At 32.2% G+C, this 72089-nt stretch overlaps 2 protein-coding genes across 2 annotated transcripts; one reads left to right on the top strand and one right to left on the bottom strand.

Annotated features, from left to right (window-relative positions):
• Positions 1 to 41697: 41697 nt before the first annotated feature.
• On the top strand, positions 41698 to 45057 carry LOC110732122. Its single transcript, XM_021912040.1, has 6 exons — positions 41698 to 41791; positions 41906 to 42025; positions 42074 to 43112; positions 43155 to 43545; positions 43630 to 44005; positions 44105 to 45057. The coding sequence occupies exons 1-6, from the start codon at positions 41698 to 41700 to the stop codon at positions 45055 to 45057; spliced, it is 2973 nt and encodes a 990-aa protein (XP_021767732.1).
• A 1568-nt stretch (positions 45058 to 46625) lies between these two features.
• Positions 46626 to 46928, bottom strand: LOC110732121. Its single transcript, XM_021912039.1, has one exon. The coding sequence runs from the start codon at positions 46926 to 46928 to the stop codon at positions 46626 to 46628; it is 303 nt and encodes a 100-aa protein (XP_021767731.1).
• Between the last annotated feature and the right edge of the window lie 25161 nt (positions 46929 to 72089).

Here is a 72089-nt window from a genome sequence, read left to right as displayed (position 1 = left end):
TTTGATCGGGTTACTGTTCCATTAAAATCGTTGCAAGACACAGGGGAGTTTTGGCGAATTACCTGCAACCATTGATTGAACTGAGCTGCATGTCGTTCCTTATCCTCTTGAGATACTCTCCTTAAAGAATCATCCTGCTCATCCTCACCATCAAGCCAACTGATCTCAGACTCAGCCCTCTCTTCATTCTGAGCTTTTTTGGCATCCAATCGGGTTCTAGGTTTAGGGCCACGCTTCTTCTTAGACTTAGATGAAGAGCCCTTCTTCCCTGTACTCTTCTTCCCCTTGGCCATAGCCCAATCAAAGATTTAAAGGGAAAAACAATGGTGAGAAGAAGGATTTTCTCTCACTAGGATTTTCTCTCAGATAAGTGAATAAAATGAAAGTCAAATACATACAAACTAAGCTTTTTGAATCGAATGAAAGCCAAATACATTAAAACAAAGTTTTTTTAATCGAAAAAAGGGCAAATTCATTCAACGAATCTAATTGAAAAAAATGGATGTCAAACACATTAAACAAAGCTTTTTGAATCAAATGATAGTCAAATACATTCAAAAAAACCTTTTTAAATCAAATAAAAGTCAAACACTTTCAAACCAAGCTTTTTGAATCGAATAGACGTCAAATACATTAAACAAAGCTAATTGAATCAATTAAAAGTCAAACACATTCAAACAAAGCTTTTTGAATAAAATGAAAGTTAAACACATTCAAATAAAGCTTTTTTAATCGAACGAAAGTCCAATGCATTCAACAAACTGAATTGAATCAAATGAAAGTCAAACACATTCAAACAAAGCTTTTTGAATCAAAAGAAAGTTAAATACTTTTAAAGAAAGCTTTTTAAATCAATTGAAAGTTTAACACTTTCAAACAATGCTTTTTAAATCAAATGAAAGTCAAACACATTCAAACAATGCTTTTTGATTCAAATGAAAGTCAAATACATTGAACAAAGGTTTTTGAATCAAATGAAAGTCAAACACATTAAAACAAAGCCTTTAGAATCAAATGAAGTCGTACACATTAAAAAAAATCTTTTTGAATTAAATGATATTGAACCACATTCAAACAAAGCTTTTTGAATCGAATGAAAGTCAAATGCATTTAACGTAGAGACATAAATCAAATGAAAGTTAAAACAATCAAACTAAATTTTTTGAATCAAATGAATATCAAACATATTCAAACAATGCTTTTGGAATCAAATGAAAGTTTAACACATTAAAAAAAAGCTTTCTAAAACAAATGAAAGTTAAACACATTAGATTAAAGCTTTTTGAATCACATGAAAGTCAAACACGTTCAAACAAAGCTTTTTGAATCGAATGAAAGTCAAATGAATTCATCGAAGATATTTGAATAAAATGAAATTAAAACACATTCCAACAAAGCTTTTTAAATAAAATGAAAGTAAAAAATATTCAAACAAAATTTTTGGTTTAAATGAAAGTCAACACACATTAAACAAAGCTAATTGAATCAAATGAAAGTCATACACATTCCAATTGCATTTAAAAAACACATTAAAATTAAATCAAGCTAGAGAGAGAAGCTCTGGTTCCGTGACGGTTTTCATGGTGGTTTGATCTGAAGTTGGTTTTCTCATTCAGCTCTGATTATCATGGCTAAAAAGAAGAAACAAGCTACTCCACTCCCTTGATCTCCTGCTTTTGGATCTCTCACTTCTGCTGATCTTAATCGATTGAAGAACTTGAATGTGAACACCATCCCGGAGGTTGAAGATGAAACTGAGTTGGTTTCTCCACCAGCTCATCTTGTTCATCCATCAGGTGGTAGGATCACTAGGGCTGAATGGAAGATTCTTGAGGATTCATTTGCTGCTGCTCAGTTGCAGAAACCCAGTGAAGTGGTACCTAGGGTTTCCCCGGTTACTGTTCCATTGCCTGAATCTACGGCTGTGCAACCAAATTATGCAATTTCGATTGTTTCTGGGTCTGCATGTCACCCTGAACACCCTGGATCAGCTAATCAACCCAGGAATTCTGAGAATTGGTCGAGTCTGTTTCGTGGTAAACTGACTGCTAAGGGTGCTACTTTAAATTTCGTGGCGCCTATTTTGAAGAGTGGAAGGCCTGTGGCCCAAATCCAAGCAGAGGAAATCGCAGCAAGTAACTCTAAGTGGTGCAAAGAAATTATATTTTATGTTATTGGATTTTATCCCAAAATTGCTGTTGTTCATAAATTCATTGCCCAAAACTAGAGTAATTTTGCTAAACCTGAGATTTTTTGGCATGATGATGGTTATTTTATAATCAATCTTTGTTCAAGTGATGATAAGAATGTTGTTCTAAATTCAGGGCCTCATATGTTTAATAATAAGCCTGCTATTGTTAAGTCATAGACTGATAAATTTAATTTTCAAGCTGAAATACTTAGAATTGTGCCTCTATGGGTTAGATTTCCAAATTTGCCCCTGAATTGCTGGGGTGCAGAAACTTTAAGAAGAATTGGTGGTACAATTGGGGTGCCCTTGTGTGCTGATGAGTGTACAACTAGGCAAATTTGAGTCTCTTTTGCTAGAGTGCTCATAGAAGTTGATATAACTAGACCTCTGCCTACTAGTGTGACTATTGAAAGCCCTATGGGTGAAGTGCTTGAGTTAAAGGTGTAATTTGAATGGTCTCCACCCTTTTGTAAGAAGTGTGATAAAGTGGGGCATGACTATACTACTCCTAAGGTCAAGCCTAAACCTAAACAAACTGTGTCTCAGCCAGTTAAACCCCCACAAGAAAAGGTTTGGGTCAAGAAACAACCTGCTCCAGTTCCTGCATCAGTTGTGGTTACTGAACAGGGTTAAGAAAAGGACCAAACTACTGATTTCCAGCCTGTTATTAAACCTGCTTATACCTCTTTTGCTAGTTATTCTGATGCTGATTGGAGAGTGGTAAGCAAAAGGACTAGATTTCATGCTGCTGGTATTCATCAGAATATACCTAGAACTAATAATGCTTACTCTACTTTGCTAGAAAATAAAATTGCTGAAATAATTCCTAACGAGGGTGATGGTAATCCCCCTCTAGTCTCATGATTATTACAACTTGGAATGTTAGGGGTCTTAATGACCCTAATAAGGTGACTGCTGTAAAGCAGTTGCTCAGTGATCACTCCATTGATGTTATGGTTATTCTTGAAACTAAAGTTAAAGTGCATAAGTTTGATGCTATGAAAAGGAAATTTGGAAGAGATTAGGATTGGATTTGTAATCATGCCTACTCTTCCAAGGGTAGGATTTGGGTTGGCTGGAAGCCAGATGTTATGTCCCTTGATGTCATTACAGTTGCTGAACAATTCATTCATACAATTGTCACTACTAAGGATTTACAGCATCAGGTTGCCATCAGCATAGGTACGCTATGTGGGCTGAAATCAAGGCCTTGGGTAATATTCAGTTACCCTGGATTTGTATTGGAGACTATAATTCTATCCTCTCTTCTGATGATAGATTTAATGGGAATCCAGTTACTGATTATGAAGTTAAGGATTTCAAGGATTTTGTGCATGACTTAGAGCTTATTGAAAACAAGAGTAATGGCTTCTTCTACTCTTGGAATAATAAGGGTCATGGTATGAATCTGCTTCTCGAATTGATAGGGGGTTGATTAATGAGGCTTGGGTGTTGGCTTATGGTCAAACTGAAGCACTTTACCTCCCTCCTTCTCTCTCGGATCACTGTCTTGTTCTAGTTGATGTTGCTCATTCAGTTGCTGGAAAAAGGAGAGCCTTTTAGATTTCTGAACTGTCTTGCCTCTCATCAAGATTTCCTTGAAGTTGTGTCCTCTCACTGGGATGTTCCTGTTTTTGGGAATGTTATGTTGCAGGTTTGGAAGAAACTAAAATATGTCAAAGCTGGTCTTAAGAATCTAAACACTAAACATTATGCTAAAGTTACTGACAGATTGGAAGAAGCTAGGTTCTCTTTAGCTGAGGTTCAATCTTAGTTAGCAGAGGACAATGTTTCTCTTGAAACTCAGGAAGCTAGTAGAATTGAAGAAGTGAAGTTTTGGATAAATACTTATGAGAGTATTCTAAAGCAGAAGTCAAGAGTAGATTGGATCAAGCTTGGGGACTCTAATTCTCATTATTTCTTTTCTGTTCTTAAGCAAAGACAGAATAGGAATAGAATTGACTCCATTTAAAATAATGATGATACTCTTCTTAAGGATCATGTTACGGTGCAAGCTGAAATTATTGGTTTTTACAAGAAGTTGCTTGGTTCTGCTGCTAGCACTTTGCCAGCTGTTGATATTGATGTGGTTAGGGCTGGGAAAAAGCTTTCTTCTGAGGATATTGCTATTCTCTCTGCTCCTATTTCTCACTCTGATATTGATCATGCTTTGGCTAGTATTGGGGAGGATAAAGCTCCTAGTATAGATGGGTTCAATGCTGTGTTTTTCAAGAAAACTTGGAATCATGTGAAAACCGATGTTTATAAAGCTGTTCTGGATTTCTTTGACACTGGTGTGATAGAGAAGTCTTGGAGCTGTACTACTCTGACCTTGATGCCAAAATTTCAGAGCCCTTCCTATGCAAAAGATTACAGGCCTTAGCTTGTTGTACTTACTTCAAGGTTAGCAAAAGTTGTGGGGTCAGCTGTAAATGATGCTCAAGCTGGGTTTATCCTTGGGAAACACATTGGTGACAACATAATGCTTGCAACAGAATTAATTAAGGGTTATTCTCACAAATATGTTACTTTAAGGTGTATGTTGAAAATAGATTTAAGGAAAGCCTATGACACTATGGAATGGAGCTTCCTTAACACTGTGCTTGGTGAACTTGGGTTTCCTAACAAGATCATTAACTGGATTATGGGTTGCATCACCTCTGTTTCTTACTCAGTTATGATCAATGGTTACCCTTCTGCTCCTTTTCAAGCAAGAAAAGGATATAGGCAAGGTGATCCTATTTCTCCTTTTCTTTTTTCTTTATGTATGGAATATCTGTCTAGGTGTCTGCAGGACATGACTAAGGATCCAGATTTTTACTTTCATCCTAGGTGTGAAAAACTTGGGATTACTCATTTAATGTTTGTAGATGATCTTCTCTTATTTTCTAGAGTTGATTTGGATTCTGTTAAGTTGCTTTTCATGGCTTTTAAGAAGTTTTCTATGGCTTCAGGCTTATGTGCAAATCTGGATAAAAGTGATGCCTATTTTAGAGGTATATGTATCTGGGTGTGCCCCTTTCCTAAAAAAGACTCACTATCTCTGATTGCAGGCCTTTAATTGAAAGGGTCACAGGTAGAATTGACACTTGGGCTACTAAGCACTTATCTTATGTAGGTAGATTGCAATTAGTTAAGAGTGTCCTCTTTGGCACTCAAGCTTTTTGGGCTCAGATCTTTGTGTTGCCAAAGAAAATTATCATAGAAATGGAGTCCAGTTTCAGATGTTTCCTTTGGTCTGGGAAAAGTAATCCCACAAAGAAATCTTTAGTGGCTTGGAGAATTATGTGCTTACCTAAGACCTGTGGTGGCTGGAAATTAACTTCTTTAGAAGATTGGAACAAAGCTGCTGTCACTAAGGTGCTTTGGGATCTGGCTAGAAAATCTTACAATCTTTGGGTAAAATGGGTTCACATCTACTATTTTGCTGGTAAGAATTTGTGGACTGCTCCTATTCCTAAAAAGGCATATTGGATTTTGAAAAAGATCCTTGCTTCTAGAGATATTGTGAACAACATAGGTGGATGGTCAAATGTTACTGTAAATGGTAAAATGCAGATTAAGAAGCTCTACAGTATCATTAAGCCTTAGGGTCTCAAAGTTCCCTGGAAGAGAATCATTTGCAATAACCAAGCTTCTCCAAAAAGTATTTTTATCACCTGGCTTGCTGTGTTGGGCAGACTTGTTACTAAGGACAGATTTCTGGTCTGGCAAATTCATTGTGATCCCTTGCTGTTTCTTCTGTGCTGATGCAAATGAAACTGTGAACCATTTATTTTTTGACTGCAGTTACTCTAAAGTAATCTGGGCTTCAATGTTACAGGCTCTTGGTTTCACTAGGTCTGTTCTTAGTTTTACTGATGAACTGCAATGGATTATAAAGTATTGTAGGAAGAGTGATGTCAGAAGTAAGCTTATTGTGATGTGCTTCTCTGAGACTATCTATAATATATGGCTGCAGAGGAATGCTCTGATGTTTACAGGCAACTGCAAACCAACTTCTGAGTTGATTAGGGAGATTATTTATCTTGTTGCTTGCAGATGTAATAGCTCTGATAGATATATGTTGTATTCTGTTTAGTTGTGTTGTCCTAGTCCCTGTGCTTAGTACCCTTCCTAGAAGGTTCCTGAGTCCTTGATTCCATTTAGTATTTCTGGTTCTTCCTAGAACCCTTCCTAGAAGGTGGCTAGGTTTGAATTGGAAACTGTTTGTTTGGCCTTGTTGGGTTTTGTGGTGGTTAGGGTGTTACATCTTAGCTTTTTTGTAAGTTGTAATCTTTCTCTTTGGTAATAAAATTTCTATTTACCCAAAAAAAAGGTCATACACATTCAAACAAAATTTTTTTAATCAAATGAATGTCAAACACATTCAAATAAAGCTTTTCAAATCAAATGAATGTCAAACACATTTAAACAAATCTTTTTGAATCAAATTAAAGTTGCATTCAACGAAGTTAATTAAATCAAATGAAAGTGAAACATATTCAAATAGAGCTTTTTGAACAAAACGAAAGTCGAACACATTCAAACAAAACTTTTTGAATCGAATGGACGACAAATACATTAAACGAAGCTAATGGATTCAAATGAAAGTTAAACACATTTAAACACAACTTTTTGAATAAAATGAAGGTTAAACACATTCAAATAAAGCTTTTTGAACCGAATGAAAGTAAAATGAATTCACCAAAGATAATTAAATAAAATGAAAGTCAAACACATTTAAACAAAGCTTTTTAAATCTAATGGAAGTCAAACACATTTAAAGAAAGCTTTTTTAATCAAATGAAAGTCTAACACATTAAAACAAAGCTTTTTGAATTAAATGAAAGTCATACACATTCAAACACAAATCATTTAACTAAATGAAAGTGAACACATTGAAACAAAGCTTTTGAATCGAATAAAAGTCAAATGCATTCAACGAAACTAATTGAATTAAATGAAAGTAAAAAACATTCAAACATAATTTTTTGAATCAAATGAAAGTCCAACACATTCAACGAAGCTAATTGAATCAAATGAAAGTAATACACATTCAAGCAAATTTTTTTTTAATAAAATCAAAGTCAAACACATTCAAATAAAGCTTTTTGAATCGAATGAAAGATAAATGCGTTCAACGAAGTTAATTGAATCAAATAAAAGGCAAACAAATTCAAACAAAGAATTTAGAATCAAATGAAAGTTAAACACATTCAAAGAAAGCTTATTGAATCAAATGAAAGTCTAACACATACAAACCACGCTTTTTAAATCAAATGAAAACTAAACACATTCAAACAAAGCTTTTTGAATTAAATGAATATCAAACACATTCAAACAAATCTTTTTGAATTAAATAAAAGTTTAATGCATTCAACGAAACTAATTGAATAATATGAAATTCAAACACATACAGACAAAGCTTTTTGAATCAATTGAAAGTCAAACACATTCGAAAAATGCTTTTTGAATCAAATGAAAGTGAAACACATTCAATCAAATCTTTTTGAATCAAATGAAAGTCAAACACCTTCAAACAAAGCTTTTTGAATTGAATGAAAGTCAAATGCATTAAAACAAAGCTTTTTGAAAAGAAAGAAACTCAAATGCATTCAATGAAGCTAATTGAAACGAGGAAAGTCAAACACATTCACACAAAGTTTTTTAAATCAAATCAAAGTCAAACACATTCAAACAAAGCTTTTTGAATCAAATGAAAGACAAACACATTCAGATAATGATTTTTGAATCGAATCAAAGACAAACCCATTCAACGAAGTTAATTGAATCAAATGAAAGTCAAACACATTCAAACAAAGCTTTTTAAACAAATGAAAGTTATACACATTTAAAGAAAGCTTATTGAATCAAATGAAAGTCAAACACATTCAAACAAAGCTTTTATAATCAAAAGAGTGTCAAACACATTTAAACAAATCTTTTTAAATCGAATGAAAGTCAAATGCATTAAACAAAGCTAATTGAATCAAATGAAAGTCAAACACATTCAAACAAAGCTTTAAGAATAAAATGAAAGTCAAACTCATTAAAAGAAAGCTTTTTAAATCAAATGAAGTCAAACACATTTACACAAAGCTTTTTAAAACAAAATTAATTCAAATAAATTCAAACAAAGCTTTTTTAATTGAATGAAAGTCAAATGCATTGAAACAAAGCTTTTTGAAAAGAATGAAAGTAAAATGCATTCAACGAAGCTGATTGAATCAAATGAAAGTCAAACACATTCAAACAAAGGTTTTTAAATAAAATTAAAGTCTAACACATTCAAACAAAGATTTTTTAATCAAATGAAAGTTAAACACATTCAAAGAAAGCTTATTAAATCAAATGAAAGTCAAACACATTCAAACAAAGCTTTTTTAATTAAATGAAAGCCAAACACATTCAAACAAAGTTTTTTTAATCAAATGAAAGTCAAACACATTCATACAAAGCTTTTAGAATTAAATAAAAGTCAAACACATTCAAACAAAGCTTTTTGAATCAAATTAAAGTAAAAAACATTGAAACAAATTAAAGCTTTTTGACTCGAACGAAAGTCAAATGCATTCAAACCAAGCTTTTTGAATAGAATAAAAGTCAAATGCATTCAACAATGATAATTGAATAAAATGAAAGTCAAACACATACAAACTAAAATTTTTGAATCAAAAGAAAGTCAAACAAATTAAAACAAAGGTTTTTGAATTGAAAAAAAGTAAAATTCATTCGACGAATCTAATTGAAAAAAATGAATGTCAAACACATTAAACAAAGCATATTAAATAAAATGAAAGTCAAATACATTTAAACAAACCTTTTTAAATCAAATGAAAGTAAAACACTTTCAAACCAAGATTTTTGTATCAAATAGACGTCAAATACATTAAACAAAGCTAATTGAATCAATTCAAAGTCAAACACATTCAAACAAAGCTCTTTAAATTGTATGAAAGTTAAACATAAAATAAAGGTTTTTTAAACGAATGAAAGTCCAATGTATTCAACAAAGTGAATTGAATCTAATGAAAATCAAACACATTCAAACAAAGCTTTTTGAATCAAAAGAAAGTTAAATACTTTTAAAGAAAGCTTTTTAAATCAAATGAAAATTTAACATATTCAAACAATGCTTTTTAAATCAAATAAAAGTCAAACACATTCAAACAAAGCTTTTTGAATCGAATGAAATTCACATGCATTCAAACAAAGCTTTTTAAAAAGAATGAAAGTTAAATGCATTCAACGAAGCTGATTGAATCAAATGAAATTTCAAAACATTCAAACAAAGCTTTTTAAATCAAATGGAAATCAAACACATTGAAACAAAGCTTTTTCAATCAAATGAAAGTCAAACACATTCAGATAAAATTTTTTAAATTGAATGAAAGACAAACTCATTCAACGAAGTTAATTGAATCAAATGAAAGTCAAACACATTCAAACAAGGATTTTTAAACAAATGAAGGTTAAACATATTTAAAGAAAGCTTATTGAATCAAATTAAAGTCAAACACATTCAAACAAATCTTTTATAAACAAATGAGTGTCAAACACATTCAAACAAATCGTTTTGAATCGTATGAAAGTCAAACACATTTAACAAATCTAATTGAATCAAATGAAAGTCATAAACATTTAAACAAAGCATTTTGAATCAAATGAATGTCAAAAACATTCAAACAAATCTTTTTAAATCAAATGATGTCGAACACATTCAAAAAAGCTTTTTAAATCGAAAGAAAATCAAATGCATTCAAACAAAGCTTTTTGATTCGAATGAATGTCAAATGCATTAAACGAAACTAATTGAATCAATTGAAAGTCTGACACATTTAAACAAAGTTTTATGAATAAAATAAAAGTCAAAACCATTCAAAAATGCATTCAGGTAATGCTTTATGGATCGAACAAAAGTCAAATGCATTCAATGAAGATAATTAATTCAAATGAAAGTCCAACAAATTCAAACTAAACTTTTTGAATTGAATGAAAGATAAACATATTAAAATAAAGCTTTAATAATCGAATAAAAGTCAAATGCACTCAAACAAAGCTTTTTAAATCAAACGTAAGTCAAACACTTTCAAACCAAGCTTTTTCAATCAAATGCACGTCAAATACATAAACGAAGCTAATTGATTCAAATGAAAGTCAAACACATTCAAACACAGCTTTTTGAATAAAATGAAATTTAAACACATTCAAATGATGCTTTTTAAACCGAATGAAAGCCAAATGAATTCAACAAAGTTAATTGAATTAAATGAAAGTCAAACACATTCAAACAAAGCTTTTTGAGTCAAATGAAAGTCAAACACATTCAGATAAAGATTTTTAAATCAAATGAAAGACAAACGCATTCAACGAAGTTAATTGAATCAAATGAAAGTCAAACACATTCAAACACATTTTTAAAGAAAGTCAAACAAAATCAAACAAAGATTTTTCAACAAATGAAGGTTAAACATATTTAAAGAAAGTTTGTTGAATCAAATGAAAGTCAAACACATTCGGACAAATCTTTTATAATTAAATGAGTGTCAAACAAATTCAAGCAAATCTTTTTAAATCGTATGAAAGTCAAATACATTTAACAAAGCTAATTGAATCAAATGAAAGTCATAAACATTTTAACAAAGCCTTTTGAATCAAATGAAAGTCAAACCCATTCAGATAAAGCTTTTTAAATCAAAAGAAAGTCAAATGCATTCAAACAAAGCTTTTTGAATCGAATGAAACTAAAATGCATTAAACGAAACTAATTGAATCAAATGAAAGTCAAACGCATTCAAACAAAGCTTTCTGAATCAAATAAAAGTCAAACACATTCAAACAAAGCTTTTTGAATCAAATGAAAGTAAAAAAAAACATTCAAACAATGCTTTTTTCAATCGAATGAAGGTTAAATGAATCCACCGAAGATAATTGAATAAAATGAAAGTCAAACACATTCAAACAAAGCTTTTTAAATCAAATGAAAGTAAAAAACATTCAAACAAAATTTTTTGAATCAAATGAAAGTCAAACACATTAAACAAAGCTAATTGAATAAAATGAAAGTCATATACATTCAAACAAAATTTTTTTAATCAAATGAGAGTCAAACGCATTCAAATAAAGCTTTTCAAATCAAATGAATGTTAAACACATTTAAACAAATCTTTTTGAATCAAATGAAAGTTAAATGCATTCAACGAAGCTAATTGAATCAAATGAAAGTCTAACATGTTCAAAGAGAGCTTTTTAAACAAAATGAAAGTTAAACAGAATCAAAGAAAGGTTTTTGAATCAAATGAAAGTCAAATAGATTCAAACAAAGCTTTTAAAATCGAATGAAATTTAAATGCATTCAAACAAAGCTTTTTGAAAAGAATGAAACTCAAACGCATTAAACGAACCTAATTGAATAAATGAAAGTCAAACACATTCAAACAAAGCTTTTAAATCAAATGAAAGTCAAACACATTCAAACAAAGCTTTTGGAATCAAATGAAAATCAAACACATTCAAATAAAGATTTTTAAATCGAATGAAAGACAAACGCATTCAACAAAGTTAATTGAATCAAATGAAAGTCAAACACATTCAAACAAAGATTTTTATACAAAAAAAAGTTAAACACATTTGAAGAAAGCTTATTGAATCAAATGAAAGTCAAACACATTCAAACAAAGCTTTTATAATCAAAAGAGTGTCAAACACATTCAAACAAATCCTTTTGAATCGAATGAAAGTCAAATGCATTCAACAAAGCTAATTGAATCAAATGAAAGTCAAACACATTCAAACAAAGCTTTTTGAAGCAAATGAAAGTCAAACTCATTCAAACAAAGCATTTTAAATGAAATGAAAGTCAAACACATTCAAACAAAGCTTTTTTAATCAAATGAAAGTCAAACACATTCATACATAGCTTTTTGAATCAAATAAATGTCAAACACATTCAAACAAAGATTTTTAAACAATTGAAGGTTAAACATATTTAAAGAAAGCTTATTGAATCAAATTAAAGTCAAACACATTCAAACAAATCATTTTTAATCATATGAGTGTCAAACACATTCAAACAAATCTTTTTGAATCGTATGAAAGTCAAATACATTTCACAAAGCTAATTGAATCAAATGAAAGTCATAAACATTTAAACAAAGCATTTTGAATCAAATGAATGTTAAAAACATTCAAACAAATCTTTTTAAATCAAATGAAGTCAAACACATTCAAAAAAGCTTTTTAAATCGAAAGAAAATCAAATGCATTCAAACAAAGTTTTTTGATTCGAATGAATGTCAAATGCATTAAACGAAACTAATTGAATCAAATGAAAGTCAAACACATTCAAACAAAGTTTTATGAATAAAATAAAAGTCAAACCCATTCAAAAACAGCTTTTCGAACCAAATAAAAGTAAAATGCATTCAGGTAATGCTTTATGGATCGAACGAAAGTCAAATGCATTCAATGAAGATAATTAATTCAAATGAAAGTCCAACACATTTAAACTAAACTTTTAGAATTACATGAAAGATAAACATATTAAAACAAAGCTTTAATAATCGAATAAAAGTCAAATGCACTTAACGAATCCAATTGAATAAAATGAATGTCAAAAACATTAATCAAAGCTTTTAAAATCAAATGAAAGTCAAATACGTTCAAACAAAGCTTTTTAAATCAAATGTAAGTCAAACACATTCAAACAAAGCTTTTTCAATCGAATGCGCGTCAAATACATTAAACGAAGCTAATTGATTCAAATGAAAGTCAAACACATTAAAACACAACTTTTTGAATGAAATGAATGTTTAACACATTCAAATGAAGCTTTTTAAACCGAATGAAAGCCAAATGAATTCAACAAAGTTAATTGAATTAAACGAAAGTCAAACACATTCAAACAAAGCTTTTTGAGTCAAATGAAATTCAAACACATTCAGATAAAGATTTTTAAATCAAATGAAAGACAAACGAATTCAACGAAGTTAATTGAATCGAATGGAAGTCAAACACATTCAAACACATTTTTAAAGAAAGTCAAACACAATCAAACAAAGATTTTTAAACAAATGAAGGTTAAACATATTTAAAGAAAGTTTATTGAATCAAATGAAAGTCAAACACATTCAGACAAAGCTTTTATATTTAAATGAGTGTCAAACAAATTCAAACAAATCTTTTTGAATCGTATGAAAGTCAAATACATTTAACAAAGCTAATTGAATCAAATGAAAGTCATAAACATTTTAACAAAGCATTTTGAATCAAATGAAAGTCAAACCCATTCAAATAAAGCTTTTTAAATCAAAAGAAAGTCAAATGCATTCAAACAAAGCTTTTTGAAGCAAATGAAAGTCAAACTCATTCAAACAAAGCTTTTTAAATGAAATAAAAGTCAAACACATTCAAACAAAGCTTTTTTAATCAAATGAAAGTCAAACACATTCATACATAGCTTTTTGAATCAAATAAAGTCAAACACATTCAAACAAAGATTTTTAAACAAATGAAGGTTAAACATATTTAAAGAAAGCATATTGAATCAAATTAAAGTCAAACACATTTAAACAAATCTTTTATAATCAAATGAGTGTCAAACACATTCAAACAAATCTTTTTGAATCGTATGAAAGTCAAATACATTTAACAAAGCTAATTGAATCAAATGAAAGTCATAAACATTTAAACAAAGCATTTTGAATCAAATGAATGTTAAAAACATTCAAACAAATCTTTTTAAATCAAATGAAGTCAAACACATTCAAAAAAGCTTTTTAAATCGAAAGAAAATCAAATGCATTCAAACAAAGCTTTTTGATTCGAATGAATGTCAAATGCATTAAACGAAACTAATTGAATCAAATGAAAGTCAAACACATTCAAACAAAGTTTTATGAATAAAATAAAAGTCAAACCCATTCAAAAAAAGCTTTTCGAACCCAATGAAAGTAAAATGCATTCAGGTAATGCTTTTTGGATCGAACGAAAGTCAAATGCATTCAATGAAGATAATTAAATCAAGTGAAAGTCCAACACATTCAAACTAAACTTTTTGAATTGAATGAAAGATAAACATATTAAAACAAAGCTTTAATAATCGAATAAAAGTCAAATGCACTCAACGAATCCAATTGAATAAAATGAATGTCAAAAACATTAATCAAAGCTTTTAAAATCAAATGAAAGTCAAATACGTTCAAACAAAGCTTTTTAAATCAAATGTAAGTCAAACACATTCAAACAAAGCTTTTTCAATCGAATGCGCGTCAAATACATTAAACGAAGCTAATTGATTCAAATGAAAGTCAAACACATTAAAACACAACTTTTTGAATAAAATGAAAGTTAAACACATTCAAATGAAGCTTTATAAACCGAATGAAAGCCAAATGAATTCAACAAAGTTAATTGAATCAAACGAAAGTCAAACACATTCAAACAAAACTTTTTGAGTCAAATGAAAGTAAAACACATTTAGATAAAGATTTTTAAATCAAATGAAAGACAAACGCATTCAACAAAGTTAATTGAATCAAATGAAAGTCAAACACATTCAAACACATTTTTAAAGAAAGTCAAACACAATCAAACAAAGATTTTTAAACAAATGAAGGTTATACATATTTAAAGAAAGTTTATTGAATCAAATGAAAGTCAAACACATTCAGACAAAGCTTTTATAATTAAATGAGTGTCAAACAAATTCAAACAAATCTTTTTGAATCGTATGAAAGTCAAATACATTTAACAAAGCTAATTGATTCAAATGAAAGTCATAAACATTTTAACAAAGCCTTTTGAATCAAATGAAAGTCAAACCCATTCAAACAAAGATTTTTAAATCAAAAGAAAGTCAAATGCATTCAAACAAAGGTTTTTGAATCGAATGAAACTAAAATGCATTAAACGAAACTAATTGAATAGAATGAAAGTCAAACACATTCAAACAAAGCTTTCTGAATCAAATAAAAGTCAAACACATTCAAACAAAGATTTTTGAATCAAATGAAAGTAAAAAACATTCAAACAATGCTTTTTTCAATCGAATGAAAGTCAAATGAATCCACCGAAGATAATTGAATAAAATGAAAGTCAAACACGTTCAAACAAAGCTTTTTAAATCAAATGAAAGTAAAAAACATTCAAACAAAATTTTTTGAATCAAATGAAAGTCAAACACATTAAACAAAGCTAATTGAATAAAATGAAAGTCATATACATTCAAACAAAAAAATTTTTATCAAATGAGAGTCAAACGCATTCAAATAAAGCTTTTCAAATCAAATGAATATCAAACACATTTAAACAAATCTTTTTGAATCAAATGAAAGTTAAACGCATTCAACGAAGCTAATTGAATCAAATGAAAGTCAAACACATTCAAAAAGAGCTTTTTGAACAAAATGAAATTTAAACAGAATCAAACAAAGGTTTTTGAATCAAATGAAAGTTAAATAGATTCAAACAAATGTTTTTGAATGGAATGAAATTTAAATGCATTCAAACAAAGCTTTTTGAAAAGAATGAAACTCAAATGCATTTAACAAACCTAATTGAATAAATGAAAGTCAAACACATTCAAACAAAGCTTTTTAAATCAAATGAAAGTCAAACACATACAAACAAAGATTTTTGAATCAAATGAAAATCAAACACATTCAAATAAAGATTTTTAAATCGAATGAAAGACAAACGCATTCAACAAAGTTAATTGAATCAAATGAAAGTCAAACACATTCTAACAAAGATTTTTAAGCAAATGAAGGTTAAACATATTTTAAGAAAGCTTATTGAATCAAATGATAGACAAACACATTCAAAATACCTTTTATAATCAAATTAGTGTCAAACACATTCAAACAAATCTTTTTGAATCGTATGAAAGTCAAATACATTTAACAAAGCTAATTGAATCAAGTGAAAGTCAAACACATTCGAAAAAAGCTTTTTGAATCAAATGAAAGTAAAACACATTCAAACAAATCTTTTTAAATCAAATGAAAATCAAACACATTCAAACAAATCTTTTTGAATCAAATGATAGTCAAATGCATTCAAACAAAGCTTTTTGAAAAAATGAAAGTCAAATGAATTCAATGAAGCTAATTGACAGGACGAAAGTCAAACACATTTACACAAAGATTTTTAAATCAAATGAAAGGCAAACACATTCAAACAAAGCTTTTTGAATCAAATGAAAGACAAACACATTCAGATAAAGATTTTTGAATCAAATTAAAGACAAACACATTCAACGAAGTTAATTGAATCAAATGAAACTCAAACACGCTCAAACAAAGATTTTTTAACAAATAAAAGTTAAACACATTTGAAGAAAGCTTGTTGAATCAAATGAAAGTCAAACACATCCAAACAAAATTTTTATAATCAAAAGAGTGTCAAACACATTTAAACAAATTTTTTTGAATCGAATGAAAGTCAAATGCATTCAACAAAGCTAATTGAATCAAATGAAAGTCAAACACATTCAAACAAATCTTTTTGAATCAAATGAAAGTCAAACTCATTTAAACAAAGGTTTTTAAATCAAATGAAGTCAAACACATTCGAACAAAGCTTTTTAAATGGAAAGTAATTCAAATGTATTCAAACAAAGATTTTCAAATGTATGAAAGTCAAATGCATTGAAATAAAGGTTTTTGAAAAGAATGAAAGTCAAATGCATTCAACGGATCTAATTGAATCAAATTAAAGTCTAATACATTCAAACAAAGCTTTTTAAATAAAATGAAAGTCTAACACATTCAACAAACCTTTTTGAATTAAATGAAAGTAAAACACATTCAGTTAAAGATATTTGAATTGAGTGAAATACAAACACATTCAACAAAGTTCATTGAATCAAATAAAAGTCAAAACATTTAACAAAGATTTTTGAATCAAATGAAAGTTAAACACATTCAAAGGAAGCTTAATGATTCAAATAAAAGTCAAACACATTCAAACAAAGTTTTTTAAATCAAATGAAAGTCAAACATATTCAAACAAAGCTTTTTTAATCAAATAAAAGTCAAACACGTTCATACAAAGCTTTTTGAATGAAATAAAAGTCAAACACATTCAAACAAAGCTTTTTGACTCAAATTAAAGTAAAAAACATTCAAACAAAGATTTTTGACTCGAATGAAAGTCAAATGCATTCTAACAATGCTTTTTGAATCGAATGAAAGTCAAATGCATTAAAAGAAGATAACTGAATAAAATGAAAGTCAAACACATACAAACTAAGCTTTTTGACTTGAATGAAAGTCAAACACATTAAAACAAAAGTTTTTAAATCGAATAATAGTCAAATGCATTCAACGAATCTAAGTGAAAAAAATAATGAATGTCAAACACATTAAACAAAGCTTTTTGAATCAAATGAAAGTCAGAAGGTGGCCTCTGGACTTTCGGCCTTGGCCGGGGTTTGATTGCCCTTGTGGGCGTGTAGTGTTTTGGAGTTTTGGCCTGAGTGCTTGTTTTTTCCTGCTGCTTTGCAGTTTCTTTTGGAAATAAAATTTCTATTTACCAAAAAAAAAGTCAAGTAATTCAAACAAAGCTTTTTAAATCAAATGAAAGTCAAAAACTTTCAAACAAAGATTTTTGAATCGAATAGACGTGAAGTACATTAAACAAAGCTAATTAAATTAATTAAAAGTCAAACACATTCAAACAAAGCCTTTTTAATAAAATGAAAGTTAAACACATTCAAATGAAACTTTTTTAATCGAATAAAACTCCAATGCATTCAACAAAGTGAATTGAATGAAATAAAAGTCAAACACACTCAAACAAAACTTTTGAATCAATCGAAAGTTAAACACTTTTAAAGAAAGCTTTTTAAATCAAATGAATCTTAAGCACATTCAAACAATACTTTTTAAATCAAATGAAAGTCAAACACATTCAAACAAAGCTTTTTGTTTCAAATAAAAGTCAAATATATTGAAAAAAGGTTTTTGAATCAAATGATGGTCAAACACATTAAAACAAAGCTTTTTGATTCAAATAAAAGTCATACACATTCAAAAAAAAGCTTTCTGAATCAAATGATATTGAAACACATTCAAACAAAGCTTTTTGAATCGAATGAAAGTCAAATGCATTCAACGTAGATAATTTAATCAAATGAAAGTCAAACATAATCAAACTAGTTTTTTTTAATCAAATGAATATCAAACACATTCAAACAATGCTTTTTGAATCAAATGAAAGTTAAACACAGTAAAAAAAAAAAAAAAGCTTTCTAAATCAAATTAAAGTTAAATACATTAGAACAAAGCTTTTTGAATCACATGAAAGTAAAACACGTTCAAACAAAGTTTTTTTAATCGAATGAAAGTCAAATGAATTCACCGAAGATATTTGAATAAAATGAAAGTCAAACACATTCAAACAAAGCTTTCAAATCAAATGAAACTAAAAAACATCAAACAAAATTTTTTGAATCAAATGAAAGTCAACACCAATTAAACAAATCTAATTGAATCAAATGAAAGTCATACACATTCAAACAAAAATTTTTTAATCTAATGCAAGTCAAACGTATTCAAATAAAGATTTAAACAAATCTTTTTGAATCAAATCAAAGTTAAATGCATTCAACGAAGCTAATTAAATCAAATGAAAGTGAAACACATAAAAACAGAGCTTTTTGAACAAAATGAAAGTCGAACACATTCAAACAAAGCTTTCCAAATCAAATGAAAGTCAAACACATTCAAACAACGCTTTTTGAATCGAATGAAATTCAAATGCATTCAAACAAAGCTTAAAAAGAATGAAAGTCAAATGCATTCAACGAAACTAATCAAATCACATAAAAGTTAAACACATTCAAACAAAGCTCTTTAAATCAAATGAAAATCAAACACATTTAAACAAATCTTTTTGAATCAAATGAAAATCAAACGCATTTAGATAAAGATTTTTGAATCGAATGAAAGACAAACGAATTCAACAAAGTTAATTGAATAAAATAAAAGTCAAACACATTCACACAAAGATATTTAAGAAAATGAAGGTTAAACATATTTAAAGAAAGTTAATTAATTCAAATGAAAGTCAAACACATTCAAACAAAGCTTTTATAATCAAATGAGTGTCAAACACATTCAAACAAAGCTTTTATAATCAAATGAGTGTCAAACAAATTCAAACAATTCTTTTTGAATTGTATGAAAGTCAAATACATTTAACAAAGCTAATTGAATCAAATGAAAGTCATAAACATTTGAACAAAGCCTTTTGAATCAAATGTAAGTCAAACACATTCAAACAAAGATTTTTAAATCAAAAGAAAATCAAATACATTCAAACAAAGCTTTTTGAATCGAATGAAACTAAAATGCATTAAATGAAACTAATTGAATCAAATGAAAGTCAAATGAACCCACCGAAGATAATTGAATAAAATGAATGTCAAACACATTCAAACAAAGCTTTTTAAATCTAATGAAAGTAAAAAACATTCAAACAAAATTTTTTGAATCAAATGAAAATCAAACACATTAAACAAAGCTAATTGAATAAAATGAAAGTCATATACAATTAAAAAAAAAAAATTAATCAAATGAAAGTCAAACGCATTCAAATAAAGCTTGTCAAATCAAATAAATGTCAAACACATTTAAACAAATATTTTTAAATCAAATGAAAGTTAAATGCATTTAACGAAGCTAATTGAATCAAATGAAAGTCAAACACATTCAAAAAGAGCTTTTTGAACAAAATGAAAGTTAAACACAATCAAACAATGGTTTTTGAATCAAATGAAAGTCAAACACATTCAAACAAAGCTTTTTGAATCGAATGAAATTCAAATGCAGTCAAACAAAGCCTTTTGAAGAAAATGAAAGTCAAATGCATTTAACGAACCTAATTAAATAAATAAAAGTCAAATACATTCAAACAAAGCTTTTTAAATCAATTGAAAATCAAACACATTCAAACAAAGATTTTTGAATCAAATGAAAATCAAACACACTCAGATAAAGATTTTTTAATTGAATGAAAGACAAACGCATTCAACGAAGTTAATTAAATCAAATGAAAGTCAAACACATTCAAACAAAGATTTTTAAACAAATGAAGGTTAAACATAATTTAAGAAAGCTTATTGAATCAAATGATAGTCAAACACATTTAAAAATACCTTTTATAATCAAATTAGGGTCAAACACATTCAAACAAATCTTTTTGAATCGTATGTAAGTCAAATACATTTAACAAAGCTAATTGAATCTAATGAAAGTCAAACACATTCGAAAAAAGCTTTTTGAATCAAATGAAAGTGAAACACAATCAAACAAATCTTTTTGAATGAAATGAAAATCAAACATATTCAAACAAATCTTTTTGAATTAAATGATAGTCAAATCAATTCAATTAAAGTTGTTTGAAAAGAATGAAAGTCAAATGAATTCAACGAAGCTAATTGAAAGGAGGAAAGTCAAACACATTCACACAAAGCTTTTTAAATCAAATGAAAGTCAAAAACATTCAAACAAAGCTTTTTGAATCAAATGAAAGACAAACATATTGAGATTAAGATTTTTGAATCAGATTAAAGACAAACACATTCAACGAAGTTAATTGAATCAAATGAAAGTCAAACACGTTCAAACAAAGCTTTTATAATCAAAAGAGTGTTAAACACATTCAAACAAATCTTTTTGAGTCGAATGAAAGTCAAATGCATTCAACAAAGCTAATTGAATCAAATAAAAATCGAAGTCATTTAAACAAAGCTTTTTAAATCAAATGAAGTCAAACACATTCGAACAAAGCTTTTTAAATGGAAATTAATTCAAATGTATTCAAACAAAGCTTTTTCAAATGAATGAAAGTCAAATGCATTAAAACAAAGGAGTTTGAAAAGAATTAAAGTCAAATGCATTCAACCCTATGTCCCCCTTCCTTTTTGCAATTGGGATGGAGTATTTGTCAAGATGTCTTTTTTAGCTGAATCAGGACCCTGACTTTAATTATCACCCTAGGTGTGAAAGAATGAATCTGACTCATCTCATGTTTGCTGATGATCTGCTTATGTTCTGCAGAGTAGATACTGGTTATGTCTCTCTTCTCTTCTAGGCTTTCACCAAGTTTTCTGAAGCTTCAGGGCTTTCTGCAAATCTGGATAAAAGTGAGACATATTTTGGTGGGTTAGCTGAGGATGATCAAGCTAATCTCAGGTCTCTGGTGGGTGTTGCTCCTGGAGTTATCCCTTTTAGGTACCTGGGAGTTCCTCTCTCTTCAAAGAAACTCATAATTGCTCAGTGTAAACCTTTGATTGATAAAGTGACTACTAGAATCCATGGGTGGGCTGCAAGGTTTCTTTCTTATGCTGGTAGGTTGCAACTGATCAAAAGTGTTCTTTTTGGGGTTCAAACCTATTGGGCTCAAATTTTTATCCTTAACAAGAAGATTCTAAAGGGAATTGAGTCAAGATTTAGGGTCTTTCTATGGACTGGGAAAGCCAATCCCTCAAAGAAATCCTTAGTCTCTTGGTCTTAAGTCTGTCTCTCTAAAGTTAGTAGGGGGGTGGAATGTCATTTCTCTCCCTCAGTGGAACCTTTCTGCTATTACTAAGCTTCTATGGGGTTTGGCTCATAAAGCTGATAGCTTGTGGTTCAAATGGGTTCACATTTATTACTTCAAAGAGAAGGCCTGGTGGGGTATGCCTGCTCCCAGGAAATGTTCTTGGGTTCTCAAAAGAATTCTGAAATGTAGGAATATCATTGATAATATTGGCAGTTGGGATCCTGATATGCAAGGTGGCAAGGTTAAAATTAAGAAGATTTACTAGTGCATTACTAATCAGGTCCCTAAGGTGACTTGGAGAAGGATTATTTGTTATAACATGGCTTCTTCAAGAAGTGTGTTTATTACCTGGCTTGCTGTCCGGAACAGGCTAGTTACCAAAGATAGATTGCAGAGCTAGAACATTCAATGTAATCCTGTCTGCTTTTTTTGTAATCGGAGTTTGGAATCAGTGCAACATCTTTTCTTTGAATGCTCTTTCAGTAGCAGTATCTGGAAACAGGTTCTTGAAGTTTTTGGCTATGTTACAGCTGTAAAGCATTTTGATGCTAAATTGGAGTGGATTTCAAGGATCTGCAGGAAGTCTAAACCTAAGAATAGGTTGTTGGGAATGTGCTTTGCTGAAGCTGTATATCAAATTTGGCTGCAAAGGAATGTTGTGGTTTTTACAGGAAGCTGCAAGACTACTGCTGGTGTTTTTAGAGAAATTATTTTTTCTGTAGCTTGTAGATGTTCTGTCTCTAACAAACAGTTACTTATGTTTTAATTTGATTTATTTCTTGGTTTTTTCTTGGTCTGTTCTGCCTTTTTGTCTAGTCCTGCTATTTAGTTTGTCCTGTAGCTGAGTCTAGGAGAGGCTGGGTTTTTGTTGCCTGTTTGCTTTTTCTTGCACCCTTCATAAAAGGTGGCTAGATTTTGTAGACAGGGTCTGCCTCCTTTTCCCTGGTGAACACTTCCTAGAAGGTGGCACTTTGGGATCTAGGGGCAGATTGGGGTTTGTTTGCCTGTGTTAAGGCTTGTGTAGTTTGGGGTTGCAACTTTGCTTTTGGAAATTGTAATTTTCTTCTTTTGGTAATAATAATTTCCATTTACCAACAAAAGAAAATAAAAAAAAATCTAATTGAATCAAATTAAAGTCTAATACATTCAAACAAAGGTTTTTAAATAAAATGAAAGTCTAACACATTCAAACAAACCTTTTTGAATTAAATGAAAGCAAAACACATTCAGTTAAAGATTTTTGAATCGAATGAAATACAAACACATTCAACAAAGTTCATTAAATCAAACAAAAGTCAAACACTTTAACAAAGATTTTTGAATCAAATGAAAGTTAAACACATTCAAAGAAAGCTTATTGAATCAAATAAAAATCTAACACAATCAAACAAAGTTTTATAAATCAAATGAAAGTCAAACACATTCAAATAAAGCTTTTTTAATCAAATGAAAGTCAAACACATTCATACAAAGCTTTTTCAATCAAATAAAAGTCAAACACATTCAAACAAAGCTTTTTGAATCAAATTAAAGTAAAAAACATTCAAACAAAGATTTTTGACTTGAATGAAAGTCAAATACATTCAAACAATGCTTTTTGAATCGAATGAAAGTCAAATGCATTAAATGAAGATAATTGAATAAAATGAAAGTCAAACACATACAAACTAAGATGTTTGACTTAAATGAAATTCAAACACATTAAAACAAAGGTTTTTTAATCGAATAATAGTCAAATGCATTCAACGAATCTAATTGAAAAAAATGAATGTCAAACACATTAAACAAAGCTTTTTGAATCAAATGAAAGTCGAATACATTCAAAAAAACTTTTTTAAATCAAATGAAAGTCAAAAAATTTCAAACAAAGCTTTTTGAATCGAATAGACGTCAAATACATTAAACAAAGCTAATTGAATCATTTAAAAGTCAAACACATTCAAACAAAGCTTTTTGAATAAAATGAAAGTTAAACATATTCAAATAAAGCTTTTTTAATCAAATAAAAGTCCAATGCATTCAACAAAGTGAATTGAATCAAATGAATGTTAAACACATTCAAACAAAGCATTTGAATCAAATGAAAGTTAAACACTTTTAAAGAAAGCTTTTTAAATCAAATGAATGTCAAACACATTCAAACAATACTTTTTAAATCAAATGAAAGTCAAACACATTCAAACAAAGCTTTTTTATTCAAATGAAAGTCAAATATATTGAACAAAGGTTTTTGAATCAAATGATGGTTAAACACTTTAAAACAAAGCTTTTAGATTCAAATGAAAGTCGTACACATTCAAAAAAAGCAATCTGAATCAAATGATATTGAAACACATTCAAACAAAGCTTTTTGAATCGAATGAAAGTCAAAAGCATTCAACGTAGATAATTAATTCAAATGAAAGTCAAACACAATCAAACTAATTTATTTTAATCAAATGAATATCAAACACATTCAAACAATGCTTTTTGAATCAAATGAAAGTTAAACACAGTAAAAAAAAAAAAAGCTTTCTAAATCAAATTAAAGTTAAACCCATTAGAACAAAGCTTTTTGAATCACATGAAAGTCAAACACATTTAAACAAAGTTTTTTTAATCGAATGAAAGTCAAATGAATTCACCGAAGATATTTGAATAAAATGAAAGTCAAACACATTCAAACAATGCTTTTCAAATCAAATGAAACTAAAAAACATCAAACAAAATTTTTTGAATCAAATAAAATTCAACACCCATTAAACAAAGCTAATTGAATCAAATGAAAGTCATACACATTCAAATAAATTTTTTTTAATCTAATGAAAGTCAAACGCATTCAAATAAAGCTTTTAAAATCAAATGAATGTCAAACACATTTAAACAAATCTTTTTGAATCAAATGAAAGTTAAATGCATTCAAAGAAGCTAATTATATCAAATGAAAGTGAAACACATTCAAACAGAGCTTTTTGAACAAAATAAAAGTCGAATACATTCAAACAAAGATTTCCAAATAAAATGAAAGTCAAACACATTCAAACAACGCTTTTTGAATCGAATGAAATTCAAATGCATTCAAACAAAGCTTAGAATAGAATGAAAGTCAAATGCATTCAATGAAGCTAATTGAATCACATGAAAGTTAAACACATTCAAACAAAACTCTTTAAATCAAATGAAAGTCAAACACATCCAAATAAAGCTTTTTGAATTAAATGAAAATCAAACGCATTCAGATAAAGATTTTTGAATAGAATAAAAGACAAACGAATTCAACAAAGTTAATTGAATCAAATAAAAGTCAAACACATTCACACAAAGATTTTTAAGAAAATGAAGGTTAAACATATTTAAAGAAAGTTTATTAAATCAAATGAAAGTAAAACACATTCAAACGAAGCTTTTATAATAAAATGAGTGTTAAACACATTCAAACAAATTTTTTTTAATCATATGAAAGTCAAATACATTTAACAAAGCTAATCGAATCAAATGAAAGTAATAAACAATTAAACAAAGCTTTTTGAATCAAATAAAAGTCAACCACATTCAAACAAATCTTTTTAAATCTAATGAAGTCAAACACATTCAAACAAAGCTTTCTAAATCAAATAAAAGTCAAACCCATTCAAACAAAGCTTTTTTAACCAAATGAAAGTAATATAAAAAACTTTCAAACAAAGCTTTTTGAATCGAATGGAAGTCAAATGCATTCAGACAATGCTTTTTTAATCGAATGAAAGTCAAACACATTCAAACAAAACTTTTTAAATCGAAACTAATTCAAATGTATTCAAAGAAAGCTTTTCGAATTGAGTGAAAGTCAAATGCATTGAAACAAAGCTTTTTGAAAAGAATGAAAATCAAATGCATTCAACGAAGCTAATTGAATCAAATGAAAGTCAAACACATTCAAACAAAGCTTTTTAATTAAAATGAAAGTCTAACACTGAATTTAAGAAAAGTCAAACACATTCAAATAAAGTTTTTTGAATCGAATGAAATACAAACACATTCAAACAAGTTAATTGAATCAAATGAAAGTTAAATACATTTAACAAAGATTTTTAAATCAAATGAAAGTTAAACACATTCAAAGAAAACTTATTAAATCAAATGAAAGTCAAACACATTCAAACAAAGCTTTTTAAATCAAATGAAAGTCAAACACATTCAAACAAAGCTTTTTTAATCAAATGAAAGTCAAACACATTCATACAAAGCTTTTCGAATCAAATAAAAGTCAAACACATTTGAACAAAGCTTTTTGAATCAAAAGAAACACATTCAAACAAAGCTTTTTAAATCAAATGAAAGTCAAACACTTTCAAAGAAAGCTTTTTGAATTGAATAGACGTCAAATACATTTAACATAGAAAATTGAATCAATTAAAAGTCAAACACATTCAAACAAAGTTTTTTTAATAAATGAAAGTCAAACACATTCAAATAAAGATTTTTTAATCGAATGAATGTCCAATGCATTCAACAAAGTGAACATAATCAAATGAAAGTCAAATATATTAAAACAAAGCTTTTTGAATCGAATGAAAGTCAAATGCATTTAACGTACATAATTAAATCAAATGAAAGTCAAATATAATCAAACTAAAATTTTTGAAGCAAATGAATATCAAACACATTCAAACAATTCTTTTTGAATCAAATGAAAGTTAAACACATTAAAAAAAAGCATTCTAAACCAAATGAAATATAAACACATTAGAACAAAGCTTTTTGAATCACATGAAAATCAAACACGTTCAAACATAGCTTTTTTCTTCGAATGAAAGTCAAATGAATTCACCGAAGATATTTGAATAATATGAAAGTAAAATACATTCAAACAAAGCTTTTTAAATCAAATGAAAGTAAAAAACATTGAAACAAATTTTTTTGAATCAAATGAAAGTCAAAAACATTAAACAAAGCTAATTTAATCAAATGAAAGTCATACACATTCAAACAAAATTTTTTTAATCAAATGAAAGTCAAACGCATTCAAATAAAGTTTTTCAAATCAAATGAATGTCAAACACATTTTAACAAATCTTTTTGAATCAAATGAAAGTTAAATGCATTCAACGAAGCTAATTAAATAAAATGAAAGTAAAACACATTCAAATAGAGGTTTTTGAACAAAATGAAAGTCGAACACATTCAAACAAAGCTTTTTGAATCGAATGGACGTCAAATACATTAAAAGAAGCTAATTAATTCAAATAAAAGTCAAACACGTTCAAACACAACATTTTGAATAAAATGAAAGTTAAACAGATTCAAATAAAGCTTTTTGAATCCAATGAAACTCAAATGCATTCAACAAAGTTAATTAAATCAAATGAAAGTCAAACACATTCAAACAAAGCTTTTTAAATTATGTGAAAGTCAAACACTTTCAAACAAAACTTTTTAAATCAAATGAAAGTCAAACACATTCAGATAAAGATTTTTAAATCGAATGAAAATCAAACGCATTCAACAAAGATAATTGAATCAAATGAAAGTCAACAATATTCAAACAAAGATTTTTAAACAAATGAAGGTTAAACATATTTAAAGAAAGCTTATTGAATCAAATGAAAGTCAAACACATTCAAACAAAGCTATTATAATCAAATGAGTGTCAAACACATTTAAACAAATCTTTTTAAATCGTATGAAAGTCAAATACATTTAACAAAGCTAATTGAATCAAATGAAAGTCAAACACATTCAAACATAGCTTTTTGAATCAAATGAAAGTCAAACTCATTCAAATAAAGCTTTTTTACTCAAATGATTCAAACACATTAAAACAAAGATTTTTAAATCGAAATTAATACAAATGTATTCAAACAAAGCTTTTTCAATTGAATGAAACTCAAATGCATTGAAACAAAGCTTTTTGAAAAGAATGAAAGTCAAATGCAATTAACGAAGCTAACTGAATCAAATGAAAGTCAAACACATTCAAACAAAACTTTTTAAATAAAATGAAAGTAAAAAACATTCAAACAAATCATTTTGCTTGAAATGAAAGTCAAACACTTTTAGTTAAATATTTTTAAATAGAATGAAATACAAAAACATTCAACAAAGTGAATTGAATCAAATGAAAGTTAAACACATTTAACAAAGATTTTTAATCAAATGAAAGTTAAACACAATCAAAGAAAGCTTATGGAGTCAAATGAAAGTCAAACACATTCAAACAAAGTTTTTTAAATCAAATGATAGTCATACACATTCAAAAAAAGCTTTTTGAATAAAATATTATTGAAACACATTCAAACAAAGCTTTTTGAATCGAATGAAAGTCAAATGCATTTAATGTACATAATTAAATAAAATGAAAGTCAAATATAATCAAACTAAAATTTTAGAATAAAATGAATATCAAACACATTCAAACAATTCTTTTTGAATCAAATGAAAGTTAAACACATTAAAAAAAAGCATTCTAAACCAAATGAAATATAAACACATTAGAACAAAGCTTTTTGAATCACATGAAAATCAAACACGTTCAAACATAGCTTTTTTCTTCGAATGAAAGTCAAATGAATTCACCGAAGATATTTGAATAATATGAAAGTAAAACACATTCAAACAAAGCTTTTTGAATCAAATGAAAGTAAAAAACATTGAAACAAAATTTTTTGAATCAAATGAAAGTCAAAAACATTAAACAAAGCTAATTTAATCAAATGAAAGTCATACACGTTCAAAAAAAAAAATATTTAATCAAATGAAAGTCAAACGCATTAAATAAAGATTTTCAAATCAAATGAATGTCAAACACATTTAAACAAATTTTTTTGAATCAAATGAAAGTAAATGCATTCAACGAAGCTAATTAAATAAAATGAAAGTTAAACACATTCAGTTAAAGATTTTTAAATTGAAATAAATACAAACACATCTAACAAAGTGAATTGAATCAAATGAAAGTCAAAAACATTTAACAAAGATTTTTTAATCAAATGAAAGTTAAACACAATCAAAGAAAGCTTATTGAGTTAGATGAAAGTCAAACACATTCAAACAAAGTTTTTTAAATCAAATGAAAGTCAAACACATTCAAACAAAGCTTTTTTAATGAAATGAAAGTCAAACACATAAATACAAAGCTTTTTGAATCAAATAAAAGTCAAACACATTCAAACAAAGCTTTTTAAATCAAATAAAAGTCAAACACTTTCAACCAAAGATTTTTGAATCGAATAGACGTTAAATACATTTAACAAAGCTAATTGAATCAATTAAAAGTCAAACACATTCAAACAAAACTTTTTAAATAAAATGAAAGTCAAACATATTCAAGTAAAGCTTTTTTAATCGAATGAAAGTCAAATGCATTCAACAAAGTGAATTGAATCAAATGAAAGTCAAACACATTCAAACAAAGCATTTTGAATCAAATGAAAGTTAAACAATTTTAAAGAAAGCTTTTTGAATCAAATGAAAGTCAAGCACATTCAGATAAAGATTTTTAAATCAAATGAAAGATAAACGCATTCAACGAAGTTAATTGAATCAAATGAAAAGGAAACACGTTCAAACAAAGATATTTTAAACAAATGAAGATTAAATGTATTTTAAGAAAACTTATTGAATCAAATGATAGTCAAACACATTCAAACAAATCTTTTTGAATCGTATGAAAGTCAAATATATTTAACAAAGCTAACTGAATCAAATGAAAGTCAAACACATTCTAAAAAAGCTTTTTGAATCAAATGAAACTGAAACACATTCAAACAAATGTTTTTGAATCAAATGAAAGTCAAACACATTCAAACAAAGCTTTTTGAATTGAATGAAATTCATATGCATAAAAACAAATCTTTTTGTAACGAATGAAAGTAAAATGCATTCAACAAAGCTAATTGAAACGAGGAAAGTCTAACACATTCACACAAAGCTTTTTAAGTCAAATGAAAGTCAAACACATTCAAATAAATCTTTTTGAATCAAATGAAAGACAAACACATTCAGATTTAGAGTTTTGAATCGAATGAAAGACAAACGCTTTAAACGAAATTAATTGAATCAAATGAAAGTCAAACACATTTAAACAAAGATTTTTTAATAAATGAAAGTCAAACACATTCAAATAAAGATTTTTTAATCGAATGAATGTCCAATGCATTCAACAAAGTGAACATAATCAAATGAAAGTCAAATATATTAAAACAATGCTTTTTGAATCAAATGAAAGTTAAACACTTTTAAAGAAAGCTTTTTAAATCAAATGAATGTTAAACACATTCAAACAATGCTTTTTAAATCAAATGTAAGTCAAACACATTCAAACAAAGCTTTTTGATTTAAATAAAAGTCAAATACATTGAACAATGGTTTTTGAATCAACTTAAGGTCAAACACATTAAAACAAAGCTTTTAGAATCAAATGATAGTCATACACATTCAAAAAAAGCTTTTTGAATCAAATATTATTGAAACACATTCAAACAAAGCTTTTTGAATCAAATGAAAGTCAAATGCATTTAGCGTACATAATTAAATCAAATAAAAGTCAAATATAATCAAACTCAAATTTTTGAATCAAATGAATATCAAACACATTCAAACAATTCTTTTTGAATCAAATGAAAGTTAAACACATTAAAAAAAAGCTTTGTAAATCAAATGAAATATAAACACATTAGAACAAAGGTTTTTGAATCACATGAAAATCAAACACGTTCAAACAGAGCTTTTTTCTTCGAATGAAAGTCAAATGAATTCACCGAAGATATTTGAATAATATGAAAGTCAAACACATTCAAACAAAGGTTTTCAAATCAAATGAAAGTAAAAAACGTTAAATAAAGCTAATTTAATCAAATGAAAGTCATACACGTTCAAAAAAAAAAATTTAATCAAATGAAAGTCAAACGCATTCAAATAAAGCTTTTCAAATCAAATGAATGTCAAACACATTTAAACAAATCTTTTTTAATCAAATGAAAGTTAAATGCATTCAACGAAGCTAATTAAATAAAATGAAAGTAAAACACATTCAAATAGAGGTTTTTGAACAAAATGAAAGTCGAACACATTCAAACAAAGCTTTTTGAATCGAATGGACGTCAAATACATTAAAAGAAGCTAATTGATTCAAATAAAAGTCAAACACAATCAAACACAACATTTTGAATAAAATGAAAGTTAAACAGATTGAAATAAAGCTTTTTGAATCGAATGAAAGTCAAATGCATTCAACAAAGTTAATTGAATCAAATGAAAGTCAAACACATTCAAACAAAGCTTTCTAAATCAAGTGAAAGTCAAACACATTCAAACAAAACTTTTTAAATCAAATGAAAGTCAAACACATTCAGATAAAGATTTTTAAATCGAATGAAAATGAAACGCATTCAACAAAGATAATTGAATCAAATGAAAGCCAAACATATTCAAACAAAGATTTTTAAACAAATGAAGGTTAAACATATTTAAAGAAAGCTTATTGAATCAAATGATAGTCAAACACATTCAAACAAAGCTTTTATAATCAAATGAGTGTCAAACACATTCAAACAAATCTTTTTGAATCATATGAAAATCAAATACATTTAACAAAGCTAATTGAATCAAATGAAAGTCAAACACATTCAAACAAATCTTTTTGAATCAAATGAAAGTCAAACTCATTCAAACAAAGCTGTTTTACTCAAATGATTCAAACACATTAAAACAAAGATTTTTAAATCGAAATTAATTCAAATGTATTCAAACAAAGCTTTTTCAATTGAATGAAACTCAAATGCATTGAAACAAAGCTTTTTGAAAATAATGAAAGTCAAATGCATTTAACGAAGCTAACTGAATCAAATGAAAGTCAAACACATTCAAACAAAGCTTTTTAAATAAAATGAAAGTAAAAAACATTCAAACAAACCATTTTGCTTGAAATGAAAGTCAAACACATTCAGTTAAAGATTTTTAAATTGAATGAAATACAAACATATTCAACAAAGTGAATTGAATCAAATGAGAGTCAAACACATTTAACAAAGATTTTTTAATCAAATGAAAGTTAAACGAAATCAAAGAAAGCTTTTTGAGTCAAATGAAAGTCAAACACATTCAAACAAAGTTTTTTAAATCAAATGATAGTCATACACATTCAAAAAAAGCTTTTTGAATCAAATATTATTGAAACACATTCAAACAAAGCTTTTAGAATCGAATGAAAGTCAAATGCATTTAACGTACATAATAAAATCAAATGAAAGTTAAATAGAATCAAATAAATATCAAACACATTCAAATAATTCTTTTTGAATCAAATGAAAGTTAAACACATTAAAAAAAAGCTTTCTAAATCAAATGAAATATAAACACAAAAGAACAAAGTTTTTTGAATCACATGAAAATCAAACACGTTCAAACAGAGCTTTTTTATTCGAATGAAAATCAAATGAATTCACCGAAGATATTTGAATAATATGAAAGTCAAACACATTCAAACAAAGCTTGTCAAATCAAATGAAAGTAAAAAACATTGAAACAAAATTTTTTGAATCAAATAAAGTCAAACACATTAAACAAAGCTAATTGAACCAAATGAAAGTCATACGCATTCAAACAAAAAAAATTTAATCAAATGAAAGTCAAACACATTTAAACAAATCTCTATGAATCAAATGAAAATTAAATGCATTCAACGAAGCTAATTAAATCAAATGAAAGTGAAACACATTCAATTAGAGCTTTTTGAAATAAATGAAAGTCGAACACATTCAAACAAAGCTTTTTGAATCTGATGGACATCAAATACATTAAACGAAGCTAATTGATTCAAATGAAAGTCAAACACATATAAAACAACTTTTTGAATAAAATGAAGGTTAAACACATTCAAATAAAGCTTTTTAAACCGAATGAAAGTCAAATTCATTCTACAAAGTTAATTGAATCAAATGAAAGTGAAACACATTCAAACAGTGCTTTTTAAATCAAATAAAAGTCAAACACATTCAAACAAAGCTTTTTGAATCAAATGAAAGTCAAACACATTCAGATTAAGATTTTTAAATCCAATGAAAATCAAACGCATTCAACGAAGTTAATTGAATCAAATGAAAGTCAAATACATTTAAACAAAGATTTTTAAACAAATGAAGGTTAAACATATTTAAAGAAAGATTATTGAATCAAATGAAAGTTAAACACATTCAAGCAAATCTTTTATAATCAAATGAGTGTCAAACACATTCAAACAAATCATTTTGAATCGTATGAAAGTCAAATACATTTAACAAAGCTAATTAAATCAAACAAAAGTCAAACACATTCGAAAAAAGCTTTTTGAATCAAATGAGAGTGAAACACATTCAAACAAATGTTTTTGAATCAAATAAAAGCCAAACACAATCAAACAAATCTTTTTGAATTGAAAGAAATTCAAATGTATTGAAACAAATTTTTTTGAAAAGAATGAAAGTCTAATGCATTCAACAAAGCTAATTGAAACGAGGAAAGTCTAACACATTAACACAAAGCTTTTTTAATCAAATGAAAGTAAAAAACATTCAAACAAACCTTTTTGAATTAAAGGAAAGTCAAACACATTCAGTTAAAGATTTTTTAATAGAATGAAATAAAAACACATTCAACAAAGTTAATTAAATCAAATGAAAGTCAAACACATTTAACAAAAATTTTTGAATCAAAAGAAAATTAAACACAATAAAAGAAAGCTTATTGAATCAAATGAAAGTCAAACACATTCAAACAATGTTTTTTAAATCAAATAAAATTCAAACACATTCAAACAAAGCTTTTTTAATCAAATGAAAGTCAAACACATTCATACAAAGCTTATTGAATCAAATAAAAGTCAAACACATTTAAACAAAGCTTATTGAATCAAATTAAAGTAAAAAACATTCAAACAAAGCTTTTTTATTCGAATGAAACTCAAATGAATTCACCGAAGATATTTGAATAAAATGAAAGTCAAACACATTCAAACAAAGATTTTTTAATCAAATGAAAGTCAAACACATAAAAACTAAGCTTTTTGAATCGAATGAAAGTCAAACACATTAAAACAAAGGTTTTTTAATCGAATAAAAGTCAAATGCATTCAACGAATCTAATTGAAAAAAATGAATGTCAAACACATTAAACAAATCTTTTTTGAATAAAATGAAAGTCAAATACATTCAAACAAATCTTTTTAAATCAAATGAAATTCAAACACTTTCAAACAAAGATTTTGTAATCAAATAGACGTTAAATACATTTAACAAAGCTAATTGAATCAATTAAAAGTAAAACACATTCAAACTAGGCTTTTTGAATAAAATGAAAGTCAAACACATTCAAATATAGCTTTTTGAATCAAATGAAAGTTAAACACATTTAAAAAAAGATTTTTAAATCAAATGAAAGTTAAACACATTCAAACAATGCTTTTTAAATCAAATGACAGTCAAACACATTCAAACAAAGCTTTTTGATTCAAATGAAAGTCAAATACATTGAACAACGATTTTTGAATCAAATAAAGGTCAAATACATTAAAACAAAGCTTTTAGAATCAAATGAAAGTCATACACATTCAAAAAAAGCTTTTTAAATCAAATGATATTGAAACACACTCAAAGACAGCTTTTTGAATCGAATTAAAGTCAAATGCATTCAATGTAGATGATTAAATCAAATGAAAGTCAAACACAGTCAAACTTAATTTTTTGAATCAAATGAGTATTAAACACATTCAAACAATGCTTTTTGAATCAAATGAAAGTTAAACACATTGAAAAAAAGCTTTCTAAATCAAATGAAAGTTAAACACATTAGAACAAAGCTTTTTGAATCACATGAAAGTCAAACACGTTCTAATAAAGCTTTTTTATTCGAATAAAAGTCAAATGAATTCACCGAAGATATTTGAATAAAATGAAAGTCAAACACATTCAAACAAAGATTTTTGAATCAAATGAAAGTAAAAAACTTTCAATAAAAATTTTTTCAATCAAATGAAAGTCAAACACATTAAACAAAGCTAATTAAATCAAATGAAAGTCATACTTATTCAAACAAAATTTTTTTTAATCAAATGAAAGTCAAACGCATTCAAATAATGCCTTTCAAATCATATGAATATAAAACACATTTAAACAAATATTTTTGAATCAAATAAAAGTTAAATGCATTCAACAAAGCTAATTAAATCAAATGAAAGCGAAACACATTCAAACAGAGCTTTTTGAACAAAATGAAAGTGAAATATTCAAACAAAGCTTTTTGAATCGAATGGAAATCAAATACATTAAACGAAGCTAATTGATTCAAATGAAAGTCAAACACATTTAAACATAGCTTTTTGAATAAAATGAAGGTTAAACACATAAAAAATAAAGCTTTTTGAACCGAATGAAAGTCAAACGCATCCAAACAATGCTTTTTAAATCAAATGAAAGTCAAACACATTCAAATAAAGCTTTTTAATTCAAATGAAAGTCAAACACATTCAGATAAAGATTTTTAAATCGAATGAAAATCAAACGCATTCAACGAAGTTAATTAAATCATATGAAAGTCAAAAACATTCAAACAAAGAGTTTTAAACAAATGAAGGTTAAACATATTTAAAGAAAGCTTATTGAATCAAATGAAAGTCAAACACATTCAAACAAAGCTTTTATAATCAAATGAGTGTCAAACACATTCAAAAAACTCTTTTTAAATCGTATGAAAGTCAAATACATTTAACAAAGCTAATTAAATCAAATGAAAGTCAAACACATTTGAAAAAAGCTTTTTAAATCAAATGAAAGTGAAACACATTCAAACAAATAGTTTTGAATCAAATGAAAGTCAAACACATTCAAACAAAGCTTTTTGAATTGAATGAAAGTCAAATGCATTCTAACAAAGCTTTTTGAAAAGAATAAAAGTCAAATGCATTCAACAAAGCTAATTGATATGAGGAAAGTCAAATACATTCACACAAAGCTTTTTAAAACAAATGAAAGTCTAACACATTCATTCAAACAAAGCTGATTTAATTAAATGAAAGTCAAACACATTCAGTTAAAGATTTTTGAATCGAATGAAATACAAACACATTCAACAAAGTTAATTGAATCAAATGAAAGTCAAACACATTTAACAAAGATTTTTGAATAAAATAAAAGATAAACACATTCAAAGAATGCTTATTGAATCAAATGAAAGTCAAACACATTCAAACAAAGCTTTTTAAATCAAATAAAAGTCCAACACATTCAAACAAAGCTTTTTAAATCAAATTAAAGTAAAAAAACTTTCAAACAAAGCTTTTTGACTCGAATGAAAGTCAAATGCATTTAAACAATGCTTTTTGAATCGAATGAAAGTCAAATGCATTCAACGAAGATAATTGAATAAAATGAAAGTCAAACACATACAAACTAAGCTTTTTGAATCGAATGAAAGTCAAACACATTAAAACAAAGGTTTTTTAATCGAATAAAAGTCAAATGCATTCAACGAATCTAATTGAAAAAAATGAATGTCAAACACATTACACAAAGCTTTTTGAATCAAATGAATGTCAAATGCATTCAAACAAATCTTTTTAAATCGCATGAAAGTCAAACACTTTCAAACAAAGATTTTTTAATCAAATGAAAGTCCAATGCATTCAACATAGTGAATTGAATCAAATGAAAGTCAAACACATTCAAACAAAGCTTTTTATATCAAATGAAAGTTAAACACTTTTAAAGAAAGCTTTTTAAATCAAATGAAAGTTAAACACATTCAAACAATGCTTTTTAAATCAAATGACAGTCAAACACATTCAAACAAAGCTTTTTGATTCAAATGAACGTCAAATACATTGAACAACGATTTTTGAATCAAATAAAGGTCAAATACATTAAAACAAAGCTTTTAGAATCAAATGAAAGTCATACACATTCAAAAAAAGCTTTTTAAATCAAATGATCAAACTTAATTTTTTGAATCAAATGAGTATTAAACACATTCAATGCTTTTTGAATCAAATGAAAGTTAAATACATTGAAAAAAAGCTTTCTAAATCAAATGAAAGTTAAACACATTAGAACAAAGCTTTTTGAATCACATGAAAGTCAAACACGTTCAAACAAAGCTTTTTTATTCGAATAAAAGTCAAATGAATTCACCGAAGATATTTGAATAAAATGAAAGTCAAACACATTCAAACAAAGATTTTTGAATCAAATGAAAGTAAAAAACTTTCAATAAAAAATTTTTCAATCAAATGAAAGTCAAACACATTAAACAAAGCTAATTAAATCAAATGAAAGTCATACTTATTCAAACAAAATTTTTTTTAATCAAATGAAAGTCAAAAGCATTCAAATAATGCCTTTCAAATCATATGAATATAAAACACATTTAAACAAATATTTTTGAATCAAATAAAAGTTAAATGCATTCAACAAAGCTAATTAAATCAAATGAAAGCGAAACACATTCAAACAGAGCTTTTTGAACAAAATGAAAGTGAAATATTCAAACAAAGCTTTTTGAATCGAATGGAAATCAAATACATTAAACGAAGCTAATTGATTCAAATGAAAGTCAAACACATTTAAACATAGCTTTTTGAATAAAATGAAGGTTAAACACATAAAAAATAAAGCTTTTTGAACCGAATGAAAGTCAAACGCATCCAAACAATACTTTTTAAATCAAATGAAAGTCAAACACATTCAAATAAAGCTTTTTAATTCAAATGAAAGTCAAACACATTCGGATAAAGATTTTTAAATCGAATGAAAATCAAACGCATTCAACGAAGTTAATTAAATCATATGAAAGTCAAAAACATTCAAACAAAGAGTTTTAAACAAATGAAGGTTAAACATATTTAAAGAAAGCTTATTGAATCAAATGAAAGTCAAACACATTCAAACAAAGCTTTTATAATCAAATGAGTGTCAAACACATTCAAAAAACTCTTTTTAAATCGTATGAAAGTCAAATACATTTAACAAAGCTAATTGAATCAAATGAAAGTCAAACACATTTGAAAAAAGCTTTTTAAATCAAATGAAAGTGAAACACATTCAAACAAATAGTTTTGAATCAAATGAAAGTCAAACACATTCAAACAAAGTTTTTTGAATTGAATGAAAGTCAAATGCATTCTAACAAAGCTTTTTGAAAAGAATAAAAGTCAAATGCATTCAACAAAGCTAATTGATATGAGGAAAGTCAAATACATTCACACAAAGCTTTTTAAGTCAAATGAAAGTCTAACACATTCATTCAAACAAAGCTGATTTAATTAAATGAAAGTCAAACACATTCAGTTAAAGATTTTTGAATCGAATGAAATACAAACACATTTAACAAAGTTAATTGAATCAAATGAAAGTCAAACACATTTAACAAAGATTTTTGAATAAAATGAAAGATAAACACATTCAAAGAAAGCTTATTGAATCAAATGAAAGTCAAACACAATCAAACAAAGCTTTTTAAATCAAATAAAAGTCTAACACATTCAAACAAAGCTTTTTAAATCAAATTAAAGTAAAAAAACTTTCAAACAAAGCTTTTTGACTCGAATGAAAGTCAAATGCATTTAAACAATGCTTTTTGAATCGAATGAAAGTCAAATGCATTCAACGAAGATAATTGAATAAAATGAAAGTCAAACACATACAAACTAAGCTTTTTGAATCGAATGAAAGTCAAACACATTAAAACAAAGGTTTTTTAATCGAATAAAAGTCAAATGCATTCAACGAATCTAATTGAAAAAAATGAATGTCAAACACATTACACAAAGCTTTTTGAATCAAATGAATGTCAAATGCATTCAAACAACTCTTTTTAAATCACGTGGAAGTCAAACACTTTCAAACAAAGATTTTGTTACCAAATAGACGTTAAATACATTTAACAAAGCTAATTGAATCAATTGAAAGTAAAACACATTCAAACAAAGCTTTTTGAATAAAATGAAAGTCAAACACATTCAAATAAAGATTTTTTAATCAAATGAAAGTCCAATGCATTCAACATAGTGAATTGAATCAAATGAAAGTCAAACACATTCAAACAAAGCTTTTTATATCAAATGAAAGTTAAACACTTTTAAAGAAAGCTTTTTAAATCAAATGAAAGTTAAACACATACAAACAATGCTTTTTAAATCAAATGACAGTCAAACACATTCAAACAAAGCTTTTTGATTCAAATGAAAGTCAAATACATTGAACAAAGGTTTTTGAATCAAATGAAGGTCAAACACATTAAAACAAAGCTTTTAGAATCAAATGAAAGTCATACACATTCAAAAAAAGCTTTTTAAATCAAATGATATTGAAATACATTTAAACACAGGTTTTTGAATCGAATGAAAGTCAAATGCTTTCAATGTAGATAATTAAATCAAATGAAAGTCAAACATAATCAAACTTAATTTTTTGAATCAAATGAGTATTAAACACATTCAAACAATGCTTTTTGAATCAAATGAAAGTTAAACACATTGAACAAAAGCTTTCTAAATCAAATGAAAGTTAAACACATTAGAACAAAGCTTTTTGAATCACATGAAAGTCAAATACGTTCAAACAAAGCTTTTTTATTCGAATGAAACTCAAATGAATTCACCGAAGATATTTGAATAAAATGAAAGTCAAACACATTCAAACAAAGATTTTTTAATCAAATGAAAGTAAAAAACTTTCAATAAAAATTTTTTCAATCAAATGAAAATCAAACACATTAAACAAAGCTAATGAAAGTCAAATGCATTTAAACAATGCTTTTTGAATCGAATGAAAGTCAAATGCATTCAACGAAGATAATTGAATAAAATGAAAGTCAAACACATACAAACTAAGCTTTTTGAATCGAATGAAAGTCAAACACATTAAAACAAAGGTTTTTTAATCGAATAAAAGTCAAATGCATTCAACGAATCTAATTGAAAAAATGAATGTCAAACACATTACACAAAGCTTTTTGAATTAAATGAATGTCAAATGCATTCAAACAAATCTTTTTAAATCACATGAAAGTCAAACACTTTCAAACAAAGATTTTGTTATCAAATAGACGTTAAATACATTTAACAAAGCTAATTGAATCAATTAAAAGTAAAACACATTCAAACAAAGCTTTTTGAGTAAAATGAAAGTCAAACACATTCAAATAAAGATTTTTTAATCAAATGAAAGTCTAATGCATTCAACATAGTGAATTGAATCAAATGAAAGTCAAACACATTCAAACAAAGCTTTTTATATCAAATGAAAGTTAAACACTTTTAAAGAAAGCTTTTTAAATCAAATGAAAGTTAAACACATTCAAACAATGCTTTTTAAATCAAATGACAGTCAAACACATTCAAACAAAGCTTTTTGATTCAAATGAAAGTCAAATACATTGAACAAAGGTTTTTGAATCAAATGAAGGTCAAACACATTAAAACAAAGCTTTTAGAATCAAATGAAAGTCATACACATTAAAAAAAAGCTTTTTAAATCAAATGATATTGAAATACATTCAAACACAGGTTTTTAAATCGAATGAAAGTCAAATGCTTTCAATGTAGATAATTAAATCAATTGAAAGTCAAACATAATCAAACTTAATTTTTTGAATCAAATGAGTATTAAACACATTCAAACAATGCTTTTTGAATCAAATGAAAGTTAAACACATTGAAAAAAGCTTTCTAAATCAAATGAAAGTTAAACACATTAGAACAAAGCTTTTTGAATCACATGAAAGTCAAATACGTTCAAACAAAGCTTTTTTATTCGAATGAAACTCAAATGAATTCACCGAAGATATTTAAATAAAATGAAAGTCAAACATATTCAAAAAAAGATTTTTTAATCAAATGAAAGTAAAAAACTTTCAAAAAAAAAATTTTCAATCAAATGAAAGTCAAATACATTAAACAAAGCTAATTGAATCAAATGAAAGTCATACTTATTCAAACAAAATTTTTTTAATCAAATGAAAGTCAAACGCATTCAAATAATGCTTTTCAAATCAAATGAATATAAAACACATTTAAATAAATCTTTTTGAATAAAATAAAAGTTAAATGCATTCAACAAAGCTAATTAAATCAAATGAAATTGAAACACATTCAAACAAAGCTTTTTGAACAAAATGAAAGTCGAACACATTCAAACAAAGCTTTTTGAATCGAATGGAAATCAAATACATTACACGAAGCTAATTGATTCAAATGAAAGTCAAACTCATTTAATCACAGCTTTTTTAATAAAATGAAGGTTAAACACGTAAAAAACAAGCTTTTTGAACCGAATGAAAGTCTAATGCATTCAATAAAGTGAATTGAATCAAACGAAAGTCAAACACATCCAAACAATGCTTTTTAAATCAAATGAAAGTCAAACACATTCAAACAAAGCTTTTTAATTCACACGAAAGTCAAACACATTCAGATAAAAAAAATTTAAAGCGAATGAAAATCAAACGCATTCAATGAAGTTAATTGAATCAAATGAAAGTCAAAAACATTCAAACAAAGATTTTAAACAAATGAAGGTTAAACATATTTAAAGAAAGCTTGTTGAATCAAATGAAAGTCAAACACATTCAAACAAAGCTTTTATAATCAAATGAGTGTCAAACACATTCAAACAAATCTTTTTAAATCGTATGAAAGTCAAATACATTTAACAAAGCTAATTGAATCAAATGAAAGTCAAACACATTCGAAAAAGATTTTTGAATTGAATGAAAGTCAAAGGCATTCTGACAAAGCTTTTTGAAAAGAATAAAAGTCAAATGCATTCAACAAAGCTAATTGAAAACAATACATTCACACAATGCTTTTTAAATCAAATGAAAGTCTAACACATTCAAACAAAGCTGATTGAATTAAATGAAAGTCAAACTCATTCAGTTAAAGATTTTTGAATCTATTCATTGAGGTTTGACTTTCGTTGACTTTCTCTCTTCTCTTTCTTCTTCATGGTTCTTCATTTTTGATTGGTTTTCTTCATCAAATCTGGATATCAATGGCGAAGAAAGCTATTTCTACACCTCAAGTAGCGCAACAAAAGACTGCTCATGAAGTTGTTGGTTCGATTTTGCAGAATTTGGGAAACTCAAGTACCTCTTTCGTTCCTAGCTCGATTCAATAGGTGGATGAGCTGCTTACACCGACGCCGGCGTTAGTGTAGTCGGCTTGTGGAGCTATTTCCGGTGTTCCATTGGATGCTAAAGCTACTCTCTTTGCTGAAGCTGCTGCTAGGCCGAGTCAGTCCAATGGAACAGTACCTAGGGTTTTTGGGTTTACTGTTCCATTGGATGCTGGTGGATCTAGGCATAGTGTTGAGCCAAGGCGTTCTCTTTAATATTTCTCACCCTCTCTGGAGCATAATGTGCACAAAGTTAATGAAGATCGAGCTGCTTCTCCCTCTGCCCTGGAACTGAACTCGCGCAAGTTTGATAAAAACCGAGCTACCTCTTCCCCTGTTCTGGAGCAGAATGGGAGTGATCGAGCTGCACCTTTTACTGGGAAATTGGCTGCAAAAGGGGCTACATTATCCTTTGTTGCTCCGAAAGTGCAGGACGGGAAACTCATTGCTGAGCTACAGGCAACTGAGCTTGAGGCAGGTAATCGAAAATGGGCTAATGCTTTAGTCTTTTATGTGGTTGGCTTTTACCCTACTATTGCTGTTGTTCTTCGTTTCTTTGCTCAACAATGGAATGATATGCAAAAACCAGATGTGTATTGGCATGATGATGGGTACTTTATTGTCAATATGTGTTCTAGTGATGATAGAGATACTATACTTTGTTCTGGTCCTCATATGTTCCTTGGAAATCCTGCAATAGTGAAGCCTTGGTGTCGTAATTTTGATTTTCATGCTGAAATTCTTAGAACTATCTCTCTTTGGGTTAAATTCCCTAATCTCCCACTTAATTGTTGGGAATCTGATACTCTTACCCGCCTTGGTAGTTTGCTTGGAGTGCCAATTTGTGCTGATGAGTGTACTACTAGACAACTTAGAGTGTCTTTTACTAGGGTTCTGATTGAAATTGATGTTACAAAGCCTATGCCCACCTCTATATGGGTTGAGAGACCTTCGAAGGAACTATTGGAGATCAGGGTGGTGTATGAGTGGGCTCCTCCTTTTTGCTCTAAGTGTAATAAGATTGGTCATGATTGCTCTGTTAAGCCTCCTATGCCTAAGCAGGCTTCTAAGCAACCGACTTCTGTTCCTCCTAAGCAAAAGCAAGTTTGGGTTCCTAAGCCTACCCATGTTCCTACTTCTACTACTGCTGTTGATGTTGGTGTTTCTGTTCGTGGACAATCTATTATTACTCCACAGGTTCATACCTCTCAGAATTCAGATAAGGGGTGGAGAATAGTAGGGAGGAAGACAAAAAGCCAGCAAACTAGAGTTCACTATAAATCCAAGCGGGGGTGAGGTTGATCCCCCTTTGGTGTCATGATTTACTCTATTAGGAATGTCAGGGGCCTGAATGACCGTGGCAAAGTTGCCTCTGTAAAGAGGTTTCTTCACTCTCATTCAGTTGATGTTGTTAGTTTGCTTGAAACAAAAATCAAATTGAAAAATGTTCTCACTTATCAGAGGAAGTTTGGCTCTTCTTGGCTTTGGTTGTGTAATTATGACCATTCTCCCAAAGGGAGGATTTGGCTTGGTTGGAATGTGGATAGAGTAACTGTTAATGTCTTGAAGGTTCATGAACAGTTCATTCATTGTACTGTTTCTTCTAAGGATCACTCTACTCAAATTTATCTCACTGTTGTTTATGGTCTTCACTCCATTCATGATAGGCTTCCTTTGTGGGAGGGGCTCCGAAGAATCTCTGTTCAGCATTCTCCTTGGCTTTGTGTTGGTGACTATAACTCTGTTCTTAAAACTTCAGATAGGCTTCATGGTGCTGATGTTACTGATTATGAGACTAGAGACTTTTAGAATTTTGTTGATGATTTGGACCTCACTGAGATCAAAAGCAAAGGGTCCTTTTACTCTTGGTCTAATAAGGCTCATACTGGCCCTAGAACGCTCTCTAGACTTGACAGAGTCTTTGGTAATCAAGCTTGGTTAGCTTCTCATGGGCATGTGGAGACTGTTTATCTCCCTCCTTCTTTATCTGATCATAGTCCAGTTCTGTTGGATATTTGCTCTGGCCCTGTGGGGAAAGGTAGACCTTTCCGATTTCTAAATTGTATTGCTGATCACCTTGATTTTCTTGATACTGTCTCGCAGGCTTGGGGTTCTAGTATTTCTGTTTGGCAGAAGCTTAATTCTGTGAAGTCTAGTATCAAATCTCTTAATAGCAAGCAGTTTGGTAACATTGAGGAAAAGATTGACCAAGCTAATGATGAGCTTTCTAGAATTCAAAACTTAATGGCCTAGAACCCTGATGATTTGGATTTATATGCTAAAGAATCTGATGCTATTAAGGTTGTCAAGCACTGGAATGACATTCAGGAAAGCATCTTCAAGAAAAAATCTAGGATTAATTGGGTTAAGCTTGGAGATGGAAATTCTCACTATTTCTTCTCTGTGATGAAGACTAGGCAAGCAAGGAATAAAATTGACTCCATCTTTGATTCTAATCAGGTGTTGCTCAAGGATCCAGATGCTATTTCTCATGAAATTATCTCTTTCTATAAGTCTCTTTTAGGGACTCGGGCTCCTTGGCTCCCTGCTGTTGACCTTGTTACTATGAGGAGGGGTAAGCAGCTTAGCTTTGTTGCTCAGAGCTACCTCATTAGGCCTATTTCTCAAGCTGAAATTGATGTTGCCCTTAAGGGAATTGATAACACTAAAGCTCCTAGTATTGATGGCTTTAACTCCTTTTTCTTTAAGAGAGCTTGGCATATTGTGAAAGATGATATTTATGCAAGTGTTATTGATTTCTTTAATAACGGGACTTTGCCTAAGCAATGGAATTGCACAACTATCACTCTGGTTCCTAAAGTCCTTTCTGCTTCTCATGTTAAGGATTTTAGACCTATAGCCTGTTGTACTGTGGTCTATAAGCTCATTTCTGAGGTCATAACTGCTAGGCCTGTTGCTATCATTGGTGAGGTGATTGATGATGCTCAGGCAGGGTTCATTCCTGGCAAGCACATTGGTGACAATATTCTTCTTGCAACTGAACTGATCAAAGGCTATGATCACAAATTTATCTCTCCCAGGTGTATGGTTAAGGTGGATTTGAAGAAAGCTTATGATTCAGTTGAGTGGGGATTCTTGATCACTGTCATGCAGGAGCTTGGTTTCCCTCAGAGATTCGTTGATTGGATCTGGAATTCTCTTACTTCTGTCTCTTACTCTATTCTTATTAATGGTTTTCCTGCCCCCCCCCCCCCTTTGAAGCTAAGAAAGGGTTAAGATAAGGTGACCCTATGTCTCCCTTTCTCTTTGCTATTGGTATGGAATACCTCTCCAGATGCCTTGATGAGCTTAGGTTATCTCCTGATTTTAACTTTCACCCTAGATGTGAAAAGTTAAACCTAACTCACATGATGTTTGCTGATGACTTATTGATGTTTTCTAGAGCTGATAGTGTTTCTGTTAAGCTTCTCTTCCAAGCCTTCCGGAAATTCTCTGGTGCCTCTGGGCTTTCTGCTAATCTTGATAAAAGTGAAGTCTATTTTGGAGGGGTCTCTGTTGATGTCCAGAAAGAGTTGAGGGAGCTTCTTGGTGTTTCTCAAGGTACCATTCCTTTTAGGTATCTTGGGGTCCCTCTCTCTTCCAAAAATCTTACTATTGCTCAATGTAGGCCTTTGGTGGAGAGGGTCACTGCTAGAATACAAGGGTGGATGGCTAAACACTTGTCCTATGCTGGGAGGCTTCAATTGGTGAAGAGTGTGTTGTTTGGTATCGAGACTTATTGAGCTCAAATTTTTATTCTTCCGAAGAAAATTCTGAAAGAGATTGAGGCTAGGTTCAGGTGCTTTCTTTGGACTGGATCCTCTGCCCCTGCTAAGAAGTCTTTGGTTGCTTGGAATAATGTCTGTCTTCCTAAAGTTTGTGGTGGCTGGAACTTGCTTTCTCTTCCTGAGTGGAATAAAGCAGCTGTCACTAAGTTACTTTGGGATATTGCTCACAAGGTTGATAATCTTTGGGTTAAGTGGGTCCATATCTACTATTTCAAGCATAAAGATTGTTGGACCACCCCTACCCCTACTAGATGCTCTTGGTTCTTGAAGAAGATTTTGAGTTGTAGAGATGTTTTGAATGATCAAGGGGGATGGGATGGTTTCGTACAGGGAAACAAGTTGAAAATCAAGAAGCTATATGCTGCTATTAGGCCTCAAGTGCCAAAAGTTCCTTGGAAGAGAGTTACTTTCCATAACTTAGAAACTCCCAAAAGTGTTTTTATCTTGTGGCTAGCTTTGTGGAATAGGCTTGTCACTAAGGATAGGTTGCTTCAATGGCACATCTCTTGTGATCCAAGGTGTTTCTTATGTCTGAATGGCAATGAAAGTGTCCAGCATTTATTTTTTTGTTGTGAATTCTCTAGGAAGGTTTGGAGCAAGGTGTTGGGTATCTTACATGTTTCCAAGCCTGTTCAGCAGTTTAGTGATGAGGTCGATTGGATGTAGAAAATCTGCAGAAGTTCCAAATTGAAAAATAAAGTGATCCAGGTGGCCTTAACTAAACAATTTATGGTATTTGGATCCAAAGGAATGCAATTCTCTTTACTGGTTGCTGCAAATCTGTTGATGCCCTAGTTAGGGATATTGTCTTTCATTCAGTTTAAAGAATCCCGGCGGGAAGCAAATATTTGATTGTTTAGGAGCTTGTCTCTGGCTCCTAGTGTTTGCGTTCTGGTTTCTTTTTCTTGGGGTTTTTGGATTATCTGTCTTGTTTTGGTTGCTCGTTTGGCTCTTTATTTGATGATGGGTTCTGATGGTGCTTTTATTTTCTTGAATTTGAGATTCCCGTTGCATCTATTATTGTTTTGCTATTCTTTTTTTGCTGACTGTATCTCTCTGCTGTCTGCTGGTTGCTGCTGTCTGCTTTGCTGACCCTGCACTGCTGGTGTTGTGCTTTGCTGTTTGTGCTGCTGTGCACTGATGTCTACTTGTTGTTGCTGTTGCACTGCTGTTTGTGCTACTGCACTGGTGCCTGTTGCTGCTGTTTGTTGCTGTTGTTTGTTGCTGCTGTTTGTTGTTGTTTGTTGCTGCTGCACTGCTTTTTGTTGCTGCTGCACTGCTGTTTTGTTGCTGCTGCACTGTTGTTTGTTGCTGCTGCATTGCTGTTTGTACTACTGTGCACTGCTATTTATGCTTGCTGCTGGTTTGTGCTCTGCTGTCTATTGTCCGTTGCTCTGTGCCTTGCTGTCTGCTGATGGTGCAAGCTTTGTTGGTTTGTTGTTGCTTGTTTTTTTGTTTTTGTTGGTTTGCTGGTCAGTTTGCAGGCATGTCTTCTTTTGATTGTTAATTTTGGTGTTTTTTTGGGTGTATGGCTTTGTTGTTTATTGCTGGTTTTGTTGTCTGGTCCTGGTTTCCAGAACCCTTCCTAGAAGGTGGCTGGAAATCTGAGTCCAGTTGTTCTAGGCCCTTCCTAGAACCCTTCCTAGAAAGTGGCTAGGTCTGGATCTAGAACATGTTTTGGGGATGGCCTGTTGTATTCAAGTCTTGTGGTGTTTTGGTGGTAGTTATAACTTAGCTTTTGTAAGTTGTAACTTTCTCTCTTTGGTAATAACATCTTATTTTCCAAAAAAAAAAAAAAGAGTTTTGAATCGAATGAAATACAAACACATTCAACAAAGTTAATTGAATCAAATGAAAGTCAAACACATTTAACAATGATTTTTGAATAAAATGAAAGATAACACATTCAACGAAAGCTTATTGAATCAAATGTAAGTCAAAAACATTCAAACAAAGATTTTTAAACAAATGAAGGTTAAACATATTTAAAGAAAGCTTATTGAATCAAATGAAAGTCAAACACATTCAAACAAAGCTTTTATAATCAAATGCGTGTCAAACACATTCAAACAAATCTTTTTAAATCGTATGAAAGTCAAATACATTTAACAAAGCTAATTGAATCAAATGAAATTCAAACACATTCGAAAAAAGCTTTTTGAATCAAATGAAAGTGAAACACATTCAAACAAATATTTTTGAATCAAATGAAAGTCAAACACATTCCAACAAAGCTTTTTGAATTGAATGAAAGTCAAATGCATTATAACAAAGCTTTTTGAAAAGAATAAAAGTCAAATGCATTCAACAAAGCTAATTGAAGCGAGGAAAGTCAAATACTTTCACACAATGCTTTTTAAATCAAATGAATGTCAAACACATTCAAACAAAGCTTTTTGAATCAAATGAAAGACAAACACATTCAGATAAAGATTTTTGATTCAAATGCAAAATAAACGCATTCAACGAAGTTAATTGAATCAAATGAAAGTCAAACATATTCAAACAAAGATTTTTAAACAAATGAAAGTTAAACACATTTAAAGAAATATGATTGAACCAAATGAAAGTCAAACACATTCAAACAAAGCTTTTACAATCAAAATTGTGTTAGACACATTCAAACAAATCTTTTTGAATCGAATAAAAGTCAAATGCATTCAACAAAGCTAATTAAATCAAATGAAAGTCAAACACATTCAAACAAAGCTTTTTGAATCAAAAGAAAGTCAAACTCATTCAAACAAAGCTTTTTAAATCAAATGAAGTCAAACAAATTCAAACAATGCTTTTTCAATCGAAATTAATTAAAATATATTCAAACAAAGCTTTTTAAATTGAATGAAAGTCAAATGCATTGAATCAAAGCTATTTGAAAAGAATGAAAGTCAAATGCATTCAACGAAGCTAATTGAATCAAATGAAAGTCAAACACATTCAAACAAAGCTTTTTAAATAAAATGAAAGTCTAACACATTCAAACAAAGCTGATTGAATTAAATGAAAGTCAAACACATTCAGTTAAAGATTTTTGAATCGAATGAAATACAAACACATTCAACTAAGTTAATTGAATCAAATGAAAGTCAAACACATTTAACAAAGATTTTTGAATAAAATGAAAGATAAACACATTCAAAAAAGCTTTTTGAATCCAATGAAAGTCAAACACATTCAAACAAAGCTTTTTAAATCAAATAAAAGTCAAACATATTCAAACAAAGCTTTTTTAATCAAATCAAAGTCAAATACATTCATACAAAGTTTTTTGAATCAAATAAAAGTCCAACACATTCAAACAAATCTTTTTGAATCAAATTAAAGTAAAAAAACATTCAAACAAAGCTTTTTGACTCGAATGAAAATCAAACGCATTCAACGAAGTTAATTGAAACAAATGAAAGTAAAAAACATTCAAACAAAGATTTTTAAACAAATAAAGGTTAAACATATTTAAAGAAAGCTTATTAAATCAAATGAAAGTTAAACACATTCAAACAAAGCCTTTATAATCAAATGAGTGTCAAACACATTCAAACAAATCATTTTAAATTGTATGAAAGTCAAATACATTTAACTAAGCTAATTGAATCAAATGAAAGTCTAACTCATTCAAACAAAGCTTTTTGAATAAAATGAAAGTCAAACTCATTCAAACAAAGCTTTTTAAATCAAATGAAGTCAAACACATTCAAACAATGCTTTTTCAATCGAAATTAATTAAAATATGTTCAAACAAAGCTTTTTCAATTGAATGAAAGTCAAATGCATTGAATCAAAGCTTTTTGAAAAGAATGAAAGTCAAATGCATTCAACGAAGCTAATTGAATCAAGTAAAAGTCAAACACATTCAAACAAAGCTTTTTAAATAAAATGAAAGTCTAACACATTTAAACAAACCTGATTGAATTAAATGAAAGTCAAACACATTCAGTTAAAGATTTTTGAATCGAATGAAATACAAACACATTCAACAAAGTTAATCGAATCAAATGAAAGTCAAACATATTTAACAAAGATTTTTGAATAAAATAAAAGGTAAACACATTCAAAGAAAGCTTATTGAATCCAATGAAAGTCAAACACATTCAAATAAAGCTTTTTAAATCAAATAAAAGTCAAACTTATTCAAACAAAGCTTTTTTAATCAAATCAATGTCAAATACATTCATACAAAGTTTTTTGAATCAAATAAAAGTCCAACACATTCAAACAAAGCTTTTTGAATCAAATTAAAGTAAAAAAACATTCAAACAAAGCTTTTTGACTCGAATGAAAGTCAAATGCATTGAAACAATGCTTTTTGAATCGAATGAAAGTCAAATGCATTCAACGAAGATAATTGAATAAAATGAAAGTCAAACACATACAAACTAAGCTTTTTCAATCGAATGAAAGTCAAACACAACAAAGGTTTTTTAATCGAATAAAAGTCAAATATATTCAAACAAATCTTTTTAATTCAAATAAAAGTCAAACACTATCAAACAAATATTTTTGAATCGAATAGTCGTCAAATATATTTAACAAAGCTAATTGAATCAATTAAATGTCAAACACATTCAAACAAAGCTTTTTGAAGAAAACTAAAGTTAAACACATTCAAATAAAGCTTTTTTAATCAAATGAAAGTCCAATGCATTCAACAAAGTGAATTATATCAAATGAAAGTCAAACACATTCAAACAAAGCTTTTAGAATCAAATGAAAGTTAAACACTTTTAGAGAAAGCTTTTTTAAATCAAATGAAAGTTAAACACATTCATACAATGCTTTTTAAATCAAATGAAAGTCTAACACATTCAAACAAAGATTTTTGATTCAAATGAAAGTCAAATACGTTGAACAAAGGTTTTTGAATCAAATGAAGGTCTAACACATTAAAACAAAGCTTTTAGAATCAAATGAATTTCGTACACATTCAAAAAAAGCTTTTTAAATCAAATGATATTGAAACACATTCAAACAAAGCTTTTTGAATTGAATGAAAGTCAAATGCATTCAACGTGGATAATTAAATCAAATGAAAGTCAAACACAATCAAACTAAATATTTTGAATCAAATGAATATCAAACCCATTCAAACAATGCTTTTTGAATCAAATAAAAATTAAAAACATTGAAAAAAAGCTTTCTAAATTAAATGAAAGTTAAACACATTCAAACAAAGCTTTTTTATTCGAATGAAAGTCAAATGAATTTACCGAAGATATTTGAATAAAATGAAAGTCAAACGCATTCAAACAAAGCTTTTTAAATCAAATGAAAGTAAAAAACATTCAAACAAAATTTTTTGAATCAAACAAAAGTCAAACACATTAAACAAAGCTAATTGAATCAAATGAAAGTTATACACATTCAAACAAAATTTTTTCAATCAAATGAAAGTTTAACGCATTCAAATAAAGCTTTTCAAATCAAATGAATGTCAAACACATTTGAACAAATCTTTTTGAATCAAATGAAAGTTAAATGCATTCAACAAAGCTAATTAAATCAAATTAAAGTGAAACACATTCAAACAGGTCTTTTTGAACAAAATGAAAGTCGAACACATTCAAACAAAGATTTTTGAATCGAATGGACGCCAAATACATTAAACGAAGCTAATTGATTCAAATTAAAGTCAAACACATTTAAACACATCTGTTTTAATAAAATGAAGGTTAAGCACTTTCAAATAAAGCTTTTTGAAACGAAAGAAAGTCAAATGGATTCAACAATGTTAATTGAATCAAATGAAAGTCAAAAACATTCAAACAATGCTTTTTAAATCAAATGAAAGTAAAACACATTCAAACAAAGCTTTTTGAATCAAATGAAAGTCAAACACATTCAGATAAAGATTTATAAATCGAATGAAAATCAAACGCATTCAACGAAGTTAATTGAATCAAATGAAAGTCAAACACATTCAAACAAAGATTTTTAAACAAATGAAGGTTAAACATATTTAAAGAAAGCGTATTGAATCAAATGAAAGTCAAACACATTCAAACAAAGCTTTTATAATCAAATGAGTGTCAAACACATTCAAACAAATCTTTTTGAAATTCAAATACATTTTTTTTTGGAAAATATGAGAAATTTTATTACCAAAAGGAAAAGTTACAACTTACAACAGCTAAGTTATAACACACACCAAACCCCACAAGACCTGAAAAACAGGTCAACCAACCACCAAATAGTTTAAGCTCAATCTCCTGCCACCTTCTAGGAAGGGTTCAGGAGAAAGAGACAAAAACAACCTGAGCACAAGCTTCCAACCACCTTCTAGGAATGGTTCTGGAAACAAGGCCCAGGAACACAAAGATAAGCACAGAGCAACAAACAAGAAACACCACCCAGAAAACTATAAAAAGCAAACCTCCACCTAGACTCAGCTGCAAAAGCAACAGGGCTAGACAAAAGAAGGTAATACATCACCATAGAGAAAGCAACCAAGCAAATCACCAGAAAAGCAAAAAAAAAAGCTAAATGCTTCCTAAGAAAACCAGCAGAAAAGTAAAACAAAAACAGCAGCAGCAGCCACCCTAACCAAACTGCAGCACCCACCCAGCAAACATCAACTGCAGAAACAACAATAAAACCCAGCAACAACTGATTTGCTGACAAAAAAACAGCAACAGCTCAGCATAAAAAAAACAGCAACAGCAGATCAGAAGTCAGCAACAGCAACAGAAACCAACAACAGCAGCAGAATTCAGCAACAACAACAAGAAATAGCAGCAGCAACAGAAACCAGCAACAGAAACAGAATTCAGCAGCATCAACAAAAACCAGCAACTGCAACAAAGACTAACAACAGCAGCAAAATTCAGAAATAGCAATAGAAAACAGAAGCTGCTACAAAAAACAGCAGTAGCAACAGAATACAGCAATAGCAGCAGAATTCAGCAGCAGCAACAGAAACCAGCAACAACAATGAAAATCAACAACAGCAGCAGAATTCAGCAATAACACTAGAAAACAAAAGCTGCTACAGAGAACAGTAGTAGCAACAGGAAACATCAACAGAAGTAGAATTCAGCAACAATAGCAATAAAACCAGCAACAACAACAGTAAAACAGAACAACAGAAGCAGCTCCTTGATAAACCAACTAAGCAATCAAGTATTTTCTTCCCGCTGAGATTCTACAGGCTGAATGAAAGATAATTTCCCTAACTAGGACATCAACAGGCTTGCAACAACCAGTGAACAAAACTACATTCCTTTGTATCCAAATACCATAGACTGTTTCAGTGAAGGCAACTTGGATCACTTTGTTTTTCAATCTGGAACTTCTGCAGATTTTCTTCAACCATTCAATCTCATCACCAAATTGCTGAACATGCTTGGAAACATGTAAAACACTCAACACCTTGTTCCAAACCTGTCTAGAGTACTCACAATCAAAGAATAAGTGCTGAACACTTTCATTGCTATTCAAGCAAAAGAAACATCTTGGATCACAAGAGATGTGCCATTGAAGCAACCTATCCTTAGAGACAAGCCTATCCCACAAAGCTAGCCACAAGATAAATACACTTTTAGGAGTTGCTAAGTTTTGACAAATGACCCTCTTCCAAGGAACCTTAGGAACTTGAGGCCTAATAGCAGCATAAAGCTTCTTGATTATCATCTTGTTAACCTGTATAAAACCATCCCATCCCCCTTGATCATTCACAATATCCCTACAACTCAGAATCTTCTTCAAAAACCAAGAGCATTTAGCAGGGGTAGGACTGGTCCAACAATCTTTATGCTTGAAATAATAGATATGGACCCACTAAACCCAAAGATTATCAGCCTTGTGAGCAATATCCCAAAGTAACTTAGTGACAGCTGCTTTATTATACTCAGGAAGAGAAAGAAAGTTCCAGCCACCACAGACTTTAGGAAGACAGACATAATTCCAAGCAACCAAAGATTTCTTAGCAGGGGCAGAGGATCCAGTCCATAGAAAGCATCTGAATCTAGCCTCAATCTCTTTCAGAATTTTCTTTGGTAATATAAAGGTTTGAGCCCAATATGTCTGAATACCAAACAACACACACTTCACCAACTGAAGCCTCCCAACATAGGACAAGTGTTTAGCCATCCACCCTTGGATTCTAGCAGACACCTTCTCCACCCAAGGTCTACACTGAGCAATAATAAGCTTCTTAGAAGAGAGAGGGACCCCAAGATATCTAAAAGGAATAGAACCTTGAGAAACATCAAGAAGCTTTGTCAGCTCTGACTGAACATCAGCAGAAACTCCTCTAAAGTAGACTTCACTTTTATCAAGATTAGCAGAAAGCCCAGAAGCACCAGAAAATATCAAGAAAGCTTGGAAGAGAAGCTTAACAGAAACACTATCATCTCTAGAAAACATCAATAGATCATCAACAAACATCATGTGAGTTAAGTTTAACTTCTCACATCTAGGATGAAAGTTAAAATCAGGAGTTAACCTAAGCTCATCAAGGCATCTGAAAGGTATTCCATACCAATAGCAAAAAGAAAGGGAGACATAGGGTCACCTTGTCTTAAACCTTTCTTAGCTTCCAAAGGAGGGGCAGGAAAACCATTGATAAGAATAGAGTAAGAGACATAAGTAAGACAAGTCCAGATCCAGCTAATAAATCTCTGAGGAAAACCAAGCTCCTGCATAACAGTAATCAAGAATCCCCACTCAACTGAATCATAGGCTTTCTTCAAATCCACCTTAACTATGCATCTAGGTGAATAAATTTGTGATCATAGCCTTTGATCAACTCAGTTGCAAGAAGGATATTGTCACCAATGTGCGTGCCTAAAAATGAAACCTGCTTGAGCATCATTAATGACCTCACCAATGATAGCAGCAAGTTTAGCAGTTATGACCTTAGAAATGAGCATATAAACCACAATGCAACAAGGTATTGGTCTAAAATCCTTAACATGAGAAGCATTAGGGATTTTAGGAACAAGAGTGACAGTTGTGCAATTCCATTGCTTAGGCAAGGTCCCTTTAGTATAGAAATCAATAACAGTAGCATAAATATCTTCTTTCACAATATGCCAAGCTCTCTTAAAGAAAAAGGAGTTAAACCCATCAATACCAGGAGCTTTAGTGCTATCAATTCCCTTAAGGGCATCATCAATTTCAGCATGAGAGACAAGCTGAATGAGATAGCTCTGAGCCACAAAGCTAAGCTGTTGACCCCTCCTCATAGTAACAAGGTCAACAGCTGGAAGCCAAGGAGCCTGAGTCCCTAAAAGAGACTTATAGAAGGAGATAATTTCATGAGAAATAGCTTTCTGATCCTTAAGCAAAACCTGGTTAGAGTTAAAGATGGAGTCAATTCTGTTCCTTGCTTGTCTATTCTTCATCACGGAGAAAACGTAATAAGAATTGCCATCTCCAAGCTTAATCCATTTGATCCTAGATTTTTGTTTGAAGATGCTTTATTGAATATCATTCTAGTGTTTGACAACCTTAATAGCCTCAGATTCTTTAACATATAAATCCAAATCATCATGATTCTGAGCCATTAAGTTCTGAATTCCAGCAAGCTCAACATTAGCTTGATCAATCTTCTCCTCAATGTTGCCAAACTGCATGCTACTAAGGGACTTGATACTAGACTTCAAAGAATTAAGCTTCTGCCAAACAAAGCCACCAGAACACCAAGCCTGAAAAACAGTATCAAGGAAATCAGGTTGATCAGCAATGCAGTTTAAAAACATGAAAGGTCTACCTCTCCCAGCAGGAGCTAGACAAATATCCAAAAGAACAGGACTGTGATCAGATAAGGAAGGGGGAAGATAGACAGTCTCAATATGCCCATGAGAGGCCAGCCAAGCTTGGTTACCAAAGACTCTATCAATCCTTGAGAGAGTTCTAGGACCAGTGTGATCCTTATTTGACCAAGAGTAAAAAGCTCATTTGCTCTTAACCTCAGTGAGGTCCAAATCATCAACCAAACTCTTAAAATCTCTAATCTCATAATCAGTGACATCAGAACCATGAAGCCTATCTGAAGTATGAAGAACAGAGTCAAAATCACCAGCACAGAGCAATGAAGAATGCTGAATAGAGATGCTCCTAATTCCTTCCCACATAGGAAGCCTATCATGAATAGAGTGAAGCCCATAGACAATAGTGAGATGAATTTGAGTAGAAACATCCTTAGAAGAGACACTACAATGAATAAATTGTTCATGAATCTTCAAGACATTGACAGTTACTCTATCTGCATTCCAACCAAGCCAAATCCTCCCTTTAGGAGAATGATCATAATTGCACATCCAAAGCCAAGAAGAGCCAAACTTCTTCTGATAAGTGAGAACATTTTTTGATTTGATTTTTTTTTAAGAAGACAATTAACATCAACTGAATGAGAATGAAGCAACCTCCTTCCAGAGGCAACTTTGCCAGGGTCATTCAGGCCCCTGACATTCCATATAAAGTAAATCATGACACCAAAGGGGGATTAACCTCACCCCCGCTTGGATTTATCGTGAAACCACCTACACCATCTATTTCATTTGCAAATAGAGCAACAAAAGCATTAGAGGTAGAAGCATGCTGATTAACCCTTGTTTACTGGCTTTTTGTATTCTTTCCAACTATGAACCTGTGGGGTGATAATAGATTGCCCATGAACAGAAGCATCAACATCAACAACAGGGGGAGCTTGACTAGGCTTAACAACCCAGACTTGCTGCACTTTAGGAGCTGCATTTACTCATTGCTTAGGAGCTGTAGTCAACGAATGCTTAGGAGCTGATGGCACTTTAATAGAACAATCATGGCCCACTTTATTACACTTAGAGAAAAAGGGTGGAGTCCATTCATAAACTACCTTGAGTTCCAGAGTTTCCTTCGAGGGGCTTTCCACAAACACAGATTTAGGCAATGACTTGGTAACATCAATTTCTATTAAAACTCTAGCAAAAGAAACTCTTAGTTGTCTTGTAGTACATTCATCAGAGCAAATTGTTACATTAAGAAAACTACCAATACAACTAAAAGTTTCAGGACCCCAGCAATTTAAAGATAAGTTTGGGAACTTAACCCATAAAGGAATAGTTCTCAAAATCTCAGCACCAAAATCAAATTTAGGACTCCAAGGTTTAATGATTGCTGGTTTTCCCATTAACATATGCGGACCAGAGCAAAGAATAGTATCCTTTTCACTAACTAAGCAACAATTAATGATAAAATACCCATCATCATGCCAAAAAAATTTCTGGTTTTTTTAATATCATGCCATTGTTGAACTATGAGACGATGAATAGCAGCAATAGTAGGGTAATGACCAACAACATAAAAAACTAAAGCATTAGACCATTTCCTATTACCTTCCACAAGTTCAAATTCCTTAATTTGAGCAACCTGCTTCCCATTCTGAACAATCGGAGCAACGAAGAATAGAGGAGCTCCTTTAGCAGCCAACTTCCCAGAGAATGAGCTTCGATCTTCACCATCCTTATGTGCGTTCTGTTCCGGGGGATCGATGAGCATCCGCTTCAGCCTCCAATGGAACAGTAAACCATGAAACCCTAGGTACTGTTTCATTGAAATTCGAAGATATTAGTCTAGCAATGGCTTCAGCAAATAGGGCAATGGTTTCAACATCACTCTGGGGAATAGAACCACAGGCCGGATTGACCAGTGCCTGCGCCGAAGTGACAAGCTCGTCCACCTCCTAACTCGTGCGTAGAACAAAAGCTATGCCTGAGTTTCACAAATTCTGTAAAATTTCATCAGTAGAACTTCTATGTTGTACTAATTGGGGTGTAGAGTTGTTCTGCTTCTTCTTCTTAGCCATCGAAGCTCAAGATTGATGAAGAAACCGATCAAAATAAATTAACCATGGAGAAGAGGAAGAAGAGAGAGAGTCAACGAAAGTCAAACCCCCTTTTTAGCTTTCGATTCAAGATGCTATTCATTTTATTCAATTAGATTCGGTTGAATGCATTTTTAATTCAAATACATTTAGCATAGCTAATTGAATCAAATGAAAGTCAAACACATTTGAAAAAAGCTTTTTGAATCAAATGAAAGCGAAAAACAGTCAAACGAATGTTTTTGAATCAAATGAAAGTCAAACACATTCAAACAAAGCTTTTTGAATTGAATGAAAGTTAAACGCATTCAAACAAAGCTTTTTGAAAAGAATGAAGTCAAATGCATTCAACAGAGCTAATTGAAACGTGGAAAGTCACACACATTTACACAAAGATTTTTAAATTAAATGAAAGTCAAACACATTCAAACAAAGCTTTTTGAATCAAATGAAAGACAAACACATTCATATAAAGTTTTTGATTCGAATGAAAGACAAACGCATTAAACAAAGTTAATTGAATCAAATGAAAGTCAAACACATTCAAACAAAGATTTTTAAACAAATGAAAGATAAACACATTTAAAGAAAGTTGATTGAATCAAATGAAAGTCAAACACATTCAAACAAAGCTTTTTTAAATCAAATGAAAGTCAAACACTTTCAAACAAATCGAATAGACGTCAAATACATTTAACAAAGCTAATTGAATCAATTAAAAGTCAAACACATTCAAACAAAGCTTTTTAAATAAAAAAAAAAGTTAAACACATTCAAATAAAGATTTTTTAATCAAATGAAAGTCCAATGCATTCTTTTTTGGGTGTTTTTGTCCCTCGGAAGAGTTACAACACGAAGACTTATCTGGCGGGAGCTGTACCTGCAAAACAAACGGAGACACCGGTTGGTTGGTGCTCCGCCTCCGACGCACAAGTTACTAACTTGAAGGGAGAGAAAAAGGTGTGGAAATTTAGGTGGGTCTCTGCTCGGATTCCAAGCTCGGATGTCTCTATCACAGGAATAGTTTTTAATAAATGGTAGAATTTAAAACGTCCCCCCCAAAAGAGGGGAATCTCCCTATTTATAGGGTCCTTAGGATTTGTGCCCCTAATTAGGTTAATGAACCCTAATCATTGGTAGGTTGCGCCGTATTGCGGCTTTCTCGGGATTTGGGCCTGAAGGCCGCCATTCCTCCCAGGTTTCTGGAGTGACACGTGTTAAGCAGGGATAGGTCCACATTGGGCCATCCTAGGGCTCACACGTGTCATCCTCTGATTGGACCACGTGGCGGGGTAAAATTACCCTAAACATTTGCCCCTCACATATGTGACGTGGCACGCCACGTGGCATCTATGACACGGGTCACGCTTCGGTTGGTGGTAACTTTACCACCAAAGAGTAACCTTCGCCTTCCGAGTAAATTACGGGAATGCCCCCGCATTTACCCTCTATATATAGCCGTTTACCCTCATCATTTTGTACGTTTTTACAAAAATTTTCAAGAGAGTCAACTTCGAGAGAGCAAAAGTCATCCGTTTGAGTCAAGCGCAAGCGACATAACTCGTTCTTCGTCAACCCAGCCAGAACTGTCTAAATATCAAATCTAATGGTACCGTCTCTGCCCCTCTCAGCTCTTTTTCTTGTTTCACCACTTGTACATATTTCTTGCAATAAATGGATGCATCACCAACACACACGGCACATCCTAGGTTAGAATCCAGCCGGTCATCGGGGACGGCTGAGTCTAGGACTGGGAGTGCCGTCTTGGGGTGTTGGGACCACCCTTTTGCTTGGATTCCGACCATTTATGTTTCTATGCAGGACACAATGGCTCGGACTATGCAGACGGCTGTCGATCCAGATTACCAAGCGAGGGTTCAGGCGGCCAAACGCTTGAGAGAGATGCGTCTTGTCAGAGAAACCAAATGGCTCTAGAGAGATCCCCTCCGCGTGCACCTTCGACTCCCACGGATTCCTTTTTGGAGGAATGCGACCAAGACAGCGATGAAGCCGTCTCAGCTCCTTTATCACAAAATGAGAGGGAGACGGAGAGTGATAGCTCCGCCTCCACTTCTAAGAGCACTGACGACTTGCCACTGCTTGAGGATAGTGAGGAGGAGGTGAGGAAGAAGTGGAGCAAGAAGGATGATCACTTCAAAATTCACGTCTCAACCAAGGACAAGGTTCAAATGGAGGAGAATTTGAAGAGTTTTAATCAAATGCACCCGTTAGAAGACGGGTACAAAATCAGAGTGCCGCTTGAGGACGGCACCATCGCTTGGGAAGACGACCAGCAGAATGCCAACAACTACTTCGGTTGTTATGAGGCGACGTTCAAGGCCGGTCTTCGCTTTCCCCTTTACCAGGCGGTGAAGGCAATCTTGAGAGGCTACGGCCTTGGAGTCTGGAAAATTACCCCCAATTCTTGGACAAACGTCTTGGGGTATGTTGCCGTCTGCGAGTTCCAGGGTCTCCATCCCGGCTGGGAAGCTTTTGCTAGGATGCATTATCTTAGCCAAAGCCCAGGCGGCTGGAGGGCGTGGTACACTTTAACCACGTATCCTCAATATATGATGACCTTAGACAAGGTCTCCAAATTTGACGGCTAGAAGCACAGGTTCTACTTAATGTCGGCTCCCAGCAAGCGGGAGAACTATGAATTCCGCCGTATAATAAGAAGCCCTACCTGATGGGCCGGAAGTGTGCTCTTCCCCAGATCCCGGATGAGGACTTTGACAAAATAATTGAGGCAGACCTTTTCGGCCTCACAGACGCGACCTTGTCAACCGGGGAAACAATAAAAATCCCCTAGAACTGGATCCCCAAGAGCGCCTGGTTCAGGGACGAGTGTTTCTTTTCCGCCTGTGGGCTAGGACACATGTTTACCAAACATATTCGCCTGAGTTTACATCCGCCTGTAGTACCTTTGTATTAGAATTGATTTATGATATATTGACCAATCTTTTTCTTTTTTGTAGAAGAACCTTTAAGCATGTTGCAGACGAAGAAGACACCCAAGCGGTCCTCTGCAGTCATCCGCAAGGAGCTTGCGGAAAAACATGCGGCCGCAGTCAAGGCCAAGGTAAAAAATGCTTGACCCTTTGGTGTCAAAGATTATATTCTCCGGATGCTAACTTTAACTTGGTTATTTTCACAGGGGGGAGAGGTAGGAAAGACGTTTGAGAAAGACCTCAAACGGACCTGGGAGGAACCCACCTCCACTCTTAATAAGACCAAAAAATCCGCCTCCACCTCAACTCCTGGCGCCTCAGCCAGGAACCAATAGTTGCGGATAGGGGGCGAAACGAGAGGATAGGCGATAGTCTGTGTCTCGATCTCGTCAAACCCTTATCAGCAACCGGGGGGTTCACCACGCCTGCAAGCGGCTCCCGCTTGGCCGGCTCTTAAGGTAAGAACCCATTTGAATCCCTGCCTGAGCTGGGGTGGCCTTTGCGAGTGAAATCCCACTCCCAACAAACGTCATCCTCAGACGGTCGGCAACAGATAGGTTCTGCCTTAATTTCGCACTCATCACCTATTGATTATGGTGCAGATCAATCTCCTCGCAGGCCAGACGTCCAGAAGCATGCTAAGGCCATGTTGGAGGCGGTGAGCAGGAAGGACAAGAAAGCTATCCCTGGGATAGAGACGTTCAACCTGGAACTGATCCTGTCCCTTCTAGCTGAGGTAAGAAACTTAATAATTTTTTCCTATCTTTTCCAATTGCTTTACTCCGCTTGTAATACTAACTTGATATGCTTTTTTGCAGGCGATGCTGCGGGTAGACGGGCTCAAGCGTCCTTTTTCCCGCAAACGAGAAGAGGAAAAAAGGGCCAAAAGTCCGCCACAGACGCTGATAATGTTGATTTATACTCCACTATCGTAAATGAACTTGAAACTAAAGTAATAATAATGACACAGGAGTAAAAAATCTAGCAGCTGGAGGCGGATCTGAACACGGCCAACCAGGGAGTGAGCGACGCTGAGGCGGCTCAGAAGTTGGCGGAAGAAGCCAAGGAAAAGGCGGAGGAGAGCCTCAAGAATTCTGGGGAGGCGCTCAAAAAGGCCCAGGCAGACCTTGGCACATTGCAAGGTGCTTTTGAAGAGAACACCCTCTTGAAGACCAAGGTCGAGAAGCTAGAGAAGGAAGCTGCTCAGGCTCAAATAAACTTTGCAGCAACTTTGGAGGCAGAGCAAAACCGCCTGGTTGCTGAGAGCGATGCTGACAGTGACGCTCGCATGAAGATCGCCCGGGATGCCTTGTATCCAGAGCAGGATTATGGCATCTGGGCACTGGCTCACAGGTACGCCGAAGACGTGGTGTACTTGAGAGAGAAAGGTGAGCCAGAGCCTGAATCCTTTGACGCCTGGGCTAACACCAACACTAAGCTTCCCGCGCCTGAGCTACCTGGTTCAGGTGAAGCACAAAAGATTCCCTCAGATGATGAGGAAGGGGACCAGGTGGAGCCGCCTGCAAGCCAGAAGTGATTTTTCAGCGGCAGTATGCCAACTCTTTTCTTTTTTATTTTTTCTTTAATCTGCGGCAGTGTGCCAATAACTTTGCTTTTCCGGCCTACGTGACGAGTATCCTTGTATTTACCGGCTGAGGAACCGGGTTAGTCAACAATTTCTCTTTTCTTCCGGACGGGGTCTGGTTAACATTTGATCCACTACAACCGTTTGGTTGGGTGGATTTTTGATGAATGCACCGACTGAGTCGGTTTTGGATTTCAATTTTTGCATTTTTACGTATATGCCTGATTTTTTCCTAACTTATCAAAAGCATGCGGCGATTTTTTGCCTCACTTATAAAAAGTCTGCATAACTTATCAAAAGCTGGCTATCCTTGCCCCTGGTCGGCTGTGTGGTTGGTTTCAAATGGAGTTGGTTGATTGACTTTGATGCTGCAAAGAGCATGATACGTTTGTAAGTCAATCAATCACAGTACTGATTGCCCCAAACCAAGGGCACAGCCGTACACCAACAGGCGTTTTAGTCACCACCCAAACGGTTTTTTCCGTCTTGGTAGAGATTGCACAGCCATTGCACAACTCTTTTTCCCCAATTGGGATAGAAAGTGCAACTTTGGTATTAATAACCTATGAGAACTTCAGCCGGTGACCAACTGATGCCTAGGGGCATCCGGTAATCTGTAACTTGGTCGTTCATTACTGATCATTCAGGTTAGACGGCTATGAGTTGACCAATTTGGTTTTTTTTTTTTTGCCGTCTGCATAGGTACGTAGAACCGACGGATAGTCTGTTCTCTGGGACGATTGCACCCGGAAGGGTGTCGTCGGACGCCTTTGTCCAGATTGGGACAGGCGGTTTTATAAAATAAGCAACCATCCGGCCATTTAAGCATTTGGTCTTGTTTGAGACCGGTTGTATAACCACTAAGCGTTTTTGTGCTTAGTTTTTAATCGGATTATTGTTACAACAGTAAATTTACATTAAGTGTTGAACTTAGTTATTTTATTTGAAACAAAAAAGACCGTTTGGGTATTACCCAGACGGACAGACAATTATCACATCATTCCAAGTATTAAACCTAGTTAGATAAATAAAGGATCCATCTGAGTATTACCCACGCGGTCAAGCAATTATAATCTTTACTAAGTATCAAACTTAGATAGTTAGATGAAGAATCCGTCTGAGTATTACCCAGACGGAACAACAAAAAAATGTTGCAAACAAAGTCTGAATTCTCATTAATTGACTCACTGTTTACAAAAACTTACCTTCTCAGAAGTAGTACTTTTTCAAATTGTCTACATTCCAAGTTCTAGGTAGGCGCCTGCCGGTAGGCGCCTGCCGGTAGGCGCCGTCTCTTACTTCTTCATAGATCCGGTAGGGGCCTTCCCAATTTGGAGTTAGCTTTCCCAGCTCATTGCTTCCCAGTTTGCCTCTTCATCATATAGCATGACTCTGAGAGTCGGCTCGTAATGTTCAATGGGCAAGACGGCTTCAGCACCGTAAACCATGAGAAATGGGTTTTCACCAGTTGCCCCCTTTGCTGTTGTCCGGATGGCCCATAGGACATGGATTAACTCTTCTGCCCACAAGCCACCGGCTCTTTCAATTTTCTTTTTAATGTCGTCTGAGATTAGTTTGTTGAAGGCTTCTACTTGTCCGTTTGCTTGGGGTCAGCCAACTGATGCAAAACTGCTTGAGATCCCTTGGCCTCCCAACCAAGTTTTGAGCTGAGGCATCTCAAACTGAGGACCATTATCGAACACCACAAACATAGGTACCCCATACCGGGTGATAATGTTCTTCCAGATGAAGGAAATTACGTCTGAGGTCTTGATGTTCTTAACCGCCTCAGCCTCCACCCACTTGGTGAAATAATCAACAGCCACCAAGATGTAGCGCTTACTGCTGGAGCAGGCGTGTAAGGACCTAGAATTTCCATGCCCCATTTTGCAAACGGGATTGGGCTGTGGATGGTCGTCAGATATGTAGCCGGACGGTGAATAAGTTTGTCAAATTTTTGGCACTTGTCACATTTCTTCACCAACTCCTTGGCGTCTGCCTGAAGAGTAGGCCAGAAATAATGTTGTCTGGCTCTGACGGCTATGGACCTGCCGCCTATGTGGGAGGCGCAGAATCCCGAGTGCAAGTCTTCAAGAACTTCCTTCCCCTTTTTTGGTTTGACACACTTCATTAGAGGCTTAAGAAACCCCGCCTTGAAGAGTTCTCCGTTTCTCAACTCGAAGCCCGCAGCTCGCTTCTTCAGGACGGCTGCATCCTGCGACAAATCAGGAAGCGTACCGTCTGAAAGATAGGCCTGGATGCCATCCATCCAAGTAGAGCTTCGATCCAAAATTCCAATGGGATCTTCATAGATGCTTCTTTTTTCAAGAACTTCCCAGAAGACTGACCGAGGTGTATCATGGCAGGCGAAAGATGCCATTTTTGACAACACATCCGCCTGATTATTTTCCAACCTAGGCAATTGATTCAGACAGAATTCCTCAATTGCCCCAGCCTCTTCTTTGACCGCCTGAAGATATTTGATCATAGCCGGATGAGTTGCTTCATATTTTCCCTCATACTGGCTAACGACCAATTGTGAATCAGAGTAGGCGTCAATTTTCATGGCTCCTGCCGCCTTACACATACGTATACCGGCTAACAGGGCTTCATATTCCGCCTCATTATTAGAGGTCTGAAACTTGAAGCGTAGTGCATACTCAAATTTATCCCCTTCTGGAGACTCGTAGATTACACCTGCACCACAACCGTTCTTTGTAGAGCTCCCGTCTACATACACTCTCCATACCTGATCGAGATTATCCGTAGCCACCAGACGGGTCATTTCAACAATGAAGTCAGCAAACGCCTGACCCTTCACTGTCTTCCTTGGTTCATAAGTGATTTCAAGACTTTGCATTTCAATAGCCCATTTCAACATCCTCCCGGATGACTCCAAGGTAGACATTGGCCGCTTGAGTGGCTTGTCAGTGTAAACCACCACCGGATGTGCCAGAAAGTAAGGCTTTAGCTTTTTGAATGCCATATACAAAGCAAGGCCAAATTTTTCAACCATGGGGTACCGGAGTTCAGCATGTTTGAGGACATGGCTAATGAAGTAAACCGGGAGCTGAACGTCATCTCGCTTAGCAAGGAGAACGTCACTGAGGGCATGATCTGAGACGGCTAAATACATGTACAACGTCTCCCTAGGCAAGGGACTGACTAGCTTGGGTAGAGAATGTAGATGCTCTTTTAAATTTTGGAATGTCGTCTCAGCAACATCCCCCATTCAAATCTTGTCTTCTTCCTGATTGCTTGGAAGAAGTAAAGGCATTTGTCGCCTGACCGACTAAGGAACCTCCCCAAGGCGGCCAGAAAACCAGTTAGTCTCTGAACTTCCTTGACTGAACGGGGTGACTTCATGTCAATCACCGCTTGTATCTTTTCGGGGTTAGCCTCTATCCCCCTTTGATCAATTAGGAATCCGAGAAACTTCTCAGACTCAACACCAAAGACGCATTTCTTGGGATTTAACATGACCTTATGCCGCCTGAGGGTGGTGAACGTTTCTCGGAGATCAGCTAGGTGGTCCGCCTGCTGCTTGGATTTGACTATCATGTCATCAATATACGCCTCCACATTTGTCCCAATTTGATTAATGAAGACTGTATTAATCATCCGTTGAAAAGTGGCAGGCGCATTTTTCAAACCAAACGGCATCACAGTATAACAGAATAACCCCAAATCAGCAATAAAGGCCGTCTTCTCTTGATCTTTCTTCCAAAGGGGTATTTGATGGAAACCAGAGTAGGCATCCATAAAGCTCATCAAGGCGTGATCGGCTATAGAGTCGACCAGACTGTCGATCTTTGGAAGCAGGTAACTATCCTTTGGATACGCCTTGTTGAGGTCAGTGTAATCAACACACATGCGCCAGGTTCCATTCGGTTTCTTAACAAGGACCACATTGGCCACCAAGTCGGGAAAATTACAAGGCCGAATAAACCTGGCGTCTAGCAGCTTTTTGACTTTGGCAACTACCGCCTGACTTCTTTCCTCACCGTGGTTTCTTTTCTTTTGCCGGATGGGCTTTTTTTTTGGGGTCCACGGCGAGTTTGTGGACTGCGAGATCCGGGCTGACGCTTGGCATCTCTTCCACTTCAAAGGCAAAAATGTCTTTGAATTCTTTCATCAGAAGGTGCAAGCTTGCACCAAAAGTAGCATGAGCAACCGCCCCAACCTTTACATTACGCTCTGGACGGCTGTCATCCAGAGCGAGATCAACGTTTTCACCAGCTGGTTGGGGACGGAGCTCGTCTAACCGTTCACCGGTCAGTGATTGTTATTTTTTCTCTTTCTTCACCTCCACCAGCAGAGGTGCTTTTCATTTCTTCCCAACTGCTGGTGGCGCAGGTATTGGGTCGGCATCCTTGACATTGTCAAGGTCTATTGGTTCCTGGCCGCCTGGGGCCACAGTATCTTTGACGGCTGAGAGATAGCACTCTCGGGCCGTCTGCTGGTACCCATTCAAGGATCCAACAGAGCCGTCATCCCTCTCATACTTGATGAGCATGAGAGACGGGATGATTACCGTCTTGGCTTCGTTGAGAGTTGGTCGTCCAAAAATAATGTTGTAGGCGGTCAAATCCTCAACGACCAAGAATCTGACGACAATATGTCGTCCCTGGCCTTTCTCTCCCAGCTAGATGGGTAAATCAATTCTTCTGGCTAGGTAGTCTATCCCACCCCCAAAACCAACCAGGGGGTGGATGACCGGATGCATGCTGCTGACATTGTATTTCAGCTTTTGCAGGCACCGGAGGCTGATGATGTCTGTTGAGCTGCCGGTGTCAATAAGGATCCGTCTAACCAGCTGGTTGGCAACCTTACATTCAATGACGATCGGGTCACCATGCGGACGGCGGACGCTGCCCCTATCCTTCTTAGTGATCAAGACATCTAGGAAGGAGGAGCTTGCAGACGCATGCTTATCATCATCTTTGTCCATCTTTCGAAGATGGCTCTTGGTGCCCCGGATGGTAGGGCCACCACATGAGAACCCGCCTGCTATTGTGTAGACCGGCTCCTTATCGGTATCCGAGCTACTAGCAAGCTGGGGGTAGTCTTGGATGACTGACCCTTGTTCTTCTTCTTTACCCCGTCTGGGGACTTAGAAATGTAGGACTTTAACATCCCCTTGTCAGCCAAACGGTCCAACGCCCGTTGAAGGCTGAAGCAGTCGTTGGTGTCATGGCCAACCTCCTCATGGTATTGGCAATATTTGCTCTAATTCCTTGATTGAATGGAACTTTTCATTGGATTCGGCTTCTCAAGGGACAGCCGGTCCTTAATTTCCATGAGGATGGAGTTGCAGTCCTTGTTAAACTCGTACTTTGGGACGTACGGTTTAAACTCTTTCTTTTTCTCCTGGGATGGCTGGTCAGAGTCATTAACCGCCCAGATTTCTTTTCTTTTCTTGCTCTCTTCTTTATATTTGGCCGGCTGAACAGGCCGGCTGTCTTTCTTCTTGTCGGACTTCTTGGATCCGATTGGTTACCAGGCGCGCAGAGGTCGGTTGCTTGAATATAGCTTTCCGATTCTCTCAAGGTCGCCGGTAAAGTGAAGGCCCCTTTTTTCTGACTAGGTCGAACTTAAAGGTCGACCCGTCTCTCAGGCCCTTAAAAAAGTATGTTAAAGCAACCTCATCAGATAGTCCTTGAATATGAATTATGATCAGATTGAACCGCCTGAAATAGGAGCGTTGCCCTTCTCTCTCTCCCTGCTTAACGGTGCTCAAGTCAAGACTTGTTTTTTTAGTAGGGATGTTCATTGAGAAGTTGGAAGCAAACAGGAAGGTGAGCTTCCTGAAATTGTCAATGGACCCAGCAGGCAAGTTGCCAAACCATTGTTGGGAAATGCCCTTCAATGTAGCCGGGAAGCATCGACACTAAGTGCCATCATCCAACCCATGTAAGTACATGAGGTTGGTGAATGCCATGAGGTGATCTTCCGGGTTGGTGGTACCATCATAGGTACCTACCAATACATTCTTAACCTTGGCCGACTGTGCCGCCTCGGTTATCTCCTGGGTGAACGTAGATGGTTGTTCACCCAGACGAAGCAGACGGAGCTGTCAGTCCAGTGGCTAGACATTTTGATATGTCGCCTGACTTCCGAAGAGAGTCGGCTGCATGAAGTGAGGGGGGTACTGACCGTAGACCTGAGTAGGTACATACGGTACAGTTTCAATAATCTAAGGGCCAGAATAGACGGTATTTCCGCCTGTCTGACTCTCATGCAGGGAGAGTTCATTCCCTGCAGAGGTGTTGTTGAAGCTGTTAGGAAAGTTGGACGTGGAAGCCAACTCAGACAGTTCCTGATTTCTCTTCCGGTTGACGATTTCCCGGGCATCAAGAGATGATTTTTTACATCCTACCGGCTGTTGAGTCCGGCGGGTATTATTGGTATTCCTCTTAGAAAGAAGAATTTTGGACCAATCAATGGTCCCGGCTGCCTTCTCCTTTGGATGTGGAGTTGCCTGCCGATCTTTAACTGACTTCCCCTTTTCCAGAGGAGTTTTCTTGGCCGTCTGACCCTTACTTGGGCGAGCCCGGCTCTGACTGATCAGTTCTTTAATTTCACCCTTGAAACTTGTCATGAACCTCATGAGTTCGTCTCGGGTGACGGGTGCTGATCCAGCTGCCGTATGGGTTTCCCCTTCCGGCTGCCCAGGGGGTCAACTTGTACCCGCTTGGGAGGCACCCCGCTCTAGAGTGTCTCTTGGCCAGATGCGCTTGATTTTGAGAGAGCCATCATCGGATGTAAAGGTTTCGACCTGAGGATCTTCATCCTCCTGGTCTGAAAAAACTTCTGGGACATCGCCCAGACGGTTAGGGGGTACAGACTCTTGAACCATCTTCGAGGTACTCTCCTCACAGACGGTGCTAAATGTTTTGGGTGTTTTTGTCCCTCGGGTGAGTTACAACACAAAGACTGATCCGGCGGGAGTTGTATCTGCAAAACAAACGGAGACACCAGTTGGTTGGTGCTCCGCCTCCGACGCACAAGTTAGTAACTTAAAGGGAGAGAAAAAGGTGCGGAAATTTAGGTGGGTCTCTACTCGGATTCCAATCTCGGATGTCTCTATCACAGGAACATTTTTTAATAAATGGTAGAATGTAAAATCATCCCCCCCAAAAGAGGGGAATCTCCCTTTTTATAGGGTCCTTGGGATTTGTGCCCCTGATTAGGTCACTGAGCCCTAATCATTGGTAGGCTGCGCCGCATTGCGACTTTCTCGGGATTTGGTCCTGAAGGCCGCCATTCCTCCTAGGTCTCTGAAGTGACACGTGTCAAGCAGGGATAGGTCCACATTGGGCCATCCTGGGGCTAACACGTGTCATCCTCTAATTGGACCATGTGGCAGGGTAAATTACCCTAAACACATTCAACAAAGTGAATTGAATCAAATCAAAATCAAACACATTCAAACAAAGCTTTTTGAATCAAATGAAAGTTAAACACTTTTAAAGAAAGCTTTTTAAATCAAATGAAAGTCAAACACATTCAAACAAAGCTTTTCGATTCAAATGAAAGTAAAATACATTGAATAAAGATTTTTGAATCAAATGAAGGTCAAACACATTAAAAAAAAGCTTTTAGAATCAAATGAATTTCATACACATTCAAAAAAAGCTTTTTAAATCAAATGATATTGAAACACACTCAAACAAAGCTTTTTGAATTGAATGAAAGTCAAATGCATTCAACGTAGGTAGTTAAATCAAATGAAAGTCAAACACAATCAAACTAAAATTTTTAAATCAAATGAATATCAAACACATTCAAACAATGCTTTTTGAATCAAATGAAAGTTAAAAACATTGAAAAAAAGCTTTCTGAATCAAATGAAAGTTAAACTCATTAGAACAAAGCTTTTTGAATAACATGAAAGTCAAACACGTTCAAACAAAGCTTTTTTATTCGAATGAAAGTCAAATGAATTCACCGAAGATATTTGAATAAAATGAAAGTCAAACACATTCAAACAAAGGTCTTTAAATCAAATGAAAGTAAAAAACATTCAAACAAAATTTCTTGAATCAAATGAAACTTAAACACATTAAACAAAGCTAATTGAATCAAACGAAAGTCATACACATTAAAACAAATTTTTTTTAATCAAATGAAAGTAAAAACATTCAAATAAAGCTTTTTGAACCGAATGAAAGACAAATGCATTCAAGAAAGTTAATTGAATCAAATGAAAGTCAAAACATTAAGATAAAGATTTTTAAATTAAAGGAAAATCAAACGCATTCTTCGATGTTAATTGAATCAAATGAAAGTCAAACACGTTCAAACAAAGATTTTTAAACAAATAAAGGTTAAACATATTTAAAGAAAAATTATTGAATCAAATGAAAGTCAACTACATTCAAACAAAGCTTTTATAATCAAATGAGTTTCAAACAAATTCAATCAAATCTTTTTTAATCGTATGAGAGTCAAATATATTTAACGAAACTAATTGAATCGAATGAACTCATAAACATTCAAGTAATTCCTTTTGAATTAAATAAAAGATAAACACATTCAAGCAAATCTTTTTAAATCAAATGAAGTCAAACACATTCAAACAAAGCTTTTCAAATCGAAAGAAAGTCAAACTCATTCAAATAAAGCTTTTTGAACTGAATGAAAGTCAAATGCATTTAACAAAGTTAACTGAATCAAATGAAAGTCAAACACATTCATACAAAGCTTTTTAAATCAAATGAAATTCAAACACATTCAAACAAAGCTTTTGAAATCAAATGAAAGTCAAACACATTCAGATAAAGATTTTGAAACGAATGAAAGACTAACGCATTCAACGAAGTTAATTAAATCAAATGAAAGTCAAACACATTCAAACAAATATTTTTAAACAAATGAAGGTTAAACATATTTAAAGAAACCTTGTTGAATCAAATGAAAGTCAAACACATTCAAACAAAGCTTTTATAATCAAATGAGTGTTATTTAACAAAACTAATTGAATCAAATGAAAGTCATAAACTATCAAACAAAGCTTTTTGAATCAAATGAAAGTCAAACACATTCAAACAAATCTTTTTAAATCAAATGAAGTCAAACACATTCGAACAAAGCTTTTTAAATCGAAAGAAAATAAAATGCATCCAAACAAAAAATTTTGAATCGAATGAAAGTCAAATGCATTAAACGAAACTAATTGAATCAAATGAAAGTCAAACACATTCAAACAAAGCTTTCTGAATGAAATAAAAGTCAAATACATTCAAACAAAGCTTTTTTAATCAAATGAAAGTAAAAAAACATTGAAACAAAGCTTTTTAAATCGAATGAAAGTTAAATGCATTCAGAGAATGGTTTTATGATCGAATGAAAGTCAAATGCATTCAAAGAAGATAATTGAATCAAATTAAAATCAAACACATGCAAACTAAGCTTTTTGAATTGAATAAAAGTCAAACATATTAAAACAAAGCTTTTTAAATCGAATTCAAGTAAAATGCATTCAACGAATCCAATTGAATAAAATAAATGTAAAACACATTAAACAAAGATTTTTAAATCAAAAGAAAATCAAATGTATTCAAACAAAGAATTTTGAATCGAATGAAAGTCAAATGCATTAAATGAAACAAATTGAATCAAATGAAAGTAAAAAACATTCAAACAAAGCTTTTTGAATCGAATTAAAGTAAAATGCATTTAGATAATGCTTTTTGGATTGAAAGAAAGTTAAATACATTCAACGAAGATAATTGAATCAAATGAAATTCAAACGCATTCAAACATAACTTTTTGAATAAAATGAAAGTTAAACACATTAAAATAAAAATTTTTGAACCAAATGAAAGTCAAATGCATTCAACAAAATTAATTGAATAAAGTAAAAGTCTAACACATTCAAACAAAGCTTTTTTGATCAAATGGAAGTCAAATTCATTCCAACAAAGCTTTTTGAATAAAATGAAAGTCAAACACATTCAGATAAAGATTTTTAAATCAAATGAAAGACAAACGCATTCAACGAAGTTAATTGAATCAAATGAAAGTCAAACACATTCAAACAAAGATTTTTAAACAAATGAAGGTTAAACATATTTAAAGAAATCTTATTGAATAAAATGAAAGTCAAACACATTCAAACAAAGCTTTTATAATCAAATGAG

The sequence above is a fragment of the Chenopodium quinoa genome, unplaced genomic scaffold (genome assembly GCF_001683475.1).
Source record: "Chenopodium quinoa cultivar QQ74 unplaced genomic scaffold, ASM168347v1, whole genome shotgun sequence".
Classification (NCBI taxonomy): Eukaryota; Viridiplantae; Streptophyta; class Magnoliopsida; order Caryophyllales; family Amaranthaceae; genus Chenopodium; species Chenopodium quinoa.
The sequence above is the reverse complement of the archived record's forward strand: the minus strand, read 5'-3'. Positions and strand labels throughout refer to the sequence as shown.

Excerpts from the sequence above, each read along its gene's own strand:
- LOC110732121 (XM_021912039.1), bottom strand. The coding sequence starts at position 46,928 with ATGCAGCAGCAACAAACAACAGTGCAGCAGCAACAAAACAGCAGTGCA.
- LOC110732122 (XM_021912040.1), top strand. The coding sequence starts at position 41,698 with ATGGCGAAGAAAGCTATTTCTACACCTCAAGTAGCGCAACAAAAGACT. Across the intron at positions 43,546-43,629 it reads AGCATTCTCCTTGGCTTTGT|AATTTTGTTGATGATTTGGA; the intron begins GTTGGTGACTAT and ends AGAGACTTTTAG. Across the intron at positions 44,006-44,104 it reads TCTTAATAGCAAGCAGTTTG|AATCTGATGCTATTAAGGTT; the intron begins GTAACATTGAGG and ends TATATGCTAAAG.